The 62,094-nt window shown below is 36.1% G+C and overlaps 2 protein-coding genes and 2 pseudogenes across 2 annotated transcripts in view; 3 read left to right on the top strand and 1 right to left on the bottom strand.

Moving 5' to 3' along the window:
• Nucleotides 1–27,521: 27,521 nt before the first annotated feature.
• LOC116144832 lies at nt 27,522–28,135 on the top strand (annotated as a pseudogene).
• Nucleotides 28,136–38,710: 10,575 nt separating this feature from the next.
• On the top strand, nt 38,711–43,309 carry LOC116144849 (annotated as a pseudogene).
• A 7,355-nt stretch (nt 43,310–50,664) lies between these two features.
• Nucleotides 50,665–51,246, top strand: LOC116144835 (putative germin-like protein 9-2; the record flags this gene model as incomplete). The annotated part of the gene is made up of 1 exon (XM_031430260.1): nt 50,665–51,246. A coding segment is annotated over one exon (582 nt), but the record flags the coding sequence as incomplete, so codon positions are not given.
• Nucleotides 51,247–59,125: 7,879 nt separating this feature from the next.
• Nucleotides 59,126–62,094, bottom strand: part of LOC116144848 — a 7,886-nt gene continuing 4,917 nt past the window's right edge. The window contains exons 6-8 of the mRNA XM_031430274.1: nt 61,780–62,032; nt 60,279–60,372; nt 59,126–60,090 (exon numbers count right to left, since the gene is read on the bottom strand). Of these exons, the coding sequence (XP_031286134.1) occupies nt 59,318–60,090; nt 60,279–60,372; nt 61,780–62,032 (1,120 nt within the window). The 3' untranslated portion in view covers nt 59,126–59,317. The remainder of the gene's footprint in view (nt 60,091–60,278; nt 60,373–61,779; nt 62,033–62,094) is intronic.

The raw sequence follows: 62,094 nt of genomic DNA, 5'->3' as shown, positions 1-62,094 counted from the left end.
ATTCACTTGTCCTTATGGCACCTTTGCGTACAGAAGGATGCCTTTTGGGTTGTGCAATGCACCGGCCACATTCCAGCGATGCATGATGTCAATTTTTGGTGACATGGTGGAACGGTTCATAGAAGTCTTCATGGATGACTTTTCTGTTTTCGGTTCTTCTTTTAATAATTGCTTATCTAATCTCTCATTTGTTTTGCAGCGTTGTCAGGATACAAATTTGGTGCTCAACTGGGAGAAATGTCATTTCATGGTTCAGGAAGAAATTGTACTCAGTTACCGAATTTCAAAGGATGGCATCGAAGTGGATCGAGCCAAAACAGAAGTGATTGAGAAGCTGCCACCACCTGCAAATGTTAAGATAGTCCAAAGTTTCTTGGGGCATGCGAGGTTCTATAGACTGTTTATCAAGGATTTTTCTAAAATCTCTAAACCCCTTTGCAATTTACTGATTAAAGATGTCTCTTTTGATTTTGATGATGAATGCATGCATGCTTTTCAAACTCTTAAGAAATTATTAGTTTCTGCACCTATTATTGTAGTTCTTTATTGGGTACTATTTTTTGAATTGATGTGTTTTGCTAGTGATTTTGCATTAGGAGTAGTTTTAGGACAAAGGAAGAACAAAGTTTTGCATGTAATTCAGTATGCTAGCAAGACACTAACTGATGCATAGTTGAATTACACCACTACTGAAAAAGAGCTGGTGGCCGTTGTTTTTGCATTTGACAAATTTTGTTCTTATTTGCTAGGTGTTAAGGTACGTATCATTCAGCACTCAAGCATCTATTGACAAAGCAAGAAGCAGAACCACGGCTGATAAGATGAATCCTATTACTGCAAAGTTTGAATTGGAAATCCAAGACAAAAAGGGGTCAGAAAATGTAATGGCAGATCATCTATCAAGAATTGAATGACCAAACCCGGGAAGTGAAGAGGAAACTCAAATCAAGGAGACCTTCCCAGATGAGAAATTGATGAGAATTGAAGAAGCACCTTGGTATGTAGATATTGCAAATTATTTGTCATCGAGAGTGCTCCCAAATGGCATGACTTTCCAACAGAAGAGGAAGTTTTTCTCTGACTTGAAGTTTTATTTCTGGGAAGAACCATTTATGTATAAATACTATGCAGATCAGATGATACATAGGTGTGTCCCAGAAGAAGAGATAGAGAGTATTTTAAGGCATTGCCATGAGAAGGAAGTGGGTGGTCATTTTGGAGAAACTAGGACAGTGGCCAAGGTTCTTCAATCTAGATTTTATTGGCCAACCCTATTCAAGGATGCTTTCTGAGTGGTTCAGGAATGTGATCAATGTCAACGGAGTGGAAATATTTCGAGGAGAGATGAGATGCTGTTGAATAACATTCTGGTTGTTGAATTGTTTGATGTGTGGGGAATTGACTTCATGCGTCCTTTCCCAAATTCTTTTGGAAACATGTACATTTTGGTGGCTGTGGACTATGTGTCCAAATGGGTGAAAGCAGTTGCATTACCATCCAATGATGCTAGGGTGGTGGTTAACTTTGTGAGAAAGAACATTTTCTCAAGATTTGGAGTTCCACAGACAATTATCAGTGATGGGGGATCTCATTTTTGCAATAGGCAATTTGATGCTCTTTTGGGAAAATATGGAGTGAAACATAGAGTGGCCACACCATACCATCCTCAAACCAGCGGGCAAGTGGAATTCTCAAACAAAGAACTAAAAAGAATTTTAAAGAAGACAGTTAATGCGTCCAGGAAGGACTGGTCACAGAAGTTGGATGATGCATTATGGGCATACTACACTGCATTCCAGACTCCAATTGGTATGTCTCTGTTCCGGTTGGTATATGGGAAGGCATGTCACTTGCCGGTGGAACTAGAGCATAAGGCATATTGGGCAGTTAAGCAGCTAAACATGGATTTACAAGCTGCTGGGGAGGAAAAGATGCTGACATTGAATGAACTTGACGAGATTCGTCATGAAGCGTATGAGAATGCCCGGATTTACAAAGAAAAGACCAAGAGGTGGCATGATAAGCATATCACGAAGAAGAACTTTGAAGTGGGTCAGAAAGTTTTATTGTACAATTCTAGACTTAGGCTTTTTCCTGGAAAAATTAAGTCTAGATGGTCCAGACCCTTCATAGTTACCGAAGTCTACCCATACGGAGCTGTGGAGATTTCACATGAAGAAAAGGGGACATTGAAGGTCAATGGACAGCGGTTGAAGCCATACATTGATGAGGCGATGAGTGGCAAGTCACTACTCATCAAACTCGACATCCTGGAATGATGACTTGAGAAAGTCGAGCTTCCGACTATAAACAAGCGCTTCTTGGAAGGCAACCCAAGTGTTCTCAGTTGTTTGTTTTTGTTTTGAATTTGTTTAGTTGTTTTATGATTTTGAATAAATTTAATTTTGTCTGTTTTTGGTGTTTCAGGTGAATGATCGAATTATGGCGAAAAAGCGGAAATTTCCAGTTTTCGCCGCAGTGATGTATACTTTGCACAAAATTGGATTCGAAAAGTTCTAGACTTTGCCGTGGCAAAGCTTATTCTTCACCGAGGCGTTGTATTCCCTAGAATTTTTCGCCATGGCGAGAAATTTTTTTCGCCGCGGTTCTGTATACATTGGAATTTTTTGCCATGACGAGAAATTTTCTTCGCCACGGCATCGATTGGGTTTTGCAAATTGAACGAAGAACTTCACCACGGCGAAGTTTACTCGTCGCCGCGACAAAGTCTATTTTCTGTAAATACTCACAGTGACTTTTCATTTTCGCGAAAAGTTTCAAAACACACCCAAGAGCCAAACACTCTCCCCTTCAATCCAGAGATTCTCCAGTGAATTTCTGTCCTTATACTCCACTCCTTAACCATCACAAACACTAAATCAACTCACTTTGTCAAGGATTTTTGCAAAATTTTGAAGAAAATTTTGGAAACCCTACGTTTTCAAAAATTAAGGATCTTGTAATTTGGGCCAAAATTGGTGAGATTGGTGGTGCATTCATCATGGGATTGGTAAGATTTTGAGTTCTCCAGCCTTTAATTTGATCAATTTCGTTTGTTAGTGTTTTGAATTTGAGAAATTGATTGAATGTGTTGAGTTGTGAATTTTGGTGAAGTTTGTGGTTTGATTTGTAGTTAAGAAGTGTGGAGTTTGATTTGTGTTGTGTTGAGGAAGTTGGGTTTTCGATTTGGAAGTGTTTTGATTGAGTTTGGAAGGGTAGTGAATTTGGGCGTGTAGGTGCAAATTTTTGAAACTTTGGTGTGCATTTACGAGTGATTGTGGTTAGTAGCAAGAGTACTTTAGCGTTGAATTGTAGGATTGAAAATTTAGTTAGGGGGTAGATTTGAGTGTTCACTGTTGAAAACCAAAATGCCGCTCAAAATGCCGTTCAAAATGACTTCCAGGGGTAAAGGAAAACAAGTCGATAATAGGTTTATGAATGAGAAGGCTCGACAATGTTATGAAGGCGCAATCAAAAGAAAAGACAAAGGGTTTATTGCCGAGAGAGGATTGACCACAATCCATAGAGAAGATTGGAACTGAGGGAGAAATTAGGATATCTTCATGAGTGAACCTGAACATCTAGCCATAGAGCCAATAATGAGAGAATTCTATGCCAACTTCCCTCAGTGTGATCCCGAGCATGTTTATGTGAGAGGTGTTGATGTGCCAATAGATGCGAAGGTTATCAATGATTTCTACAAACTGACTCCAATTGATTGTGATGAATACCGAGAATTTAGAAAGAGGCAGTTTAAGGAGGAGGAGATTCTTAAGGTTGTAGCAAAGCCGGGTACCTCTTGGGAGATTTCAAAGAAAGGGAGAAAGAGCATTAAGGGAACGAATTTGATTCCTATGGCTAGATTGTGGCAGTATTTTGTGTGCGAGGATGGTTCCGGAGACACATTATAGTACAGTGGCTTTTGAGCAGGCAGTGTTGCTTTATTCCATTGCCACTGGAAAGAAAATGGATGTGGGAAATATTATCATGGCAAGTATACGGCATGCAGCCAAACCAGGGCGAGGGAACTTTGCCTTCCCATATCTCATCACTGAGCTATGCACTCGAGCAAGAGTCAAGAAGGCAGATGATGAACCACTTATTCATCTTGCCCCACCCCTCAACACCAATTACTATCACAAGCTACTTGAGCATCCTTCCAGAAAAGGACCCAACTCCGGAACGAAAAGATAAAGAACCACAGAAGCTGTTGCAACATCCAGTTCAACATCCACGACAAAGGAGTTGCTGCAACAAATTTTAGACAAGGTGAACCGGATGGAACGACACAAGATTGGATAGCAAAGCAAACCCGAATGTTGTATGATATGCAACATAACTGCTGCACCAATCTGGGCATTGATGTTTCGAACTCCTAATGGGAAGAGTAGCAAGAAGAGGAAGAAGATGACGACACCGAAGGCGAGGAGGAAGACGAAGAATGAAACCTGAGCACTTGTTTTTGTAGTTTCTGTTTTCATTTGTTATTGTTTTTCTTGTTTTGTACATTGGAACTTATTTTTTTTTTTTTATAGGATTGTTAATTGTTGTTAAATTTTCTAGTTAGTTGTAAGGGCAAGATTAGATTGTAAATTTTCATATTAGTTAGTGGAAACTTCTAACACAATGGACACCACAGAATTGCATTTGTTTTACAAATGATTATGATGAGGAAGCCAAGGAATGGGTGTGCATGCTGTTAAACGGAAATCAAGGAACTATCGCGTACCTTTTTCATTATGTTTTTCCATTCTTGGGATATGCATGATGTGACATTGGGGACAATTTCATTTTTAGTTTAGGGGTAGGAAAATTTAAAATTTTGTTTTTGTTTAGTTGTTTTTATGTTTTGGATTGTTGTGCCTAAGATGAATTGCATAAGTCTATGATGAGAATAGGATTGTTGGGATTTTATTTATGGAAAATGTTAAGCATTGCTTCAAGTTTAGGTTGGCTGATGAATTTTTCCTTTCTAGAGGTTTGTTGAGTGGTTCAACCACCATTTTCATTTTTCTGGCATGTTTAGAAACATTTTATGTGGTTAGGTGAAGTCTTGATAATATTGGTGGACTCTAGAACCTAGTTGAGAAGTGCTTGAGGCGAAATTCTAGGAATTGACATTACTGAGGAAGTGATTTAGGCAGTTTTTCAGAACGTTTGAGCCTTTCTAGCCAACCATGAAAAATTTTTCCTAGTCACCAAAGTAAGCCTTATGAAATCATCACTGTCCTATTCTTCTTGTGCAACCAAAAATTGCCCAAACACTTCACCCTAAACACGTATCACGACCTTTAAGAGAATTCTAAACCTAATGCAAACGTAAAAGAACTTGGAGAGTTGTGTGAGATGTTGATGAACCAAAATAATAAGTTTGGGGGCCGCAAAAAGGGCAAGAATAAGGGGTGACCTCAATATATTGTTGCTTTAAAAAAAAATAAAAAAAATAGAAATTTGAGAGTTTCATCTCAGAATCAAAAATAAGAATTGCACGTGTTGAGGTTTATAAAAGGGTTGACACCTCGAGCGGTGGTTGAGAAAGAAAGTGGAAATTGATGTTTTTCTTAGCGTTTGCTTAAAGGAAACCGAGTTCTCTTACTTTGTTATTCTTTTCCTTTTCTTTGGAGCCCACTAACCGAGCCTAACGTTACAAGCCTGTAAAGACCTTTTGATCCTTAGTGATGTCTAACCTCATTAGTGGAGAGTAGTTCGATACTTAGGTTATGGAGTCTACCACCATTTGATAAACTTTGCATTTCTGCATAAAATAATCTGGGAAGTCAGAAGGTGGACTGAAGTGGGGATTACCTACTCAGGAGGCCGATAGAGAAAATAGTCAATTCAATTTATAACTTCTTAGAGTGTTAAGCATTTTCCAATAATAATGTTTAACAATTTTTGAGACTTGTATAAATTCTAAGCAGTTCTTTGTGTTTGAGTTTGAGTCTAATTTTTCTCATTTCATTTTCAATTTTCAATTTTTTTTTTGTTTTGTGTTTTGTTTGCTAGTTGTTTTTCTATCGTATTTTGTACCTGATGCTCAGGGACGAGCATGTCTTAAGTTTGGGGGTATTTGATAATCCTAGGATTATACTGTTTTATCTAGGCTTTTTGGCCGGATTTTGGATAATTCTTATGTCATTTTTGCCTGCATTACAACTTAATTTCATATGTTTTATGTTTCAGGCCGAAACGTGCACTTTGAGCAAATAAAGAGAGGAATTGAGTTTCTGTACCCAGAAGCAAGCGAATCTCAGAATTCAGGGAACTTCTGAAGCGGATTTGAAGCACCATGAAGCTTGTTCCTATTGGAGAACACCAAAGATTGAAGATTCAAGCAAGGAAGCAAACGGAGGGTAATTTCGTAATTTTAGAATTGTTCAAAACAGTTCGCCGCGGCGAAAGCGCTCAGGAATTTGTTGCTGCGACGAACTCTGCAAATTCTAGTTTTTATTAAAATGCACTATTTTGTTTTAGGCGAGTTTTTAGGTTCTTGGACCGACTATATAAGAAAAACTTAGCTATTTTATTGGGGAGTTTGACATTTTGGGAAAGAGGAAGAGAAAATTTGATATTGAACCTTTTGGATTCATCAATTAGGGAAGATCTTTGTTCTCTTTTCTTTATTTCAATATGTTGGATACATTGTTTACTGTTTTTACTTCTATTTGTGTTAATTTCAGTATGAACTAACTCACCTTGGGTTAGGATTTTGATGTAATTGGGATTTCTATGTTTAATCAATGAATTAGTGTTATTTCTACATTTTATTGCATGGATTGTGTGATTACTATTGTTTATATTGAATTATCTGTTGAACATGATGAGATTGAGAAATGAATCATGTATGAGATTCTTAGGGTAATCACCATTGTTGTATTGAATGCTAGAGATAGGTTTGAGAATCAATGAAATCAATTTAGGAATCCATTAGCTTAATGAACTTGAATCTATTAATCTTTAAATTGTTGGGTGCGGAAGCTTAATAGGGAAAAGTAGGAAAACATAGCCTGAGAAGGTATGTTTTACACATTAGGGAGTTCGATTTATAATTTGTGCATGTGAGTATAGAGGTAGCATAATTCGTAGATTAATTCATAGAATCCTAGTGAAGTCAAAACCTTAACCATTTGTTTTAATTGATATTTTATCTCGAATTAGTTTTACTGTCATTAATTAGCCTTTTAAGTATGTAGTAAATTTTGTTTTCACTTTAGCTTAAATTGTCCAGCCAATCCAAACATTTTCGTTCTCTCCAACTTGTCAACAATTAGGAAAATCAGTGCTTAACAACAATCCTTGTGGGAACGATACTTTACTTATCACTTTATTACTTTTTGCGACTAGTGCACTTGCTATACATTGCATGTTAGTTACAATGCATCAGCAACGAGTCTTTATGTTGGCGATCACCGACTATTTTACTAAGTGGATAGAAGCTAAAACACTCGCCCAAGTCAAAGACCGAAAGGCAAAAGCCTTCATCTGGAAACATGTCATTTGCAGATTTAGAATACCGAAGGAAATAGTCACTGAGAATGGATCCCAATTCATCAGCTCAGGCTTCAGAGACTTCTGTGAAATGTGGGGGATCAAACTCAACTTCTCTACCCTTCGCAACCACCAATTGAACAGCCAGGTTGAATAATCAAATAAAATAATCACGCAGACTTTAAAGAAGCGCCTCCAAAAAGCTAAGGGTGTATGGGTAGACGAACTACCAGGGGTCTTTTAGTCCTAGCGAACAATAGCCCGTTCGTCCACTAGCGAAACTCTTCTCTCGTTCGTATATGGATCTGAGGCAATCATCCCAACCAAAGTATCGGTCCCCTCAGCCAGACTCCAATGGTCATATAAAGAAGCCAACAACCAAAACGTTTGTCACAACTTAGACACAATCGATGAACTACACGAGCGACAAACATCCGCAATGCCATCTACCAGTAGCAGGCTGCTCGACACTACAATTGTAATGTCAAAGTAAGAACTTTCAAAAAAGGCAATTGGGTCCTCCGCAAAGTCTTTTAAAACACTAAGGAGATCAACTCTGGCAAGCTCGACCCTACCTGGGAGGGATCCTATAAGATCACCAAGGAAGTAGGAAAGAGTGCCTATAGACTTCAAACCCCCAAGAGCAACGGCATCAACAATAGTTGGAATGCAATTCACCTCAAACACTACTATTTTTAGTCAGATTTGTCTCAAAGTCAATTCTTTATCCTTGTTTTTGTTTTAAAAAGGATGAACGGGCCTGTTTACCTCCTTCACCTTCAGTTGGCCTCGTGACTTGAATTTAATAAAAGAACTATTTAGCAATATACTGGCATTCACCTTCAGTTTACAATGACTCGGCCACATCATTGGCATCATCTGTAATTGAATGTCTCGGCTAACTAGTGAGGTCGAATACCTGATCATCGACATGTTCTTCTGTATAATCCACTCGACTAGCAGCTTCCTCCTCCTCCTCCATCTCTCGCAAGAGCTGGATGTCTTCATCTGGGTTCCAGTAGGCAGTGTTCTCAGTCTTATAATCCAGCATTAGCTCTCATTTAGCCCTGATGATGACATTGTCAGCAATGGTGAGGCATTACTCCTTTAGCGACTCAACTTCCGCGTTCTTGTCGGCCAGCTCCTTCTTTAATTGCTCCAATTCGGCCTCGACCTCGACCTCGACCTCTTTGACTTGCTGTTGGCTTTCCAGTTTGGCCTTCTGGGCCGCTGCCTTTTTATGCAGCAGATTGGCGTTGGACTTAGAGATTTCTGTATTTTCTTCTCCTGCTACATGATGGACTTCCAAAGGTGTAGGCTACTTGTGAAAGCCTACATAAAATTATTCGATTAACGTCAAATCACAACAAGTACCGTAAGATAAGAGCCCGATTCATACCTAGAAAGCACGAGAAACCCCAAAATCAATGGCTACGACAACACCCATCTGATTCAGTTGGCTCTCGTCCGTTGGAAATAGGAATGAATCAGCCAACTTGCTCATGGAAACAGCATCCAAATAAGTTGACACAAAGCCTGAGATGCTAAAAATAAGCATCTCATTCTCCTCGTCCAAGACCACCGTCTTGGATGACCCAGCCCCGGGTGCAGGCGGCTATCTGGGTGGAGTCGCAATCACATCCTCCACCCTTCTCTCCTTTCTAGTCAAAGAGTCATTCTTTCTCTTTTCGCGACATCTCGCGATGGACTCACTCGTGCTCGAAACTATTAACTTCTTCATAAGCCTATCTACAATCATAAATTCATTAACAGTTAGTGAGTTCAGCCTCGACTTACCAAATAAAATATGATTGCAGTAGCAAACGAGTAGCACACTCCAAGTCTGCGTCAATCAAGGGAAGGGGATACCTCGTTGAATCGCACCAACTCTAGCCCACAAGTGACTCATCCTCAAATTCTCCTCCTTTAACACTACTCGCCAATCCCTCTACGCTTTAGGAATGGCAAGAACCTTTCTAGTTTGCACGTCCAAGCCATCCCTCCTCTGTCGGCACGATTGAAATCAAGATCTACAAAAGAAAAACAAAATAAGACTTTAGTAATCAAAGTACGAATAAAGACTAAGTTCCTTACTAGTCGCTCGCCAGGTATACGGGATCTCACCCTGGTCTCTCTCTCCAAAGACTGCTTCACTCTTCATGAAGAAGAAGCGTTCCTTCCAGTTTTTATCACTCAACCGGAGGTCGATCACAAGATGAGCTCGATTGTGCCTAAGCGTGATTGTGTACCGGCCTTTGTCCTTGTCACTCTCTTTTAGGAAATATGAGTATAGCAACTAGTGCAACCCAAACATCACCTTATTTCGCACACAGAGGTCTTTTAAAGCCATCAACAATCTCCACCCATTCGACATAACTTGAATAGATGCAATTATAAAATGGTTCAGGACCTCCTAGACAAGACGGGGTATAGGAAGCCTTAGCCCATCATGGAACCACTTCTCGTAGGCACTCACCTAACCTTTTGTCTCCCAATCGACACTCTCGTGTGACTTGGGCACCCTAATCTCGATGGACTCCGAAATATGGTACATTGTCTTGATCCGCCACACATCACTCTCCTTTAGCAAGGGTGGATAGTCCTTATTCAATATCTCACTACCGGGTTGACTCGACTCGTCCTTAGAACCACTACTAGTGGAGGATAAACTTTTGAAACTGTCAGTTTTATAGGAGTCTTCCGTACTCGTCCTTTGCCTGTCTGAATCATCGTCGCTCAGAGTAGCACTGCTCGACCTAGGAGCAGCCACATTCACCCCCTTGGGTATGTCGACTAGAATATCTCCACCCTCTAGTATCACTACCATCATTGGGGCCTTCTCGTATTCATTCCCAACTTCCATCTCTGCCCCACTCGAGTCACCCAACTCTGACTACGATATTCAACTCCTTATCTATTCGACTCGGGGGATCGATTGGTTCTCCAATGCCAAATCTTATCTTTAGTTTCAAAAGCTCCACTTGCCCAGAGTGACCGACTGACAGGCTCTAAAACCAATTTGATTCTTTGCCTCTAAGAAGCTTTCGGCTCAGTCAGAATGATCAAGTACCTACTACCTCAATACCCCCCCCCCCTCCCCTCCCCCTCCGTTCAGATTCCTCTCCACTTGATTTGAGAGATCGGGTGCCCTACGTGATTTAGCGCTTACCAAAAAACCAACTTCTCCTCACTCGACCCTGTCAAGCAGACCGAGACGAGTCGAATGCGAATCTTACATAAACCAACTTCATCTTCTATCCTCCCTAAACCTAGAAAACCCAGAACCTTCAAACCCAAATAAAAAAAATTTCTTCGTTCACTCTAAATCTCAAATTAAACACCAAGCAAGCCATACCAAATGGACCTCAAATGTGCATAACCTCCCAAACGCCAACCCAAAGAACGAAGTCACCACCGAATCTACCCCACTCAAAACGAAGGAACACGACACCTTCTATTTTTCAAACCCTTCGAAAAGATAAAAGGATCGCTACCAAACTCCACTCAAATCTCTCAAAAAATGCCACAAAAACAAAGAAAAGAAGAAAGGAAATGGAAAGCTGTGCAAGAAACTAGTATTTACCGTGAAAATGGCTAGAATCCCTGAAAGTATGTCCACCGCCGCTGAAAAAAAGTTGAAAAGGAGGAGAAAATGCGAAGAAAGAGAATGCAAGATGAAATGAAGATGAACAGTCGCCTCATCGATTTTATGGACAAAAGCTGGCAAATGATACACGTGGCAGCCTTCGATTGGTTACAGGATAGAGCAAATTTTCGTTTTCCCGCCCAAACAGAGGAGCGATCTCTATCGCACACATGTTGCCAACCCACGCGCACTTAGAAGACATGACTGGATGTACACATCTAGCATAATCGTTCGACCAACTAGACCGAGTAGGCGTTTCTTACGTACAAATTATTCATCTCCTATGGACAAGCAAACACCTCTATAACACTTCACACCTACTCAGTTGGGCCTCCCGACCAAACAGAATGATCAGAAGTATTATTTAACCCTAGACCTTCGGCCCTATGACAAACTCCACTAAAAAGTGACAGAGCACCTGATCACTCGGTCGGCGTGACTGAATGAGTCAGCCACGTGCTAGGGAGTGCACATACACCTACTGATTCGGATTCAACCAACCAGCTGAAGGCACCACCACCAGAATGACCCTAACGTATTCCACTCGGTGCGATACATCGAGTACTGACACCTTCATGGGATGGTTTGTATATCCTCTCACTCGATTTGATACATCGAGTGCTGACACCTTCATGGATAGTTCGCACATTCTTTCACTCAGTTTGATACACCGAGTGAGGACACCTTAATGGGATGGTTCGCACATCCTCTCACTCGATTCGATACACCGAGTGAGGACACCTTCATGGGACGTTTTGCACATCCTCTCACACGGTTCGACATATCGAGTGAGGACACCTCTAACAGATTCTTTCATGCTTTCCTTCGATGTGATGCACTAGGCGAGTTCTTCAATTTCAACTCCACTTTCTCACTCGGTTAGATACGTCGAGTGAGGGCATGTTTGTGTTTTACCTCCACCCACCCACTTGGCCTGGTATACATAGTGCATCACCTACAGTAAAAGCTATACTATTCGATTCCCTAAACAGAAGCAACACATTCACATACTCAACCAGTTGGTCACGAAAGATGACCAAGCACACTTTCACACAACATCTACTCTCTAAGCTAAGCATTTCTTAACTTAAAGAGTTGGGGACAAACTGTGAGGGCCAAAAAATATCCTCGACCCAAATAGGCCCAAAGGCGAAGACACCTTCAACAAAGCTTGGAGCCATTGCCCAATTCCGATTGGGCTTGCAACAATGTTCGCACATTAGGCCCGCTTATTACACCTGCCATGTTGCTCACTGCTTGAGCCCAATCAATAAAAGGCCCCGATTCGTTTGGACCTCATCATCAACTTGCCTGGGTCCGGGCCTATTGATCCTAGACCATCTACTGGACTTAGGTTTACTTGGAGCCGAGGGTTGCCTACTTACTCCGGCACTATCTGAACTCTATCGAAGAGATCCATTATTATCCTAATTTGTCCAAGATCCGTATCTTAGACCCGCTAGGACTCTTTTTCCCACTAAGGTAAGGGAGTCAAAGGCTCTCCTTTTTAACTAAACCTCAACTCCCAAGGACTCACAATTCTACTAGGACTCGAAGATCCTACAATTGCTATTTAAACAAGAGGCCAACCTTCCCACTGGCATGGAACATTACGCCTTCTAACTCCGTACTTCGTACTCTCGAGAGCTTTACTTCACTGCCGTAGCCTTTGTCTCTGACTAACTTTTTGGTAACCTTCTCTTTCCCTAACCCTCTCTAAATTAGCCTCACCCAGCCTTGCTGACTTGAGCGTCGGAGTGCTTGCGGAAAATACCACCCCGGTGTTTTGCGTAAGCTTCACACTTGTTTTCTTGTGTGCGAGGGTGCAACGGATTGCTGGTGGCCTCAACCTTATGGGATCAGACCCTATTTCCATAATGGTAGATTTTTTGCATCTACATTGAGTTTACATTAAAATAATTACTTTTAACTTTTATTTTCCAGCTATTAAATTGTATTAGATGAAAAATTATAAAACAGTATTAAATTTTAAGCAAAACAAGAAGATGAAGTCATATGATCTCATTCATTAATTAATAGAACCTAGTCAATAAGCCACACATGATTCTCTTGAAAATAAATCTAAATGACAATTTAATAAATATTAAATAATTTTTAAGGGTCAATAACAATAATCTTTTATGTTTGATTAAATAACAAAATCAAAATCCCACAATTTGTGTTATCATAATCTAACCCTATATAAAACTTTTTTTTCTAGGCTTTTCATATGCGCAACAAGTTGCATTAGATATCTCTTCAATCTTTATATCAAAGGAAAAGCTATTTGACCTATTGATAATTTTCTTCTTTGATGATTAGAAGGTGAAAACTTAGAATCAGAATTTACCAAAATGCAAAAAACTTCATCTGCTTATTATAAATGCTTCCTACATTCAGCTGTACCACAGTAGCACGAAAACTTCTTAATTTTGCTATTGGGACCAACAACGCTATCTAGTGCATAACCACAATCATATGTAAGTTCTTGTTTGCAGCATTTAAAAACATTTTTTTCATTCTTTAAGGCTTTCAAATAGCATTAAGGTGGCATTTAAAAGACTGATAAAATATCACGAAGAAAAGACCTAAAAGGAGAATATAATATAAGAATAAAATGAATTAGAAGACGATAGAGGCAAACCTTCATAGAAGGTATGTCATCTGTAGCAAATAGTATGACATGGGCAAGTCGAATATCATGGTGACTGCTCAAAACACATTGCACAAAGAGGTTTGGCTCACAACTATGATTAATAAATCTCGCGACGTTGCCATATTGACCAGCGCCTATGCAAAACTTTGGTGCACTTTTGGCCACAAGACACTTTGTCATTTGTCTTCTTCACAAGATTACTTGCAGTTGCAGGTATTGACAAATTACACAACTGCCTCTGCAAAATAAGCATTTTGAAGGAATTAATTTAAGAGAGGCTATTAAATGATTGAATAAGGCTTACGTAAAATAATGCATAAGAATGTATTTAGGTTCACTTTTATTATTTCAAATTTTAGTTTGACATGACAAGTTGAAGGAAATTGGGTAAAGTGCATCTAGTATCCAAAACTTCACATATCAAATTTTAGCCTTCAAATCCTTGGAAATTGGAACAAAATCACTAAATTTTCACTAACTTTAATACAAGTATTTTTCAGTCGCTACTAGTATACATGCTTGCTCAATTATTTCCATCACAAATAACCTCTAATTCAAGATCATAAAAAGTAACATAATAGTCACATAATTTACAGACCATGGATACGTAAAACTTTAAAGTGACAGATAAAAAATTCTTGCCCATTTTTCCATTATTCTATTCTATAGGGCATGATACATCTTGTTAATTGAGTTGTGTCGCATATTAACATTTCAGTTGTACCACTTTTACGCCAGTAATGCATTTTTTTCTTTCACTTTAGCCTTTCAAAGTTAGTATTATGTGAAAGCTTTAAATCTTTACCAAGTTGTTAAAACTTAAGCGGAATGGGATAACTTGTTCATTTGTGCTTTTATGTGTTGGTTTAATCATCATCAACATAAACAAAACATCCATGGCAACAAATAAAGAACACAATAAATTTTTACATGGTTCGGCAACTTGCTTACATCCATGGGCTAAGTCCAGAAGAAGCTAATTCACTATGAAAAACTCTTGTGTTCAAATACAAAGCTAAAAATAAGCACAAGTTGCAAAACACTCCCTATTTATGACAACACTTCAATCTTCACTCTTTGGTTGAACATCTAGTCATCACAGCAAGCTTCACACCCTAGACCACCTAGTCGGCCTTGAGCTCCTCTTAAGGTTCATCATCGAGTCGCACTTCAGCTCCAACCGCTTGAACCACTCCAAGCAAGCAAACAATGGAACCACGCTCCACAACCAAACTCAAACAAGCAAGAGTTAAACAAGGTATTTCTAGCCTACCAAAGCAAAATGAAATCTGAATGAAAACAAATGAAACCTCAAGGAATATGTAGAGTAATATCAAAGGTATATTCAAGCTTAAGAGAAATGCATTGGAGAAGACAAATATATAGAAAACTTGTTCACCAATGCAAGGGGACAACCAACCAACAAGTTGCTTTTGTGTTTAGCTATTTTAGGAAAGTTTTCCCCAAACTTTCATATGACTACAAAAAACCAAAACGAATTTTTCTAGTACACATACGGGCTAATGAAAAGTGTACATGGACCAATTACACAAATCTCAGATGAGGATAATATCCTAGCAACTAATGGAGACACAACAAGTGTACATAAATATCTGGCTGGGCTCGTGTCATCACATTAACTCTGATGTGCCCACACAACATGCGTGAAAACAGACTTAATTGAGTGTGATCACATTGACAAAGAGTCATGATTTAGAATAAAAACATAAATGATTGTGAATGAAACAATATGAAGTCCCCACATCAAAACTAGTGTTACCACACTAAACTCACAAGTTGACAAAATTAATACTTACATTATGATTCTAATTGGATAGTACTATTATGATTTTACATGTTACTATATCATTTGAGAAGAAAATACGATCACTAAGAGAAGAGAGTAACAAAATAGGATGACTCCAAAAATTACCTCACTGTTTCTAACTTGTTCATTGTTTACCAACAATCAATTTCAAAGATAAAGTCATTCTTTGAAACATTGTCTAATTCATCACTCCTCCTAAGAACTCTAGTGTATTCACAAACTAGTGCCCCAAAAGGAATAAAGTCCCAAGACCTAACAACCCATCCTTTATCTTTTGTGCGATAAACCTATTCAAAGAGAGTAACAAACTTAATATACAACTTACCATTATATATACATGCAAATACAGTTCATTGTATATACCATATCTCAAGTCAATACTTCAATCCTAGCTGTGTGATACGGTTGACACAAGCAGGTCCACAACCACATCTTAGACCACACTAAAAAACAACATCCTTTGCTTCAATCAATTTGTAAAAGAAACGGTTAAGAAAACATTCAAGTAAATATGGAGTCACATATTAAGAAGCATTGAAAAGAAAACATGATTGGAATTATTGAGCAACAATTTGTGTTTTCAGTGAACATGCTAATTGCCAATATTTGCTTAAATAGCTTCAAAAGCAAGGAAAAGAACAAGTGAACCAAATTTATGTAATGAGAAATGAAGAAATTGTGAGAAAGAGAAAGAGAGAACGTTTGAAATGAATTTTGTCTTGTGCATTTCATGACTAATTATTCCATTATATATAGCCCCTATAAGAGATCAATTAAATCCCCATAGTCATGGGATTGGTTTCAATCAATCCGAAATCAATCTCTATAATCATGTGATTGATTTCAATCACTACTTAAAAAAAAATATTTCATTCAAATACAAAAAATATATTATATATTCCAACACCTCTCCTCAAGTTGGCACATGTATATCGTACAAGTAACGACCTTTGTAAGGATGTTCGCTGTCAGATCTAGAGAAGTAACAAATGGGCTACAAACTTGGCATGTGTATATCGTACATGCCCAACTTGAATTGGAGATGGTCAAACACTTGACGAATAACTACCTTTGTAAGGATGTTCGCTATCTACTCTAGAGAAGTAACAAATGGGGTACAAACAAGACCACTTTCTGTCTCCTCTTTGATGAAGTGACATTCTATCTCCATGTGTTTAGTATGATCATGCTGGACTAAATTGTGAGCTATATTAATTGCTAACTTACTATCTGAACAAAGCTTCACTGGCTTTTGGATAGGAAAGCCAAGATCACTAAGAAGACTATGAAGCCACAAAAGTTCACACATCCCTTGAGCCATCGCCCTAAACTATACTTTTGTACTCGATCGAGCAACTACATCCTATTTCTTGCTCCTCCAAGTGACGAGATTGCTGCTAACAAATGAGTCATATCCAAAAGTAGACCATCTATCATAATACTTCCAGCCCAATTAGCATCACTGTATGCCTCTACCTTCAAGTGATCATGCTTATTGAATAAAATCCCTTTACCTAGTGCCTTTTTCAAATAGTGAAGAATTCTAGTCACAATGTCAAAGTGAGTTGTATATGGATTGTGCATGTATTGACTTACAAGGCTCACAGCGTAAGCAATGTCAAGACAAGTATGAGAAAGATATACGAGTTTCCTAACTAATATATGATATTGCATCTAAAGGAGTGTCAATAGGTTTACACCCAAGCATACATGTTTCGGACAATAGATAGAACAAACACTTCCGCTAGGATAAAAAAACACCTTTAGATGAATGAGCTACCTCTATGCCCAAAAAATATCTTAACTGTCCAAGATCTTTAATTTTGAACTCCTTGGCAAGGGCCCTCTTAAACAGAGTTATCATTTCCTGTTAGCATGATGTCATCCACATATATAATGAGAAAAATGGAAAATTTACCATTCTGCTTGATGAATATAGTGTGATTAGCATTGCTCTACTTGTACCCTTGAATTCTCATAGCCTTAGATAATCTTCCAAACCAAGCCCTAGGAGACTGTTTCAAACCATATAAAAAGCGATGAAGTTGACACACTTTGCTTGTTGTGGAACTATCAATATATCCAAGAGGTATATCCATATACACTTCTTCTTCCAAATCTTCGTGGAGAAATGCATTATTTACATCTAACTGTTGAAGCACCCACCCATGGTTTACAACACAGGAAATAAAGACTCTGGCAATATTCATCTTCACAAGAATGTCTCTTAGTAATCAATGCCATAAGTCTAAGTGAAGCCCATGGTGACAAGTTTGGCTTTTTACCCGTCCATGGTCCCATGTGCATTTTGTTTTATTATATAAACTCATCTACACCCAACTGGGCGTTTTCCCAAAGGGAGTGACACTAGTTCCCATCTGGTTCTTTTTTAAAGCTTTCATCTGTTAGTCGCTGATGGGGTTTACATAGCGGAAAACAAAAATAAAATCCCCAACAACATTGAACCCAAGAACCTTATACCCAATTTACGTTATTTACATATGAAATGATATTGAATATAAAATTTCCAGATTTCATACCAACGTTTGGAGGCTCCCTCAATCGATACGAATCGCTCCCATTCTAAGATAAGAGTGAACTCTCGATATCCACACAAAGACAGGATGACGATCGACTTGCGGTCTCAAGTGCTAGCAAGACGCACAAGCAAAAAGGATGCATAATTTTTCTGCAAGAAAAATTCTCTTCTCCACCAAGTGAAAAACGTTAGAGAGAGTGAGGTGAGTGGCTTGGATTTAATTAATGTTTTCTCTCATTTTATTTTAATTTTAAGTTGCCTTTTATATGCAACAAAAATTAAAACCCTAATCTAGTTAGGAATAAATTTATTCCATAACTAGAATAATAAATCCTCATTACCAAGCAAGGTAATAATCCACAGGGCAACTTATTCAAATTCAAATATGATTTTCATATTCATATATTATCTTTATTAATATCATCAAATATTAATATTAAATAATATATATAATATTTAAATATATGAATATATTTAAATACATAATCTCACTAATTTTAATTTCAATATGAAATTAAATATAGGCAACGACCTCAGTAAATTTAATTGCACCGTGAGATTACCAAAATGCCCTTTCATCTCAAAAGATGAAAATATCTTTTCCATCATAAATGATGAAAATACCCTTTCATCACAAATGAAAAAAATACCCTTTCTCACCAATTCATCCTTAATCTGTCTTCTATGTGTATGACTCGAAGGCTCCTCATCATATCGGCAGTGAATAGTCTCGCAATTGACACCAATCAATCGTCTCACTAAACACAAACTAATATTGGCCTCTAGTAAGGCATCATGGCCACCCGATAGATTCGGATTTAGCGAAACAGCTTGCCTATCAACGATATGGTTACTGTGCAAACGAATCTTTTTATCATCTGTTATCTCATCGAGGCTGAGGTACATAAATAGAGTCAACCTCAATTATCTTCGATATCTTTGTATTCAGTTCCTGGACCAATGACAGGAATAATAAATTGGATTGAGTAACAACTCAATCTTACTGTAGCTACAACTTTAGTGTCATTATCATTCACTGAATTGCGCCCTGAGATAACTTCTCCCATACCCGGGAGTGATGAATCCTTTGTTGATTCACCATAGTCTTGATACACTTCTCAATGTAGGCAATCACTACTGTATTGATAACTCTGAATAGAATTACGTTAGGCTGGTGTCAAACTACACCAATTGGTGTACAAGGCGCTTCGGTGATCTCAAGTCTAAGAATCACATGCACCACCATTCGTTAGAGGATTTATTCCATAGACACTAGGGTTACCATCTATATGGAATCCTCTGGTGGGTCTGTCCAGTGAACTTGCCTATAGCAAGCACCCATGTGTTACACTAGGTTGTCAGCAAACAATCTTAATAAGTGAGATCAGTCACTGTTTTTCGATAAGGTCATTCAACACTATGATAGTCTTACCGTATTATCTGTGTCCTTGGTCAGAATAATACTGGGGCTACGGACATTTATAGAATGACCACCATATGTGATCATAGGGTTCTCACTATCAAGATTTGAAACACTTGATACCCTTGTCACGATTCTACCATCCTAAGGACATATATCAATACACGCAATTATGATTTACATGATATAGAAGAAAATTACCTTTTATTAATTAATAAACATTATTACAAAGAGTCAATTTTACAATAACTGATTGGCTCTAGGGCACCAACTCTAACATCATCTCCTCGACATGGCCTCATACCAACGCTTATGTTTAAAGGCGGCTTGCCAAGAATTAGGTATAGACGCAGAATCCAACAAAGATACGAAAATAAGAAACAACATGAGACAAAGGATGTTGAGTGGATGATCTAGTACCTTTTTGGATTGCAATGGGAAGATTTAAAGAGGGATCAGTAACAGGATCTTCCTTAGGACTTGGCTCCAGAGAATTTGAGTAGGCATCTGTAGCCTTGTGAGGGTCTTCACTGTTAGAATCATCAAGCACAACCTTTTTTCTATGGGAGTAAACATGTAGGGAAGGGAGGTTTTCTTTGAGTAACTCTTTTGGTTTCCTCCCTTATAGGATCATCTTGGGATGGCATTAAGATTTGGGGAAAAGTTTCAAAAAACAAAGTTCGCTTATCACTAGTGTCATTATAGTAAGCCTCAAACTCATTGAAAATCACATGTTTTAGGAGAAGTAAAAAGTTTTCTTGAAGGAGGATGATAACATCGATAACCTTTTTGGGTAGCTGAATATCCCAAGAAAATACATTTTAAACTTTTTGGCTCAAGGTTGGCTATGAACTTGATGATTCCTAGCTAACAAAACATGCACACCCAGAAAATTTTGATGGTTGATGAAAAAATTGATGTCTTATCAACATTTCAATAGGACTTTTATTGTATAGAACCCTTGAAGGCATAGGATTAATAAGGTAAGCAGAAGTGAGGATAACTTCGCTTCAGTGAAATTGGGGAACGTTCATTTGAAATAGAAGAGCTCAAGCCATTTCAAGAAGGTGTCTGTTTCTTCTTTTTGCCACCCCATTTGGAGCAGGAGTATCCACAAAACTGGTTTGGTAGAGAATGCCTTGTTCCTCTAAAAATGTCTAAAATTTATGAGCAAGATATTCTTGACCATTATTAGATCTGAGTACCTTAATCACAGCATGAAATTGGGTTAGAACCAAATTTAAAAACTTTTAAAAACAATAAAAAAAACGTCACTTTTTTTTGTTTTAGCAAATAACTCCATGTAACTCTACTATAATTATCAATAAAAGTAACAAATCATCTGAATCCAAAAATAGAAACAATTGGGGAAGGACACCATATATCTAAATGTATCAAATCAAAAGGTTTCATACTGATAGAATTGGAAGCTGGATAAAAAGTTCTAGGTTGTTTAGAAACCACACGTGTCACAGAAAAAATTCTCTAATTGACACTTCTTAGCTAAATCAGGAAAACATAAAGTTTTAAAAGGTGGATGTCCTAAAGGTTGATGCCATCTCAAGAGTTCAAACCTAGGAGAATCTTTTCTTTGAATGTTATTTGCCCAAAGAGGTGTGATTGGTGTGAGTCTATTCAAGTTGCGAAAAATGTGATTGTCCCCTCGACTGCAATTGCAAAGGAAGCTGCACTAATCCGAGATCTTGTTCCTGTGCTCAACTTAATGGCTTTGACTTTTTATACGTGCGTAGTCAAGATGGCGGCAGGTGAGATTGCAAATCTGAGTTTAATGTTAATGATATAAATGGTCAAACAAGTTATGTTACAAAAAGTATAATGGAAAGAATATATAGAAGTTAAGTAATGCTACGCATCTCAAGTGATACTCCAAATTTCTCATTACAAATGATCTATTCTTGTATTTAACATTATTATATCATTTACCACATCACCAAAGTATTTAAAATGTCAACACCACATAGATATATCATACATCACTTGTAACACAAAATTTGGAATGAGTAGCATTGTTCATAGAATTTATTACCCTTGATAGAAAATAATAAAATGAATTTTCAGCATTATGCATTTAGTTGTGAATTATACATTTTTGAGTGATTTAGGTAAAGTGTGGTTAATAAATGTATGAGATTTGGTGGATTTGTTCCTATCATACTGCTTAACAGAATTATGCATTTCAAGTCAAAGTAAGAAGACCTTTGTTTCATGTACTCAATATTTGCTAAATGCTTTCTTTTTTCTTTCTTTCCTTTATTTTCCTCCCATTTTGCCCTGTTAAGGTATATACTGTCTGTAAAACCATTCATGAAATGGATAAAATGTAATTTTTCTCTACCATGGAGTTTCTGTTGGTAAATATAACCAAACATATTTTTCTTGTTGGAATATATGATATATTTTTTTGTATTTGACTGAAATTTTTTATTTTTAATAGTGATTGAAATCATCACATGATTTTGGGGATTGATTAAAATCAATCACATGATTATGGCGATTGATTGAAATCAATCCCATGATTATGGGGATCTCTTGATTCCCTGCAGTTTTTGGGGATTTAATTGATCTCTTATAGGCTATATATAATGGAATAATCAGTCATGAAATACACAAGACACAATTCATTTCAAACTTTCTCTTTTTCTCTTTCTCACAATTTCTTCATGGTATCAGAGTTGTAAAACCAGATCCGCACCACCTCTAATTATTTATTCGCCTCCACCATCATCAATACCTGTCACCCACACCGATTCATGACTATAAACAACAGCCACTGGTTTGAGTGTGTTAAACCATGTCTTCTTTTATTTTATTTTATTTTATTTTTTCTTACCAGCAGAATGTCGCTTGATGCAAGCTCTAGTGTTATTGGGCATAAGGACACTGTCCAATTTCCTGAGAGCCCAGTAAAATTAGATGGAACCAACTACTTGCTCTGTTCTCAGTCGATGCTTCTAAATATCACCTCGGGAGGATGTTCGAGTTACCTCGCGGGGTAAAAAAAAAGGCCTATAGCTGCTGGTTCTACTACCGAGCTTTGGGAGATGCAAGATTCCCGTGTTAAAGCATATACCTTATCAAGAATATGGAGGAAGGTATTACTAAGGGGTATATGTTTATGAAAATAACAATTGATATCTGGGATGCTGTAAAAGACATGTACTCTGAGATAGGGAATAAGGCTCAAATATACGAAATTAAAAGACGAATTCAAGAGTTGAAGCATGGAAACTTATCTGTGAAACAGTATTATGCTGAATTGTTGTGTCTCTGGCAGGAATTAGACGTGTACGATGGCATGTATACGGATCTTGAAGCTGATGTGATTGTCAAAATTCAAAAAAGAGAAGACAAGAACCGGGTATATCAGTTCTTAACAAACCTCAACCTGGAGTTCAATAATGTTAGGCAAAATATTCTACAGCTTGACCCATTTCCCACTTTTCACCAGGCTTATAAGAGTGTGCATAAGGAAGATACCAGGCGGATAATTCTTACTCCTAGTGTGACGACTGAAAGTTCTGCTATGATTTCCACCCAACAACGTCAATATCGCAGCAACTTCCTCAGAAACAAATTGTGAAGTGTGATTATTGCAACAAGCCGTATCATACTAGAGACAGTTGTTGGAAGCTTCACCCACATCTTAGGCCTCCAAAACTAATCCTACGGCATACAACAAAGGAAGAAAAGGGAAGGGTCTATTTCAGGCACATGAAGCAGAAATGGTTAGTCCATCTTCATCCACCTCTGTTCCAGTGAACACATTGAGCTCAAGTCGTGCGGTTTCTAGGGAGGAGATGCAACAGATCTTCAAAGAAATGCTTCAAATGAGTTCTTCACCCTCTCACGACGCATCCAATGCGAGAACCACCATGTCATCCTCTCGTTCCTTTTCAAGATTCATGTCCCACTCAGCCTCTTGGATCATTGATTCAGGGGCCTCTGATCATATAACTGGACATTCAGGATAGGTTTTTAATTATATACCTTGTTTAGGTAAGGATAAAGTTAGAGTGGCGGATGGATCCTTCTCTTCTATTTCAGGGAAATTCCATCCGACATTCCAAGTCCCTATCTCTCTCGTCTGTTTTACATGTTCCAGGCTTTCCTAATAGTCTTCTTTCAATCAGTAGTCTCACTCAAGATCTAAATTGTAAAGTTACGTTTTTTCCATCTCATTGTATTTTTCAAGACGTAGCGACAGGGGCGGTGATTGGCAATGGTAGTTGTATCCACAAGATATGTACTTCAAAAAGGCAACAAACATAAGCTGATAAAAGAGGGTTGAAAGCAAAAGAGAAGGCAAAAGCATTTTGGAAGGATAAGAAGAGCAATTTGTAAGATTTAATATTAAGTAGAAATAATATATTTTAAAACTTCAAAAATCTAAAGAAGAGAATGAGTTAAAGAACACATGTAGATGCAATTTGCCACAATAGTTAGGGAAACAGGGTAGTGTTTTGGCCTAACAAGAGAACAAATAGTTGATGGAAAGTTTGCCTATTCCTCCTTAAGACTTTAGATTACTTATTGCTACCAATTCAATTGGCAAGGACAAAGCGAGATCCATATAATGAGTAAATCAATAGCTAAAAATGAACTCATGTCCAATATAATAAATGGATAGTGATGTTGCAAGAGAAAAAGTGAGCACACCATTGATGCAGCATGAATGTGCTCTAACCAAATTAATTGATTGGTCCTTAGCGTTCATTAAATGACTGGTAATGACAATTGACAAGACCCAGGTATAGACAACAAAATTCACCATTTGATTGTACAAAACCATTACATCAGTAGGATTTTTTTATTTTTTTATTTTTTTCAAAATTACATGTATAAAATTTAACAAACATTTATAATAAGTAAACGAAAAGGCTGGTAAAGATGTCACCAAATTAAAGCACGCCAAATTTGTCTAAAGATAATTCTTGTACTTTTCTCAACATTCTAAGAAGTTCTACTCACAAGGAAAACATTCTATAAATTCACAAGTTACCTTTTAAGTACATTATACCGTGTATGCCTCATAGCTTATGTGGATAATTATTATTGATTTTCCCTAAAAGAATTTCTCAAAAGAATGCATCCACCTAGTGGGTGCCACTTGTCTACTTACCGAGAAAAAAATTTATACTTTATGATGAATATAAAAAAAGCCTATGTTCAATAAAGCTACTAGAAGGATGCAAGACGTACTAAAACGTAGATAATATTGCATAATATTTACTCCAATAATGTCATGCAAAAGTTTGCTCCTAGATAATATTTATCTAGATGAACTTGCCTGAAGGTGCAACAGGTGGATTATCAATAACAGTGGTTGCAGGAATACAAATATCTTCTTGACCACAAGAGATGTCCATGCACACCAACCTTAGAAAATCAAACACCTATTTAAGTTCAAATTATCTTCCAGATGCATACGAAAAAATAAATTATTGTTCATTATATGGCAGATTACAGATTTCATACCCAGGCTATCCATTAGGAACTTCAGAGACTTATTGAACGAAATAGAGATGTGATGAGAAACCAAAACAACAACCACACAAACCACAAACAGTAAGAGAAAGAAAAAATACACGCGATTTACCTTGGTTCACCTAATTAATAGGTTACGTCCAGCAGAGTTAATATTATTTCAATACTGTCCTACCTCTCTTGTTTACAATGAAGTAATTTGCTCTATGATTGCTATCACTTATTGCAAGAGAAAATTGTGTTTATATACTAGGTTTAAAAGACTAAAACCTAATATTATAAGGATTTTTATTCCTAAGCCCAAATCCAATAAGGAATTAATAAATTAAAGAAATCCTTCAGCAGTTATACATGTAAAAAGCCCACTAATAAGCAACAACAAATTCACGACATTAATTTTAAATGCCAAAAATACTCAATGAGAACTAGAAGATGGCATAAATGCAACCAAGATATCTGCCTTAAGGACGACATATATTCAATCCTCAATTGTCATGGGAATCATCATATTCCTTGGTCCATTCTTAACTTATCCTCTCAACCATAGCTAAGGGGCTATTACTTTTTGTGCACAAGTAATAAGAAATCTTTTGTAAATGGTTCAGATGTCCATTTTGTTTGAATAGAAAAGTCAATCTTCTTTCTACCCCCAACACCCATCCCTAACCTAATCTTTCTGCACTCTCCTCCTTAATTCCCCTTCCCCAGAAGTTAAGAAGTTTTCAAATCACAAGCAAATTCATATCTATTTAGATTTAAAAAAAAAAAAAAAAGACAAACACAATCTGAGTTTCCCTCATAACCTTTTGACAGACACCAAATGCAAAGAAAAACATGGGAGGAAAATTGAAAATAGAGCAGATAGCAATAGGGCATTAACACATTTGAAATATGTAAGGCATTTGCACATGGAGCCAATTACAAGTCCCCTTTCACCCACTCATGTCTTTGGTTAAACCTCTGAAAAGATTTGAAATTGTAGTTTGATAAGATAAGAGATTTAGTTCCTTATCCTTTATATAATGTTTACCCGTCATCAACCACATAAATTGATAGGTTTTAAGCTAATGCATTGAAATTCTACGCAATGATTGGATGATTATATAAGAAATAAAGGTTCAGAATACTATAGACTTCATGGAACTTGGTCATTCCATTTGAAGGAAAAAACTAATAGTTTTGATTTTGAACATACACATTACTGCGTGAACTTCTAAGGAATAAATATATTTAGATATGTTGAAAATTTATAAATCATAACCCATTATTTTGTTAATGGGAAGCTATCAAAATGTACAAGATTTTCCCTCATGAATATGATTCGTCAGTATAACGTCTTGTGTATAAATCAATTAATAAAGATTGATATCACAAAAATTTATAGAATAGTAAGTGAAATCAATGGTAACTAAATAGCTTTTTTCATATAATAAAAATATTTTCAAGAGAATCGAGAAATTCACTGAAAAGAGAAATCTAGGAGTGATATTGGCATTACTAGTAAGTGAAACAATATGTCTTAAATTATTGTAACGGAATTCATACTTCAACCACCCTATATCTTACAGAAATATATCCTTAATTGTTGATCCACCAAAAACTTGCCTAAAGGAATATTTGACCTTTAATCATAGAATTCTTATATAAAGTCTTCACCCTATATAAGCTACAATGATTTCCATTTTTTTTTTTTTTTTTTTTTTTTTTTTTTTTGCCTTTCTGAGTATCTTAGTCGGTAGAACCAGGACGCTTTTTTAATTTTTTATTTTTGGTTGGTAGTTATAACGACTCAATTTGACGTTATTGCAATATAACTGTCCAAAAAACGCAATTTCTCTAAACTGCTCACTATTGTAGAGACTCAGAATTTACACATTGTTCGAAAATACTTGGCGCTATAAAATTTGAGTCCACAATTATTTTGTCTTGCTTATAATTGGAGTATTTTTCTATCTTATATCAATGATATTCATAAATATTGACGAGGCTTTGAATTTGCGTTGCAACGACCCAAAAGAAATAAAGGCAGGTGTTGCATTGCATGGGCAAATTAAAATATTCAATTAGAATCTCTTCCGTTCTTTTCTTGTGATCATATGTTTATTTAAGTGTTAATTTATGTTTAGTTATTCTTTGCGATATATTTGGGCTCTACAACTTTACACCACTGGTAATACAAGAGCTTGTTGTTATAGCACATTAATAATTCCTGAAATAGTATCTTTTCACAGCCTGTTAGTAACTTCCCTATCCTTTATTGTCGGGTGATGTACCATAGTCGCCCAACAGTGCAATTAGCAACGTTGGTGAAAATCTACAACAAACTTCACAATGACACTAACTCCTCCACTATAAATTTTATGTTTTAGCATGCAATACTATCACAAAAACAATAAAAAAACACACCTCTTACATTCATCTCTCACTCAACATGTCGACATGGCCTCAAATTTTCTCAACTCAACTCCATTTTTTCTCTTATTTGCAATTGTCATGGCAAGTGATCCAGATATCACCATAGTCCATAGACATCATAGTTCCAACGAACTATAGCAGTAACAGCGTCGTTGATGGAAATTTCTTTACTTTCACTGGCATGCGCAACGTAGTTAACTCTGACTACACACAAACCTTCACAGCGACTAAAGCTAGCCTGACAAACTTTCCAGCTTTGGATGGTCAGAGCGTGTCATGCGCTTTCTTACAATTTCCAGCGGGAGCTATTAACCCACCGCACACACACCTGCGTTCAGCTGAGCTACTCTTGGCTTAATGTTGGATTTGTTGACACCAATAACAAACTTTATAAACAAACTCTGAGAGCTGGAGACATGTTTGTGTTTCCAAAGGGATTGGTTCACTATCAGTCTAATGATGATCCAAAACAACCTTGTGCCACTCTTTCTGCCTTTGGAAGTGCTAATGCAGGCACGGTTTCAGTTCCCCTCAATGTCTTTACTAGTGGCATTGATGATAACATTCTTGCTAGGGCATTTAAAACTGATGTTGTAACTGTCTAGAAGCTCAGGGCAAGCCTTACACCCAACTCTTAAATTAAATCTCATTTTTTCTATTTTTCTATCTTGATGTTTTATTATTTTTATTGTCATTATTTTGTTTATTTTGTCTTCTAATAGTCCACATTGAGTAACATCTCAAATGTTTGTAAAAAGCTGGAACCTACTCTAATAATATACGAGTAATCATCAGGATGGAAAATTGATTTGGATGTCCTTTTACATATATGAATTCCATTGACACATATTAATTTCATCTGACACAGATTTTCATCATACAAAGTTCTGTCAAATTATTTATAAGATTTTTTACCCTAACTTTTCAAAATTTTAAACTTCAAGTAGGACCATATTTTTTTTGTGTCGCGTAGTTATAATGACTCAATTTAACATTATTGCAACGCAACTGTCTTAAATATGCGATTTCTCTAAACTGCTCACATATTCGTAGAGAGCTCAGAAATTTACAAGTTGTACGATAATAATCGGTGCTATCAAATTTGAGTCACAAATTATTTTGTTTTGCTTATAATTGGAGGTGTTTTTCTGTCTTATATCAATGACATGTCATAGTTGATGCGGCTTTGAAATTTGATGTTGCAACGACCCAAAAGAAATCAAGGCAGGTGTTGCATTACATGGGCTAATTAAAGTATTCAATTTGAATCTCATCCATTCTTTTCTTGTGATCATATGTTTATTTAAGTGATTAATTCATTTTTAATTATTCATTGCGAAATATTTGGGCTCTACAACTTTACGCCACTGGTAATAGAAGAGCTTGCTGTTATAACACATTAATAATACCTGAAGTAGTATCTTTTCACAGCCTGTTAGTAACTTCCCTATCCTTTATTGTCGAGTGATGTACCATAGCCATCCATCAGTGCAATTAGCAACTTTGGTGAAAATTTACAAAAAACCTCGGAAGGACACAACTCCTCCACTATAAATTTTATGTTTTAGCATGCAATACTATCACAAAAACTATAAACAAACACACCTCTTCCATTCTCTCACTCAATATGTCGACATGGCCTCAAATTTGTTAGAGTAGGTCCCTTAGAGCCAATCCATTATTGTAATATTGACTTTTTGTAAGAATGTTTATAATCAATAAATGGATTTTTCTACATCGTGCAATTCGTATTCATTGTATGTTGTGATGTATGTCCTTAGGATGATGAACTACGATGAAGGTATCGAGTGTTTTAAATCTCGATAATGAGGACCTTATGATCATGATCAAATATGGTGATTATTCTAGAAATGTTCGTAGCCCCAATATTATTCTGACTAAGGATACAGATAATACAGTAAGGCTATCATAGTATTGAATGACCATGTCGAAAGGCAGTGACTGATCTCACTTGTCAAGGTTGTTTGCTAACAACTTGGTAGAACACATGTGTGCTTGCTATAGGCAAGTTCACCGGACAGACCCACTAGAGGATTCCACATAGATGGTAACCCCAGTGTCTATGGAATAAATTCTCCAACGGATGGTGGTGCATGTGATCCTTAGACTTGACATCATAGAGCGCCTTGTGCACCAATTAGTGTAGTTTGACACTAACCCAACGTAGTTCTATTCATTCTAGATCATAGAGCCCAACGTAGTTTTAAATCTCGATAGTGAGGACCTTATGATCACATATAGTGGTCATTCTAGAAATGTCCATAGCCTCAATATTATTCTGACTAAGGACATAGATAATACAGTAAGGCTATCATAGTGTTGAACGACTGATCTCACTTGTCAAGGTTGTTTGCTAGCAACTTGGTGGAACACATGGGTGCTTGCTATAGGCAAGTTCACCAGACAGACTCACTAGAGGATTCCATATAGATGGTAACCCCAGTGTCTGTGGAATAAATTCTCCAACGGATGGTGGTGCATGTGATCCTTAGACTTGAGATCATGGAGCGCCTTGTGCACCAATTAGTATAGTTTGGCACTAGCCCAACATAGTTCTATTCAAGACTATAAGAACGGTAGTGGTTGGCTACATCAAGAAGTGTATCAAGACTATGGTTGATCAATTGAGGATTTATCACTCTTGGGTACAGGAAAAATTATCTCATTTAGCAATTCGGTAAATGGCAACGACACTAAATCGTGGTTACAATGGGATTGAGTTATAGCTCAATCCAATCTATTATGGTCTTTGGTCCTATAACCGGATACAAAAAGATCAAGGATATCTGAGGTAGACACTAATTTTGTACCTTAGACTTGATGAGATAATGAATGATGAAGGGATTTGATTACATGATAACCATATCGTTCATAGGTAGTTGTTTCGTTGAATCCGAATCTATCGGGTGGTCATTATGAGTCAAAAATACTTAAATTCTATAGCCAAAAATGCACCATTTTAGTTAACACTATTCAGTCTTCTTCAACATAAAAAGGTCACTTTACTTTTTCACTACAACAAAAATGGCCTACGGTAACACTGGACAGTAGCACTTTTTCTTAAAGTGTTACCGTAGACTATCTGTAGTAACACTTGATGTTAAAATGTTACGATAACAATTTTTATATGTAACACTTTAACTTTTTGTAACACATTTTATATCAATGGTAACTTTTCTTCGTAAATGTTATGGAAAATATATCTATAGTAGCATTTTTAAAGTGTTACAATAAACCTAATAATATAGTAACTTTTTTATAATGTCACCATATAATCAAAATACAGTAACATTTTATAAGTGTTACCGTATAATCAAAATACAGTAACATTTTATAAGTGTTACCATAAACCTAATTATTTACCGGAAAACAAAATATTATTCCCGCTAATATGAAATAAGGTTGATTTTGTCTTATTTTTATTGTTTAGGGGTCAAATTTACTATTTGGGCTTTACTTTATTAGATCTCATTCATGTAGGGACCAAACAAATGTTTTTACAAATAATATAAAAGGAAGATGGAAGGTTAAATGCAAAGCCAAAAAACATCCACCCATCTTCATCCATTTTTTAGAGACCGTCCAACTTCCACCTTTGACTAGCATTTTCCTTCTCCAATGGCTGGCCATTATCACGTAAGACCTTCTTGAATTCCAACGACCATTAAGCTTCCTCCATTTGTGACCATTCATCTTCTCGATGACTTTAATTTCTTAGTTTTTTGGCAACTTCTAGACATCCTAGGGGCTGGTCCATACTCCCGAAAGTCAGATCCACCTTCCGTAAGCTTGGTTGACTTGAAATCTCACTTGAAAAAGTCATTTCACTGTCTTGACTCTTCACCTTAATTCTTGGTGTGATTTCGTCACTTTTTGGTGTCGTTTCGTCTCCCAAGTGTTGGAGTTGTCCATCACTTCAACAATAAGGGGTCACACATACACATTCGAGTGTCTTGTTGCCTGGTCAATGGGTAAAGGTGCAGGGGGCAGCGTGTCCCGGCCCGTAGGCAATTTGCGTGTATTGAAATAATATTGATTTCATTAAATTAAAATATTGTAACACTTAAAAGTGTTACTAAATCAAAATATAATAACAAATTTTATTTTCCTAAACTTTAACCGGGAAAAAATTTGTCTACCCGCCAAACAAAATTCCCCGCCCCCCTACCTTATTCACTCATCTTCTCCAATTGACGCCACCACTTCACTCATCTTCTCCAATTCACGCCACTTTTTCAATTTTGCTTCTTGACTAAAATTTCAGCTCCAAGCTTCTTTCTAACGCAATTTTCGTTATGTCAATGAAGCCACCCTACACCTAAAGCATTTTCAACTCATCCAACCTACTCATTCAAACAAAATACCCTACTCTTAGTCATCTTCATTTAGAAAAATCTTGTGAAAATCATTGGTTTTATCAAATTTTTAGCTTAAAATCTCCAATACCCAAAACCTATTGAACCCTAAATGGAAGCCCACATCCTTTAAGAAGCNCTTATCTTCTCCAATTCACGCCACTTTCAATTTTGCTTCTTTTCTAAAATTTCAGCTCCAACCTTCTTTTTAACACAATTTTCGTTATGTCAATGAAGCCACCCTACACTTAAAACATTTTCAACTCATCCAACCTACTCATTCAAACAAAATACCCTACACTTAATCATCTTCATTCAGTAAAAATCTAGTGAAAATCATTGGTTTCATCAAAATTTTAGCTTAAAATCTCCAATACCCATAACCTATTGAACCCTAAATGGAAGCCCTCATCCTTTAAGAGGCAAATCAGTGAAGTTACGGTTCAGGTGAATCATTTTCTTACATTTTTTCTCTGCATTTTTTGCTCTGCATTTTTGCTAAGTTACGGTCCAGCCAAATCAATGATTTGATTTCTATAATGATTGAACTGTTTGAATGAATGATTGTGGTGCTTAATAAGATTGATTTATTCTTTTTGGGTGCTGAAAGTTGTTTTACTTAACATTAAACTAAACTTAGTGCTATGAATTATTGTGGTGCTCTTTTCTACTTTCTATTTTGGAAAGTTAAGTGCTTTTGGGAAAGCAAGCTTTTTGCTCTGTGCTTTTGGGAAATCCTACATGTTTAACACAAAATCTTAGATTTCTAAGCTTGCAAAACTGCAGACTCATTTGCAGGTTTATAATTGTCAATCTAACAGCCTTCCTTGCTAGAAAAGATCAGCAACATCATACAAATACTATCGCCATAGGAATTTAGTTCATTGAGCCGGTGAATAAATTGTAAAAAGCCCAAGTCGCTTGAAATCTAATAATATACTAACACTATACAATATTAGTTATATGTTCTTTCTCTTTTTCCACATTAATTTGAGGTATAGGCATAAAGCACAAGGTTAAGGAATTATCCAGATTTTAAGAGGCGCTCCATGTCCTTTGGGAAGTTGATCTAAGTATCCTTATAAATGTAACACGTACCATCAAAAGAAAAGAAAGTGAGCAGTTACAGCATATGAAACAACAATAACAAAGATAAATTGACCAGATTACATTAAAAGTAATTTGAAAAGTGATGAATGACCCATCAGGATATAATCATTAACATGAGTTTTGAATCTGGCACAAGACAATAAGCAGATCACAAAGTTCAGGCATATTTTGTGACATGTGTGAAAGAAGTATCTATTCAGATTTTGCTATAGATGGCATGAGATCAGTTGATGTCTAACATAACCATCCACCACACTACCAGACCACACATTTGTTGATTGAGCAGCAGCAACTAGCACACTGGCAATCAAAACAGGATCTGCCTTCTTGCCTTCAATATGCATTTTCCTGAAATAGTACAATGCCTTTTCATAATCTCCATATTGAGAATAACCTGTAATCAAAGCAAACCATATTTGCAAACTGCAGACTGCAGTTTGCAAATGCAGTTTGCAAGCTACAGTTTGTAAACTGCAGTCTGCATTTTTGCAAGCTACAGTTTGCAAATTGTAGTCTGCAGTTTTGCATACTGCAGTCTGCAAGTGCAGTTACCAATTGGCTTTGAAGCAGTTCTTTTCACTTCAGGGAGGGGGTGGGGGTCGAGGTGGTATGCATTATTGACGTAATATGGAATTGCCTTCTTGAGTTCTTTCTAATTAGCTCTGAAAGGCTTGTGTAGCTGTGTATTTTGGTTACAAGATTTATCTTCCACATCTATAGGAGACTATTCCTTTCAATTATAACACTATTATTCATACTCAAATTTCTTGCTCATCTGGGTTTACTCTCTTTGAAATATATTTGGCAATTGATCATGCCTGCAGCAGTCTTGCTAACTTGAGCAGAGAGGGTTAAGCCGCTTTACTACTGATAACTCTGTATTTCTTTTTTTTTTTATTGTTTGGTAGTACCCTTATCCAGCACCTGTAATCCTTAAATTGCTAGAGAAAAGCTACTCCTTAATTAATTAACCATGTCCATTTGGTGCATCATTTAGGCTATTCTTAGGTATCCCACATTCACTTTATCATGGATTTGATAAAATTTCATAATGTATTTGGAGCTTCCATCTAACAACTTTGGATTTTGGGTTGGTTCCCTGTATTGGTATCAAAACCTGTCTCCATGGTTTTTTCCTTGTCTTGTTTTCTATACTCTCTATATATGAAGGGAATGTTAGCGAGTCCCAGATTAACTAAACCTTGCTTTTAACATTTCATATGCTTTATTGAGCTCTTCCATTTAATACCTTTAGTTTTTAGGTCGGTGTCTAGCTATTGATACAAGAATAATTTTTTTTTTTCGTGTTCTGTTCTAAAGTATCTTTGATTTCTTATTTAGACCTTTGCTTATTGTTGCATAAAAATATCATCACATTATTTTTAAGTGATCACATCCATTCCATATATGAACTGCCTTTGAGTCTTAATTAGCATTTAGCACCTTTGTATATCTTTGTTGCCTTTCTAAATCATATGCTCAAGTTATTTGATCTCTTCTAATGCAGGAGGATAGCACAAAAACTGGGAAGGTGACAGTTGTTGGCATGTATTTTCTTGGTTTCCCAGTTTACCGGTTAGATCAAACAGCCAACTCGGTGAGTCAAGGATTTGTAATATATCTTGGCAACTCATCATGTTTGAGTTTGAGTTTGCAAACTGTAGCTTGCAAAAATGCAAACTGCAATATGCAAAATTGCATACTACAGTCTGTAATTTTGCATACTGCAGCCTGCAATTCTCTTGCCATAATAATCCTTATGTTTCCTTGTGTGGTTCTAACTTTGGTCATCTTGCAGTATGTAGTGAAGTAACCACAGTTTCCAAAGATGGAAAAGTTTTTGCTTTATACTCTTTTATTGGCTAGGAATGATTTTGTGATAACTTATTCTTTAGAACTAAAATTTGATGAGCCTCTGAACCTGGGGTTTGATAAATGAGACTTTGCTGGTGGAGAAACGTGATTAACTCTGTAATTTGTACCATTGTTTGTGCCAATGATGACAGTATATCATTAATGAGGCTTTAGGTTTGTTTCTTGTTTAATACAATAAAATATGTATTTCTCATGACCATTTTTTGTGCCTATGTTGACAATAATTCATTAACAAGGCTTTAGGTTTTTCTGCTGGAACTGTTATCATAGTATGTTTTGTTATCATAGTATGCTTGTGAAGTTGGAGATTTAAGCATGTTCTTTTCCTCTTTGTTTTGCATTAAATATCTAGGGTGTTTTTGTCTTGATCTTTTCTTGAATTTACAATATATATGTGTTGTTATCTTTGAGAATATACATGGGATTTGAAGATTTTTTTGTATTAATGGTTTTGTAGGTTGTGAAAATGTAAGAGTACTTTTTTGGTAAAGCAAAATTTGGAATGGAAGATGGTTTGCATGATGGTTTTTGTTGTTAGAATTTTTTGAATGATTGGAAGGTATTAACTATTGCTCATAGTTAATTTTCCAATCATCTAGGTATTATAATGTAAAAATGATAGGTGCACATTTGTTAGGCATATATAAAACTTTTTGTATATGAAGGTTTATATGTTACAAAATTTGATATGGTATATGAAGCATATTAGATTTTATGGATGTAAAGGATGTTGGGTGCCTATTGATTAGGCATATATGCAAACTTTTTGTATATGAAGGTTTACCATCAATGAAATGTTCTTTGGAAAATTAGTGTATCATTGTTTATAATTTGTATTATTTAAATTAAAACGATAACAATTTTATATATGTTATAACAGACACATTGATAACACTTTCAAAATATTATGGCAAATAATTTTGTAACATTTACTAAATGCAATGAATGATACTTTGGTAGCACTTTTAACATATTATTAAAAACTCTTCTGTAGCATTTTAATAATGTTACATAAAACTAAACTGTAACTGGTTAAGAATGTTACAAAAAACTTATTTATAGCAATTTGAGATGTTAAAGAAAACTAAACTGTAACATGTTAAGAAAGTTACAGAAAACTTATTTATAGCATTTTGAGAATGTTACTGAAAACTAAACTGTAACATGTTAAGAAAGTTACAGAAAACTTATTTATAGCATTTTGAAAATGTTACAGAAAACTAAACTGTAACAGGTTAAGAATGTTACAGAAAACTTATTTATAACTTTTTGAGAATGTTACAGAAAACTAAGCTGTAACACGTTAAGAATGTTACAGACAACTTATGTTACAGACAACTTATTTATAGCATTTATGTAGTGTTACCAAAAATCATTCGTAACTACGAATAAGTGCTTCAATATACTTAACAACAACATTTTATGACAGCTACTGAAATGATTAGTAACATGCAAAAAGTGTTACCAATGTCTGGTTTTTAGTAACATGGGTTGTCATAGCATCTTTATAAATGCTACGAATTACCTACGGTAACACTTTTTGCATGTTATCGTAGGCCATTTTTGTTGTAGTGTTTGTATCAGTTAGTCAGTTAATAAACAAGGCTCTTTGATTTTCTTTCTTCGACTATCTTCCATTTTGTTTCTTGTAAATTCACATGGTATTAGAGCATTTACTAGCATCAATGGCGAATGATTCTGGTGAACATTCCCATGCTTCTTCGTTGCTTAACAGCTTTGAAAAAATGTTGAGAGATTCTGTCAATCGCTCCACTTCACAAATCCTCAATGGATCAGTAAATCATTCCACCTCAACTCAAGCATCAAGCTTGCAAGTCATTAATCTGAAGCTCACATGCAGCAACTATTAATTCTAGAGTTCACAGGTTTTATCTACTATTGGTTTGCATGAGCTTGAGGATCACTTACTCAGTAAAGTTCCGTGTCCTCCTCCTCTCTTGGTGTCTAATTCTGAAATTGATAAAGATTTAGGTCAGATTAGAGGAGATCCTAAGTCTAGCACTAATTCTATGAAAGATAGGTTGAATTCTGCTTTTATGTGATGTGGAAGCATACTGACAAATTTCTTGTCAACTGGTTATTAGCGTCTATATCTAAAAGCATGTTTGGAGTTGTATCAAAGTGCTTTTATTCTAAAGATATTTGGTTTGCTATTGCACGTGAATTTGCAAGTGATTCAAAAGCAAGAGAATTACACCTTAAGAAATTGTTATAGTGATGCAAATCATAGCACAACTTCAAGGGATCTAGTTCACGTTCCAATTGGGCCGGTTATGAGAGCACGAGCAAGGAAGTTTAAAGATGTACTCAACAGACTGATTCAAAAGTCATGGACTCAACCAAATTCGTGAAGGCCTATTGAGCATGATCCACGTGAGCAACAAAGATTCATCAACATGATTCAAGTTTTAGAAGAATCTAGCCAAGGCTAAGCTTAAATTGGGATTTTTAAGAATACTCCTTTTTTTTTGGGGGTCTGGTTGTAAGGCTTGAATGCCATTTACTTTCCTTTTATTTGTTTTTGGCTTTTATGGGCGTGTATGGCTGATAACACAGCCATTTAAAGCTCCCCACTTTCCTTTTCTATTTTAGGCATGTGATCAGCCAATTAAATGGCTGATTGTCTTTTTTTCTTTTAGGCAAGTAAGAGTTATTTGTTTACCAGATTTTAGCCTTAATTATGATAACTATTTTAGGAAATTTCCTTGTAATGGCCAGCCTTTTAAATAGGCTTCTAATCAATGAAAAGAGCAAATCATTATTCAGAAATTCGTGAGAGCATTTTCTCTACAGTTCTTTGAAGGTCTATTCGAACTTATCGGGAATTTCCCATGGCGTTCACCAACGACTTATCAAACGGATTTCCACCACCGTTTGTGGCGTCTTCCTCATACCGAGGTTCTTGTTTTACAATAAACAACGGGTTGAGGTCATATATACCAAGGTTCTTGTTTGTCGTAAACAACGGCTCGAGGTCTGTCATCCAATTCTGATCATAGAATGATCTTGGGTTCCCTTTTTTGTTGCCAGATCTCGTTATTATTGGCAGGATCCACATCATTTGGTATCAAAGCCAGGTTCTAGTTCAGGTTTGCCTAACTCTTAAAACCTTTCTTTTTTTTTTCTTTATTCTGTGTTCTTTTAGTTTCCAAATTCGGTTCACATACCCTAGTTTCACTGAATTTCCTTTACCCTATTCTGCTTGCATTTTGTTTGTTCTAGTTTATTTTGAAATCTTATTCTGTTATTATCAAAAGATGGTTGCTGATCATAAAAAAAAATAAAAAAAAAATTGTTTGTTTTCATCCATTTTGGTTCCAATAAGCCCGAAAATGACCTCACCCCAAAATCAAAAATTTTTTTTTTTTTCTCGTGGAAATTTTGCTATTTTGTGCTTTCAAAAATCTAATAAGTCATGTTCCTTGTATTCTTGCTTTTAAAACCTGAAATTCCTTGATGAGTTGTTGGTGAATTGTTGCTAGAAATTTTGAATATTGTTTGTTTAGTTTCAAAAGAACTTAAAGAGAATTATCAAGTGGAAAAAGGCAAGAGTGGTGAGAACATTAGAGGGTTAAAAGCCACATATTTTTTAGTGAAACACGAGTGTAGAGTGATTCATATTCTTGAGTGTAAACACATAAGGGAGAGAATTGTGAAGTCCTTTCTTTCTAACTTTGCTTTGCAGCAATCATGTCTCACAACAGTGCTAAGAGCATTGCCGAAGATGCTACAAAATTGGCTGATCTGAAAGTGTTTATGGAGGTCATGATGAGTGAGATAAGGCTTGTGATGAAGTAGGAACTTGAGCAGGTTCACGAACGGATAGACCAAATGGAGAGTACACGTGAGGAGCAACCACAAAACACCCCTAATGTGCGTAAAAGGGAAAGAGTTCAACCGAGGGAAGTGAGGGTTGAAGATGAAGAGCCTTATGAGGCTGGTTTTGATGAAAAAGATGATCGGGATTATGTTGTTAGTAATATGAGACATGGAGGGTGGTTTAAAGAAGCTAGGAATTGACAAGATAACATCTTGGGTGGTATTAAGATGAAGATTCCATCATTTCAAGGTAGATCTTATCCTTAAGCATACCTTGAGTAGGAGAAGAAGATGGAGTTCGTATTTGACTGTCACAACTACTCTAAAGCAAAGAAGGTAAAATTAGCTGTGATTGAATTTTCTGACTATGCTATTACTTGGTGGGATCAACTTGTTATAAACAGGAGGCGAAATAGAGAACGACCAATAGAGACATGGGAGGAGATGAGAACGGTGATGAGAAAGCGGTTCGTTCCAAGTTACTACTATTGAGAGTTGTACAAAAAGCTACAAGGTCTTAGATAGGGAAGCCAGAGTGTAGAGGATTACTACAAGGAGATGGAGATTGCTATGATCTGAGCTAATGTAGAGGAAGATCGAGAGGCTACAATGGCTAGGTTTGTACTTGGATTAAACTAGGAAATCCAAGATAAGGTAGAGATGCAACATTATGTGGAGTTGGAAGATATGATGCACATGGCCATCAAAGTGGAGCAACAACTCAAGAGGCTCACGTGTAGCCCATAACTCCAGTTCTACCTCTTGGAAACCGAGTTATACCAAGTAGATGGATAAGTCATAAACATCCAAATCTAAGCCCAAGTCCACGAACATCAGCCACGTTCCTCAAGGTAAAACCGACACTTCTATCTCTAGGAATCGTGACATTAAATGTTTTAAATGTTAGGGCAGGGGACATAGCAAGTCAATGTCCAAACAAACAGGTCATGGTGTTGCAAGACAATGGTGAAATTGTGACCAACAACGAAGATTTCGACACCGATGACATGCCACCATTGGAGGACGTTTCCGAGGAGGAATATTTAGCCCTTGATGCATTGACATTGGTGGCGAAGAGAGCATTAAGCTTGCAAGCAAAAGGAGTTGATGAAGTGCAACGAGAGAACATCTTTCACACTAGGTGCTACGTGAAAGACAAGGTATATAGTGTAATTATTGATGGTGGTAGTTGTACTAATGTTGCAAGCACAATTATGGTGGAAAAATTGGGACTACCCATATTGAAGCACCCTAGACCGTACAAGTTGCAATGGTTAAATGATAGTGGTGAGATAAGGGTGAACAAGCAGGTGTTAGTTGCATTTCGAATCGGTAAATACGAAGATGAAGTGTTGTGTGATAAAGTACCGATGCAAGTGAGACACTTATTGCTAGGGCGTCCACGGCAATTTTATAGGCATGTGAAGCATGATGGCTTTACGAACAAATACTCCTTTGTACTTAATCAACGATCAATCACTCTTGTACCATTGACACTGCAGCAAGTATATGAGGATCAAGTGAGATTGCAAAAAGAGAGTGATCAAAAGAAAAAGAGTGAAAATCAGAGAGAGGCCGAGAAAAATGAGAGAGAAAAAGAAAATCAAAATTCGGCCATTGAGAGAAAATCAGAGAGCAAACAAAAGAATTTCTATGCAAAAGCGAGTGAAATTAAGCAAGCAATGTTTTCAAATCAGCTAATGATTGTACTTTTGTACAAAGAGGCATTTCTAAACACTAACGAACTTGACCTTGCTTTGCCTAGTTCTATTGTTTCTCTTTTGTAGGAGTATAAGGATGTCTTTCCCGAGGAAACACCACATGGGTTACCTCCAATCCGAGAGATTGAACATCAAATTGATTTTGTTCCCGATGCAACAATTTCAAACCGACTATCTTATAAGAGCAATCCCGAGGAGACAAAGGAGCTTCAACAGCAGGTAAGTGGGTTGTTGGAGAAAGGGAACGTGAGGGGGAGCATGAACCTATGCACCATTTTGGTTTTACTTGTACCTAAGAAGGATGGGACGTGGAGAATGTGCGTTGATTGTCAGACCATCAACAACATAACGGTAAAGTATCGTCATCTTATTCCTCACTTAGATGATATGTTAGATGAGTTGTATGGTTCTTGTGTATTTTCTAAGATTGATTTAAAGAGTGGTTATCATCAAATTATAATAAATGAAGGAGATGAATGGAAAACTGCTTTTAAAACAAAATATGGTTTGTATGAATTGTTAGTTATGCCTTTTGGATTGATTAATGCTCTGAGCACCTTTATGAGACTTATAAATCATGTTTTGCGTGCATTTATAGGCAGATTTGTTGTTGTCTACTTTGATGATATACTCATTTATAGCAAAAACGTGGATGATCATGTAATACATTTGAAATCTATTTTAGATGTGCTTAGGAAAGAAAAGTTGTTTGCTAATCTAAATAAGTGTACTTTTTACGCCGATAAGCTTGTACTTTTAGGATTTTTCATTAGTGCACAAGGTATATAGGTTGATGAAGAGAAGGTACGTGTAATCAAGAATGGATGGGTCCTACAAGTGTAAGTAATGTTCGTAGTTTTCATGGACTTGCTAGTTTTTACCGGCGGTTCATGAAGGACTTTAGTAGCATAGTAGTACCACTTACCGAAGTGATCAAGAAGAACGTTGGATTTAGATGGGGAGAAGAACAAAAGAAGGCGTTTCAATTCATCAAAGAGAAGCTGACCAACGCCCCCTTATTTTCTTTACCTAACTTTTCGAAAACGTTTGAGATTGAATGTGATGCTTCAGGTATTGGCATAGGCGTAGTGTTTATGCAGGAAGGACGACCAATTGCTTACTTCAGCGAGAAATTAAGCAAGGCAGCCTTAAACTACCTAACTTATGATAATGAGTTGTATGCATTGGTTCGAGCTTTAGAGATGTGGCAACACTACCTATGGCCTAAGGAATTTGTGATTCACACTAATCATGAGTCCTTGAAACACTTGAAAGGCCAACACAAACTAAACAAAAGGCATGCCCGTTGGGTGGAGTTCATTGAGACGTTTCCATATGTCATCCGGTATAAGCAAGGTAAGGAGAATGTGGTCGCTGATGCACTTTCTTGTAGGTATGCATTACTCTCCACACTTGATGCAAAATTGATTGGTTTTGAGCACATTAAAAATTTATACGCTGATGACCACGAATTTTGAAAGGAATACCAGGCTTGTGAGAAAACCGCTTGTGGTAAGTTTTTTAGGCTTGATGGATTCCTGTTTCGAGAGAATAATTTATGCGTGCCTAATTGTTCCTTGAGGGAGTTGTTAGTGCAAGAATCTCATGGTAGGGGATTAATGGGACATTTTAGAGTTGCAAAGACTTTAGTTGTTTTGCAAGAACACTTCTATTGGCCTCACATGAAAAGAGATGTTGAGAGAATTTGTGGTAGATGTGTCACATGTAGGCAAGCTAAATCCAGAATGCGGTCCAACGGTTTGTATACTCCTTTACCAATTCCTAGTGAGCCTTGGATTGGTATTTCAATGGACTTTGTGTTAGAATTTCCTAGGACTAAACATGGGAGAGGTTCAATTTTTGTGGTTATGGATAGATTTTCTAAGATGACACATTTTATTCCATGTCACAAAACGGATGATGCCTCGCATGTTGTTGATTTTTTCTTTAAAGAGATTGTGAGATTACATGGCATGCCTAGAACAATTGTTTCGGATAGAAATGCTAAGTTCTTGAGCTATTTTTGGAAGACTTTGTGGTGTAAGCTAGGTACTAAGCTATTGTTTTCTACTACTTGTCATCCACAAACTGATGATCAAACTGAAGTAGTAAATTGGACTTTATCTATTTTATTTAGGGCAATCATTAAAAAGAACATCAAAACATGGGAAGAATGTTTACCACATGTTGAGTTTGCTTATAACAGATCTATTCATTCTGCTACTAAATTTTCACCATTTGAAATTGTGTATGGATTTAATCCTTTAACTCCATTGGATTTATCTCCTTTACCTCTGACTGGGCATGTTAATTTAGATGGCAAAAAGAAAGCTAACTTTGTCAAGCAAATTCATGAGAAAGCAAGACTCAACATTGAGCGAAGAACAGAGCAGTATGCAAAACAAGCCAACAAGGAGTGTCACAAGCTGCTTTTTGAACCCGTAGATTGGGTTTGGCTACAGATGAGAAAAGAGAGATTTCTGCGCAAAGATGTTCCAAATTGCTTCCAAGAGGAGATGGTCATTTCCAAGTCTTAGAGCGCATCAATGACAATGCTTACAAGCTAGATTCACCTGGTGAGTAAAATGTAAGTGCTACTTTTAATGTTACTGATTTGAGTCATTTTGATGTAGGTGATGATTTGAGGGCAAATCTTTTTCAAAAGGAGGGGAATGATGCAAATCATAGCACAACTTCAAGGGATCTAGTTCACGTCCCAATTGGGCCGGTTACGAGAGCACGAGCAAGGAAGTTTAAAGATGTACTCAACGGATTGATTCAAGAGGCATGGACTCAAGCAAATTCGTGGAGGCCTATTGAGCATGATCCACATGAGCAACAAAGATTCATCAACATGATTCAAGTTCTAGAAGAATCTGGCCAATGCTAAGCTTAAATTGACATGTTTAAGAATACTTCTTTTTTTTGGGTCTGATTGTAAGGCTTACATGCCATTTACTTTCCTTTTATTTGTTTTTGACTTTTATGGGCGTGTATGGTTGATAACACAGCCATTTAAAGCTCCCCACTTTCCTTTTCTATTTTAGGCATGTGATCAGCCAATTAAAGGGCTGACTGTCTTTTTTTCTTTTAGGCAAGTAAGAGTTATTTCTTTACTAGATTTTAGCCTTAATTAGGATAATTATTTTAGGAAATTTCCTTGTAATGGCCAGCCTTTTAAATAGGCGTCTAATCAATGAAAAGAGCATATCATTATTCAGAAATTCGTGAGAGCATTTTCTCTACAATTCTTTGAAAGACTATTCGAACTTATCGGGAATATCCCATGGCGTTCACCAACGACTTATCAAACAGATTTCCACCACCGTTTGTGGCATCTTCCTCATACCAAGGTTCTTGTTTCACAATAAACAACGGGTTGAGGTCATATATATCGAGGTTTTTGTTTGTCGTAAACAACAGGTCGAGGTCTGTCATCCAATTTTGATCGTAGAATGATCTTGGGTTCCCTTTTTTGTTGCCGGATCTCGTTATTCTTGGCAGGATCCACATCATATAGACTAATCATAAATGCAATTTTAGTATTGGAGATTATATAAAGAAGATGAAAGAAATAGCTGAGAGTTTATCAGCTATTGGACTGGTTATCTCTGATGAGGATTTGTTACAACATGTCTTAAAAGGTCTAAGGCTTGGATATGATGTTGTAGTGGTGAATATGACTTCTAGGCTTGAATCAAAGGTTGACATGGTCACACTGCAAGAAGCTCGGTTTTTATTGCAGAAGTATGAAATTCGATTAGAGAAGTTTAACTCCACTGATCTATACAGCAGCTCTGCCAACATTGCCTTTGTCAATAATCCTGGAGTGTTGAGTGATATTACAAATGGAATTCCTTTGGCCAATTCTTCCCCTACTATTAAAACTTCCCCTGTTTCTACCACGGTTATTCTTCCTTCACAAAATTCAATAGGTAATCCTCACTATCAGCAACAGTATGTGGTTCCAGTTCCTAAAAATTATAATACAGGTCTACCGTAGTAGTCATTTGCTCTAAATAATCCCAGGCCTTCTGGCTATCAACAGTATGGAAGAGGTAGAGGAAGAAGCTTTGGTAAAAACATATTAATTTGCCAAGTTTGTAACAAGGTTGGGCATTCTACGGTTTAGTGTTACCATCTGTTTAACTCAACCTATAATGGTGCTTACAATGGTGGTTTTCATGGTTCACAAATGTAGCAATCTTATAACCAGCAATAGCATATGAATGTTTATGGTACACATACACAAATACCCACTGCTCAGCACCCTCAATTCCCTATTGCTTCGCACTCACATATTGCTCAAAACCTTCTCATTGCTTATACCACTACCACATATGACTTTCATTTACAAATGCCTTCTTCTCAATAGTCTTTGTCTAATACTCATACCATTGCTAATCAGAATTTCACCATTTTTAGACCACAACAACAGCAACTTACCTCATACCATTATCCTCACAACTTCATCAACAGTTCACAAAATACAGCTTTTTCATAGCCTTCACCTAAGAGTTTCCCACTAGCTTCAACTACTCATGGTGTTTCTAGTACACAACTGTCAGGAACCAATTAAGCCTTTATTACTACTACTGGTGCAAGAGCTCCCCATCAAACCAACAGTGGAGATACTACTCCCTACTTATAACCCTAGTTACCACCAGTTCACTCTGCACTTGCTACCTTCTTTACACCTTCATATCATGTGTGGTACATGGATTCAGGTGCCATAGATCATGTCACAGCAGACCTAAATCACATGAGTATTAGTAAGAAGTATGATGGTGCAAGTCAGCTTCAAGTAGGTAATGGGGCATCCCTTCCCATTTCACACACTGGCCATAATTCTCTACCTAGTCTTTTTCAATACAAGAGTCTTTACCTTAAAAATATCTTATGTGTGCCTTTGATTACCAAAAACCTTTTGAGCATTTCTAAATTTACTGCCAATAATGAAGTTATTGTAAAATTCAATGCTGATTGTTGTCTTGTTAAGGACAGGTTGACTAGAGCAACATTATTGCAAGGGGAACTCAGAGGAGGCCTTTATTAGTTGAATGTTCCATCCTCAAACTCTACTCATTCATCGTCATCTTCTTCCAGTTCTTCTAGTGTGTTTAAACTCTGTCCACCTATGTTTTGCACTTGTAATAATGAGTCTAGTTCTTGTGGAATCATGTTTAGTCTCTATCATAATGTGTCAACTGCTAGTATTCAGAATAATACAAGTTTGAGTTGTAATTTTGCACAGTCTATTCTTAATGATACTACAAAGTGTAAGGATCTTTTTATCAATAATAAAACTTGTTCCTCTGAACAGTTTCTGCCTAATATAAGTTCTAATGTTCTTTGTTTTCATGCTAATAAACTTGATATTGATTACATGACATGGCACAAACGCTTAAGACACCCCTATTCTCTTATTTTACAAAAAAATTGTTGTTGGTTTGCCTAGCTAAGAACATTATCTCTAAGACCAAGCCATCATCTAATACTTCACTCTCATTCTGTGATACATGCCAACTTGGCAAATTACATCTTACTAGTTTTCCCTCATCCACATCTCAAGCCGCTGCGCCTATAAAGCTTATACATAAGGATGTCTGGGGTTCTACCCCTTTACCTTCATCAAAAGGTTTTAGATATTATGTGCAATTTTTGGATGACTATAGTCGATATACTTGGCTTTTTCCTCTTAGGACTAAAGCTGAAGTTAAATCTATTTTATTAAATTTCATAACCTTGCTGAAAGGCAATTCGGTTACAAAATCAAGTGTCTTCAGTCAGATCAGGGTGGAGAATACATTGCACTATATTCTTATCTCACTGATTTAGGGATTATGTTTAGAGATTCTTACTCACATATACATCAACAAAATGGTAGATGTGAGTGCAAGCACAGACATATAGTTGAGGCTGGCCTAGCCCTTCTTGCTCATGCATCCATGCCTTTATAGTTTTAGTGGCTAGCATTTGAAACTGGAGTCTTTCTCATTAATAGGATGCCCACGGCTACTTTAGCTTACTTGTCTCCTTTCCAAAAATTATTTCAAACTCCACCTGTTTATGAGTCATTGAAAGTATTTGGCTATTCTTGCTTTCCATTCCTTCGACCCATTAATAAGCACAAGTTTGACTTTCACTCTACCAAGTGTGTATTTGTTAGCTATAGTCTAGTTCATAAGGGGTATAAATGTTTGAAACCAGATGGAAATTTTTTTGTCACTCCATGTGTTAAGTTTAATGAATTAGAATTTCCTTTTTCCTATGGTCACATTGCTTATTCTTTCTCCCCTGAGCTATTTTTTGAACCTAATAACTCTTCTAGTCATAGTCAATTTCTTACCTTTCCTTTTACGGCTACACATAGTCCTCTTTCTTCAATAGATCAGACTCATTTTCCCTTTGCAATGACAAGCTCATCACACCAGTCTAACACTAGCACTTCAACACTAGGTAACTCTTTTTCTTTTAATTCAAATTCTCAGATGCATATTTCTCTTTTAGCACTTGTTGCACCTCATGCTTCCACTAGTTCTCTATCAAATAATGCTTATTCTCCATCAAATAATAACATTACCCGATCTAGTCCTTCTCCACAATACTCTCTTGATCAACATTCAGCCAAGATATCCTCTCTTCCTACTATACCATTTGATACTATCCTGCCATCATGTCCATTTAAGGTTGATCTTTCACTATCACGGTTCACTAACACTCTTCAACTCATACTCTACATAGCCAGCTTCCACACATCCTACACAACCAGCTTCCACACATCCTACACAATCAAGTTCTTTTAATACTCACCCTATGTTAACCCAATCAAAAGCAGCAGCCATGTCTTCCTTTTCTAGTCCTATAGCAAATCACTCTACTATTTTTCTGTTAGAACATAATATTGTTGAACTAGAACCCAGTTCTATCGTTGAAGCTTTGGCTAATCCTAAGTAGGAAGAGGCAATGCAATTTAAGTTTAATGCTCTGTTGAAAATTCAGACCTGGACACTGGTTCCTCTTTCCTCCGATGTGAATGTAGTAGGGAACAAGTGGGTATTTAGAACCAAGTATAATGCAGATGGATCTTTGCAAAAATATAAGGCTAGGTTGGTTGCAAAGGTTTCCAACAAACCCTTAGACTTGACTACTTTGAAACATTTAGTCCAGTGATCAAACCATCCACCATTAGAATCATTCTCACCTTAGTTGTCATGCATGGTTGGGATGCCTAGCAAATTGATGTCAACAATGCCTTTTTAAATGGTACTTTGAATGAAGAGGTACACATGAAGCAACCTCCTAGTTTTGAGGATCCTAACAAACCTTCCTATGTGTACAAGTTGAATAAAGCTCTATATGGACTTAAACAAGCTCCAAGGGCTTGGTTTGATCAGTTAAAGGTTGCCCTCCTCAGTAAGGGTTTTATTAATTCTGTCTCAGACTTAAGTTTGTTCATTTTTAAGCAAGATTTTACTAATCTATGTGTTAGTCTATGTAGACGACATTCTTTTGATAGGATCCAGTTCAGCTTACATTACTCAGCTTATGCGGAATCTAAATGACCAATTCTCACTCAAAACTCTTGGTTCATAGCATTATTTTCTTAGCCTGGAGGCTACAAGAACCTGTAGTGGTATCCACTTGAAACAAACCAAGTATGCAACTGATCTATTAATCAAAACCTGCATGAATGAGGCTCATCCTTGCTCCACTCCCATGGCAGTAGGTACACGGTTATTTTCAGGTGATAGTGACTTATTTGAGTAGCCTAGTTTGTACCGAAGCACTATAAGGGCACTTCAGTATCTCACACCTACAAGACCTGATCTTAGCTTTCCCTTTAACAAGTTTAGTTAGTTCTTTTTAGCTCTTACCAACCTTCAATGGCAAGCATCCAAGAGAATTCTTTGGTATGTCAAAGGGACACTTGATTATGGTTAACATTTTCAATCTACTCGCTCTCTCAATGTGGAATGTTATGTCAATGTTGATTGGGGAAGCAATTTAGAGGATCGAAGCTCTCCTAGTGGCTACTATGTGTACATGGGGCCTAATTTAGTTCAGTGGAGTTCAAGAAAGTAGCGAGTTGTAGCTCTTTCTTCCACTGAAGTTGAGCATAGAGTGTTGGCCCAAATAGCCATAATGGTAGCATGGTTGCAAAGCTTATTTGTTGAACTGGGAATTTCTATAAGTCTCAAACCTGTAATATGGTGCGATAATATTAGTGTAATAGCCTTGGCTTCTAATCCCGTCTTTTATGTACGCACCAAACACATCGAGATAGATACACATTATATCAAAGAGTATGTATTGGCTAATAAAGTGGCAATTCAGTATGTGCCTTTCAAGCTTCAAACAGTTGATGTCCTTACAAAAGTCTTGTCTGCCTCTCAATTTGTTGAATTACGATAGAAGTTAACAGTGGTGAGTGCTATTGAAATTTCCACTTAACATTGTGACAGCAATTAAGTGGAGATCATTGATTACAAACCATGTTAGTCGCTTACTTCCCTATGACAATAACTTAGAGTTGTTTGCTCCACTTTAGCTCAATTATTCATCTAATGCTGCAGTTGTTTGATATGCTTCAGTCTCGATTATTTGATTGTTTGAGGATTCCAGAACCCAGAATGGGACTTACTGATGTTTACTTAGCCTCCATTTTACTTCTTATGCATCTAACTTACTGATGTTTACTCAGCCTCCATTTTACTTCTTATGCATCTAATGCTTCAAGTTCCAATGGTTTCATGCTGTAGCTTGTTTGCTATGTTTCAACTTTACCTATTTGCTTATCTGATGCTTCAATAGTTCAACTTCAATTCTTATGCATCCACTGCTTCAAGTTCCAATGGTTTCATGTTATAGCTTGTTTGCTATGTTTTAGCTTTACCTATTTGCGTATCTGATGCTTCAGCAGTTCAAAATGGGACTTGCAGTTGTTTACTTAGCTTTAATTTTTACTTCTTTTGGATCCAGTTCTTCAGGCTCAATTGTTTTGCTCAAGATCATCTCTGAAGCTTAGTTTGGTGGGGACTATCATTCAATAAGCATGGTTCCTCATGGAAAATTCATATTGTTCAAAATCTCTTCCTCAAACCTTATGGAGCTTGGTTTGAGGGGAAATGTGAGTCAAAAAGGCTAAAATTGTAAATTGAACTGTAGTCAATTCTATAGCCAAAACTGCATTGTTTCAGTTAACACTATTCAGTATTCTTCAACATAAAAAGCTCACTTTACTCTTTGTATCAGTTAGTTAGTTAATGAACAAGGTTCTCTGATTTTCTTTCTTCAACTGTTTTCCACTTTGTTTCTTGTAAATTCACAGCCATAATACCTTGTTAGAGGTCAATCTTGGCCTGTGTTTAGTGAGACGATTGATTGAGTATCAATCACGATATATTACTTACTACCGATATGATGAGGAGTCTTCAGGTCACACACATAGAAGACAGATAAAGGATAAGTAAGTGAGAAGGGTATTTTCGTCTTTTAAGATGAAAGGATATTTTTGTAATCTCATAGTGCAATTAGATTTGCTAAGGTCGTCACCATATTTAATTTTATATGGAAATTAAAATAAGTGAGATTATGTGTGTGTGTGTGTGTGTGTGTGTGTGTTATTAGTTAATATTAATATCTAAAATAATATTAATGTTAATGAATATAATATGAATTCAAATTCAAATTCAAAATTAAAATACCAATATTAGAATCACCTTGTTTTGGTAATGGAATAATGCCAATCTACATATGGAATTAGTAGATGGCTATTCCATATTAATTAGGGTTTTATTTAGTGCACTATTTAAGTGCAACAAAAAATTAAAACATAGATTATTCATTGGATCAAATAAACCCTAGCTGGCCTCTCTCTACGTCTCCAAATTGTGAACCCTCATTGTTGGAGAAAAGAATTTTTTAAGAGAAAAATTCTGCATTCTTGTTCTTGAACCGATTGGTTTAGCTAGCACATGATCGTCGTCTTATCTTCGTGTGAATACCACTCATGCATTTCTTCCTTGGAGTGAAAGCGAACGCATTCGAAATCATTTGAACGAGCCTCCAAACACTGGTATGAAATTATATTTGTATTTAATATAATAATATGTAAGAATGATATAAATCGGTATAAGGATCGTTGGGTTCAAAGGTTTATGGATCAAATAATTTTTATATTCCACTGTGTAAATCTGATCCGTAAATCTATAAAATTTTCTCAAATCAACTCCATTTTTTCTCTTACTTGCAATTGTCATGGCAGGTGATCAAGATATCACCACAGACATCGTAGTTCCAACGAACTATAGCGGTAACAGCGTCGTTGATAGAAATTTCTTTACTTTCACCGGCATGCACAGCGTAGTTAACTGTGACTACACACAAGCCTTCACGGCAACTAAAGCTAGCCTGACAAACTTTCTAGCTTTGGATGGTCAGAGCGTGTCTTGCACTTTCTTACAATTTCCAGTGGGAGCTATTAACCCACTGCACACACACTCGCGTTCAGCTGAGCTACTCTTGCTATTGAGGGGGTGGCTGAATGTTGGATTTATTGACACCAATAACAAACTTTATAAACAAACTCTGAGAGCTGGAGACATTTTTGTGTTTCCAAAGGGATTGGTGCACCATCAGCCAAATGATGATGCAAAACACCCTTGTGCCACTCTTTCTGCCTTTGGAAGTGCTAATGCAGCCACGGTTTCAGTTCCTCTCAATGTCTTAACTAGTGGCATTGATGATAATATTATTGATAGGGCATTTATAACCGATGTTGTAACTGTCCAGAAGCTCAGGGCAAGCCGTACACCCAAGTCTTAAATTAAATCACATTTTTTTCTATTTTTCTATCTTGATGTTTTATTATTTTTATTATCATTGTTTTGTTTATTTTGTCTTCTAATAGTCCACATTGAGTAACATCTCAAATGTTTGTAAAAAGCTGGAACCTGCTCTAATAATATACGAGTAATCATCAGGATGGAAAATTGATTTTGATGTCCTATTACATATATGAATTCCATTGACGCATATTAATTCCATCTGACACAGATTTTCATTGTACGAAGTTCTATCAAATTATTTATAAGATTTTTTATTCTAACTTTTCAGCATTTTCCATATTAAAAGTACAGAAATTAAGTGTTTACATATCCTTCCAAAAAGTTTAACAAATTAAGGAAACTAAACTTCAAGTGATATCAATTTTTTTGTCTTATGGTTTTCATTAGATTTGATGAGATGTGTTATTATTTTAGTAAAAAGGACTCGCATTTGTAATTTAATTTTAGATAGCTAAAAGAATCACAATACAAACTATGAAGGTATAAGGAAGTATCATCTAAAAATTCACCAAGATAATAAGAATTTGAAAGAGTTACGGGAAGCATAAGTAGACAATCAGGTAAACGAAATCTTGATAATGAAAAATTGGAAATTTTGACAAACATTTTCAACTTCGTTTTTATCGTTTCATCATGTAGTGATAAGAAGATTTTTCCTTACCTGTATATATTTGTCCACAATCTCACTTCGATTATTCCAATAATCCGAAGTATTCAAAGTTGAAATTCCAACTTTATGTCTTAAGTGATGTGGTTGGCAATGTATCAATATCACAGTAATTATAGGTCGATAAGATAAGAGATTTAGTTCCTCATCATTTATATAATGTTTATCCGTCATCAACCTCATAAATTGATAGGTTTTAAGCTAATGCATTGAAATTTTACGCAATGATTGGATGATTATATAAGAAAGTAAAGGTTGAGAATACTGTCAACTTCATGGAACTTAGCCATTCCATTTGAAGGAAAAAACTAATAGTTTGTGATTTGTGAACATATACATTACTGCGTGAACTTCTAAGGAATAAATTATAATCAGATATGTTGAAAAGTTTATAAATCATAACTCAATTATTTTGTTAATGGGAAGCTATCAAAATGTACAAGATTTTCCCTCATGGATAATGATTCGGTCAGTATAACGTCTTGTGTATAAATCAATTAATAAAGATTGATTATCACAAAAATTTATAGAATAGTAAATGAAATCGATGGGAATTAAATAGCTTTTTTCAAGTATATAAAATATATTTTCAAGAGAATCGAGAAATTCACTGAAAAGAGAAATCTAGGAGTGATATTGGCATTACTAGTAAGTGAAACAATACGTCTCAAATTATTGTAACGAGATTCACACTTCTATCACCCTATATCTTACGGAAATCCTTAATTGTTGAGCCACCAAAAACATGCCTAAAGGAAATTATTTTGACCTGTAATCATAGAATTCTTATATAAATGTCATTCACCCGATTAAAGCTACAATGACTTCCTTTTTCTTTTCTTTTTTTTTTTTTTTTCCTCTTTTTGAGTAATCTTTAATCGGCAGAACTGGGACTCTTTTTTTTTTTTTCGTTGTGTGTTGCATGGTTATAACGATTGCGCACTACACCATAGTGCACAACTCCTCCGCACACGATTGCATTGGTGTGAGCCCACTACGCGTCCACCAGCTGGGATTGCCTGATTGATTGGAGGTTGAATTTAATTGTTGGAGTTTTGGATTGATTGTTGTTTTGAAATTTTGTTACGGCATGCTGTCGTCATCCAGACGTCACCTATTGAACCGATCGATCCGGGAACCAACCCCTTCACCATTTTTCTTTTATTTTACGGTTAGAATCCTTAACATAAGCTTTTCGTTTCTTCCCTAAGAAGCTCGATACTATCTAGCTGAAGCAAAACATCCCGTAAAAAACATATATTCTTGTTTTAATGGAATTAGATGGGTCTCCTGGGCAACTTTTTGTATGATGTCAATATGCTATGATGGTTGAGGTTGGTCACGGTCTGGAAATAGATAAGAGTTTTATTTCGGTTAATGTTATCGACAAGAAAATACTAAATGAGAGAATGAATGTTTCCTTATAATCACCTGTGGTTGTACAAAGGACAAAGAAAGCTTCTCTCGTTGGATTTTTTTTTTTTTTTTTTTTTCTATTTATTGTTTGGAAGAATAATTGTTGACAAAATGCTGCAGTTATGTAGCTTTGTACACTTGCACCTGAGTTGATATTATATGGTGACCTTTTTCTTTATTAAATTTCTATATACAATACATTTCATGATTAGGGATGTAAAAACACCAGGCCCAAGTCGACCTCACCCGGGCTTAGCCCAAGTTTTTTAAAAAAATCCAAGTTCGGTCTTGGGAAAAAGCCGAGTTTTATAAACCCGGGTCGGGCTTACCCAGGCTTTAGTTTGTCAACATCAACAACAAGGGAATTTTTGTAATTTTACTTTATAAGTGGGTCCTAGAGTGATTTAATAGGGTGTTATTAAAACTTTTACATTGAAGAAGGTAACTAAAGGACACTTGGCAAAACGGGTATGTACTCGCGGTTGGACTCATACCCCTAAAAAAATATAAGATACGGTCCATAAAATTGGGTCTCTATTTTTTATTTGTACCTGGCCCGACCCTTTTCTGGTTGGGTGGACCAGGTACACATACGGGTACCCTTATTAAAAAAAAAAACTAATTTTTATCTGTACTTGGTGTGATAGGGCACAAATTTTTACAGGCCTTGGCACGGCACAGCTCATAGCACGATAAGCTTTGAATTTTTAGGCACGACACGGCCCACCAGCACCTTTACCGCTACTGCACACAAGAGCACTCCTTCTCTCTCTACTCTCGTATTAAGACTAAAAAAATGAGCTTTTATGAGTCATTTTATGGGATATGTTGGAGTTTGTATAACCTTAGAGATTTTACTATGTTTATATATGTTGATTATGTTTCTTTCTCTTGTTTGTTCAAGAAAATTGACGAAAGTTGTATTCTTTGTTCTGGGTGTCTTGAAAGTTTAAGGCTTTCGTAACTTTGCTTTGAGTTTTTTGGTAAATATTGTGATGATTTTGGAGGGTTTGCTCTATTTACTTATAACTGGATGTGATTTTGTTCCTATCCATGCTTGATTTTGGATTTACATGTTAATTGATGCTTATCTCGGACTGGGTTGGTTGAAATTTTCTAGTTTTTGAAGAAGTTGAATAGGATTGTCTAGAGATTAGAGGGGTCTTGGTTGAACTTAAATCCTTATCTTTAATTCACGGTTGCGTTTAAGTGTAGTTTTTGTTTCCAATGGTTTATTTTGGTTTTAGTGGTATAAAGGGAGTGGTATTGGAGATTGATTGAATTGGTTGTGGAGCTTGTATAGGTCAATGCTTAAATGTTAAACGAAATTTCGATTTTGTATTCGATGACTATGTTTATGATCTTATGCCTAGGTGTGCTACTTTTTAGTGGTTTTGTGGGTTTTAAAATTCTTAACATGAATAAGGTTCATTGTCATCGAAAATGGTACCTATTAGTGAGTTGAAAGATGTTGATGTTAATGTATGGGCACTGAATGACTCCTATTATAAGGATGGTAGGTGTACCATACGATAAGAATTCATTCACATCCAGTAAGTTAACTTTGAGTGTACCATGTTACCTGCATTTTGTTATAAACTGCCTTGGACGGAGATTGGGCTTGAGGTTTTCTTTAAATTTACATATGTAATTTCGTATGTTTGTACTTGTGTTTTACTGTTTATGTATTTGTTTTGTATAAACTATATGCTTGCTGGTCTTAAATTGATGAGAAAGTGAGTTGGTTGTGAACTTATTTGGTAAATTGAATTGAATTTGGAGTAGTTAATTATGGAGGCTTTCTCAAACTTGTTAGGGAGTTTAGTAATTGTACGTAAGGGGTTATATATAATTTTACAAATCTTATATAATCTATTCGGGCTAGGCCCAACTCCTAAGTGTACCTTGGGCCTGATTTTCTAGGCTTAGGGTTTATATATACCCAGGCCGAGCTACCTTGGGCTTGGGTCGGGTTTTTTTACATCCTTATTCATGATCTAGATTTATCAAAAAGAAAAATAAAAATCATGAAGAACAAGAACTTGTACAACATAGCAATGCAATCAGCTTCAAAATCCTTATTTCAAGGCATCAAATGATCCCTTTTTTTTTCGATTTTAATCCTAACCTTGCCTTTCAAGCCTCATGAGTATGTAAATTTAGATAAGTAAAAATCATGGGTTTTTTTTAGATCCCTATTCATGATCTAGATTTATCAAAAAGAAAAATAAAAATTACGTTGAACAAGAACTTGTACAACATATCAATGTAACTCAGCTTCAAAATCCTTATTTCCAGGCATCAAATGATCCCATTCTTTTTTTTTTTTTTTTCGATTTTAAATCTAACCTTGCCTTTCAAACCTCACTGAGTATGTAAATTTAGATAAGTAAGTCACAAGCCAACACATTTTTTTTGTGGTGTAAAGAAATATAGTCCTCAAACCAAAAGTTTAAAGCCAGTTTTCTTAACTAATGGAAAGTTCAAAGAAATATAATCTGAAAGTAAAAATGATGGAGAGAATGAATCGGTGAAGAGATAGAAATAATATAAAAGTGCATTTTAAATTTTTTTTTAAAAAAGAGTAACCGACATGTTCCCACTCGAGGTTAAACAAAATCTCAAGTTGATACCCTTCATTGCATTTATTTCAAATTCCCACCTTTAAATTAACATTGTTAGGTTCTGACACAAATACAGTGGCTATAATTACCAAAATGCCCTTGAACCACCCACATAGGTTGGTTGGCAGACGACGATCGATGAGTAACCACCGTCCAATGAGATGGGGTTTTTATTAAGCAGATGTTGGTGGTGTTGATGGTGGGGGAAGGTGGAGTTTTTGGCGTTAGGAACACCCAGGATCCGGCCAAGAAGCAAGAGGTCGCGGGGTGGGTGACAGACAGCAATCAGTGAGCAACCATCATCCAATGAGATGGGGGATTTTGTTAAGGTGATGTCGGTGGTGCTGATGGTATGGGTAAGTGGAGTTTTTGGCGTCGGGAACGGCTAGTTGACCTAAAAGTGGCAATCGTGCAGGTGGGAGGGTGTTTGTTGTAGGGGGGACGCTGGCAGGCAAAGCACACAAGGGCAACTCACACGTGCGTTGTCTAGGTTTTTTCCTCGAGCACATGGTAAGCGCTCGAGAAGAGGAGAGCTAAGAATGGTTGGGGATGGTAGAAACCCAGAAAACACCTACAATCAATCCAACAAACTCAAAACAACACTCTAATAGCAACAACCAACACAAAACTACAAAAAATAAACCTCCAAAAAGCTCCAAAACGAGCAAATCGCAAATCGCAAAAACCCAACGACTAGAGGACAATGTTTCACGATCAACGATCAAAGGGAAACCAAGTAAAGGGTTTGAGGGGTTTTGTAGTGGAGGCCGACCATTAAGAGAGTGGTGGAAGATTTGATTTTGGCTGTCGAAATGTGACTTAGAAAAACAGGAGGTGGCTACTGAAAAAATGGTTGGCGACAGCGAAAACAGTGGAATCCGGGCTAATTCGAGGTGGGAAAGGGTTGCATTTGTGAAAAGGAGTTGCTTTTGTTTGATTTCAATGAGAAAACCGATCGGAATCTACCCAAACCAACCGCTGGCAGTGATGTCAGCACTTACGGCCAAAAATGAGCAATTAGGCTAGGAACCAAGGATATTTTGACTCTTTTACCGTTCAACTATTAAAATAAATGAACATATGTTAGTTTAAGGGTAGGAATATGGAATAAATACAACAAAATGTATCAACTTTAAATTTTGCTAAACCTAAGGTGGGAAGATGTCGTTTGCTTAAAAAAAAAAAAAAAATGGTTTTATCCCGCTACATAAGGCATGAAAAGCCGTAATGTGACATTTTCATTTATTATAATTGTTTTTCATTTTCTTCTTACAGGATATTTATTCTCTACCCTTGGATGAATCCAAGGGCTAAAAACAAATGGAGCGAACTTTATCAAAATCTAAGTAACCACAATTGAGCCTCGTTGTGTGTGTATATGTATGTTAGGATGGCAAAAATGCGGGCACAACCCAACCCAACCCTCCTTAATCTTCAAGATGTTAAGAATGAGTTAGGTTGGGCTGGGTTTTGCAGGTTGTGGGTTACAGAACCCATAATTTTTAATACGTATTTGTAACCTAATTTTTGTACTTTAAATCCAATTTTTATATTTTTTGTTTACTTTTTGTATTTTAAGTTTTAACTACATGCTTATATTTTGATTTCCTAATTTATTACGAATAATTAAAATATGAAATTTAAATATCTTTTTTCACTTTTAATCTTTTATCAACCACTTATTAAATACAATTACAAATTATTATTGTATTTCACTACAATATAAATTTTGTACTAATTAGTTGGACTTCTATGTGTAGCAGGTCACCAAACCCAAAAATCTTAATGTGTAAGTTCAAGTTTTGTAATTTTGATTCTTTTTTTTTTTTTTTTTTTTTTTTTTAAATTTTTGCCCAACTTACTATATATCTCTAATTTATATTTGAAACATTAATTGATTTTCCAATTAATTGAATTTAATATAAATAAGAAGAGAGAAAATATGGAAAATTAATTATAAACAAGCAGATATTATTTTGAGGTGAAAATATTTGTCTAATCATTCATACTTCTATTAATATTGCTTTAATAACGAAATACATAAACAAGCTATCAATTTGGCGAGATTTAATTTATTTTCTGAGTACAAGATTCGAATTTTATCACATTCGTTGATCAATTTGTTATATAATTAAATTCAATTAGTCGGTACCCTTACATAATAATAATAATAACAAAGTTAACAAACTGACATGGAGTAAACCCAAGTTGGCCCCTAAGGTATTGGAAATTACCATTCTGATCCAAGGCTTTGGCTAATTACCCAAAACATTATTTGTTTTATTATTTTGAATAGTATTTTTGAAAAAGATGAGTTAGATTATTATTACAAAGATAATATTTGAATTTGAAAATGTATTTGATAAGATTATTTTTTAATCCCCTAAATTTTTTAATTTAGTTAAACGTGCCCTACAATAAAAATTTTAAAATTAACAAAAACATTATCACCCACCCATGAAGTGCCGACAACCGACTTCCAAGAATATATGGGTTAGTAGAGATGTTTTTGTCAATTTATAAACTTTTATTTTTTGGGGTGTATAGTAAAATTAACAAACTTATGGATTAAAATAATCTAAATATTTTAAGTTGAATAAATTATGATTGGATTTTGAAAATAGTGAAACAAACATATATTTTGAATAGAATAAGATAAAAATAATAAAACAATCACACCCGATCACAATGCCATGAGACAAACATCTAGGAAATAACAAAACTCTAGGACTTACATACACTTTTGATCAACTATTCATTACACTAAACTTTCAAAATTAATAGTGTTAATCAACTTTCCCCAACTTTTTATTTGCATTAAACTCTTAAAGTAATAAAATTCATCAAGTAAAAGCTTACATTTTTTAAAATATACATATTATTGCAATTAAATTATATGTATATCTCAAAAATAAATGATAAATTTAATTTCTCTTTTTTTGAGGTGAAATCACCGCTTAGGTCGTCAAAATATATCAATATACAGTATTGTTATATATAAATTATTGATACAAACTATCTCTACAAATACACCTCCATGTTTGACATAATTTTTCTTTAACTTGTTTAATTTAAAAACATAAAATCATCTTAAAACACTTCACTGTGTACAAATGCATAAGCTTGAGCATGAAGTACTCTCTATCAACAGATCATCACTAGATGATCAAATTCTGAATCCTCGCCCCCTAAAAACAAAACAAAGATGGCAAAGAAACAGCTCACTGTGCCTTCTCAAGTTCAATATAATTCCTTTATGAAATGTTCGGTAATTCATCCTCTATGGAACCAATATTTGACTTGGATATAATTTATACAAATGGGATATGAGATACTCATTTTCAGCTAAAGAGAGGCTTCTCAAAGTCCTTAACAAATAAAAACTCAACCGGCAGTGGGATATTTAGCTCTGAACAAACTAAGTCAATGATTTTTGCAGTTGTAGCACCATATGACATTTTGTTCAAGGACACCGAGATAGCAAACCTGTTTTTTATGTCACAGAAACCTGTTGATCCACCGATGCCTGAGTGCCCATAACCAATAATTGATCCATCTGCAGCTTTATACCTCTTAAATCCCAGTCCAAATGGCCCATTCGGAAAGGTCAAATTCTCATAATCACCCACACCCAAGAATGCATCATGGATTTTAGGGTTACTAAAAATCTTGCTACCATGATTTCTGAGTCGAGTGTAATCATCAACACTAGCATCTTTACCTTGGTTGTTTGTGTTTTCCTTTGAAGCAGCAGGTACCTCCTTGCTTTTCTTACCTTTTGGCTTTTGTGACTTCTGTGAAGGAAATTTGGGGATGTGGGTGTGACTGCCAAGCGTTGGCTTGGACAGAGAGGAATGTGGGGGTGGGATTACTCCCCCATCAGCTAGGGCTGCATAGTAGCGTGCAACCGCACGGGCTGAGCAATGTCCATTAGTAGCAGGTAAGATGGCACGACGAATTTTCAGCATGTTAAAGAAAACTGGCAAGGTGGTGATGAGCTCTGCAACTTTGTCGAGCTGGAACTCAGGGGGTAGGTCAGAATGATAAGATTTGTCTGCGTACTTTTTGAGATCATATTCATCTATTGTAAGAGTTGCAAGTCGAGATTCCACACCTGGAGGGTAGCCATTTGAAAGGCATGATAATGCCATTGATGACAGCTACTTCAGTTTCATAGTTACAGTAGACTACATAATTTCTGTTCTTTTTAATAGAACATTATTGTGTGTACATATTCATGCAGACCTATATTTGCTGTACTAAGTGACATGAGAAGATTAAAAAGTGAAGTTTGACAAGTACCTGGTGGAATTCCAACATATAGCTCGCCTTCAATATTTAGCGGTCGAATGAATGCTTCTTCAAGTATCTCCTGAAATTTCTTCCCAGATGCATGCTGTTTCATCCAAACATATTATTAGAATAGGGAAGTACATAGAGAAGATGAGAATATGGTCAAATCTTTGATCAGTCTGAAGGCCAGCAAAAAAATCAAACTCACAATCAATCAACCTGGCATACCTAGACACAGCACCATATAAATATAGGCAAAATATTTGTCATCTACAGATTTCAGGGTTCATAAAGCTTCATACTTTAATCATAGTCGACAACATATAGTCTTATACTCAATTGAAAGCAACATTAGCTTATGCTATATGTTGGGATCCCACATTGAAAGGGAAAAGGGTGGGCATGTGGGTTATAAAGGCTTGGGCACCCTCCCTTGGCAAGCCGGTTTTCCAAGGAGAGTTCTACCCAAGCCCATGAAAGACCCATGGCCCAGCCCANTAGAAGATTCGAATTTTATGACATTCGTTGATCAATTTGTTATATAATTAAATTCAAAAAAATATATAATAATAAAGTTAACAAATTGACATGGAGTAAACCTTTTTGACCCCTAAGGTATTGGAAATTGACATTCTGATCCAAGGCTTTGGCTTATTACTCAAAACATTATCACTGCCATCAATTTTTCTCTTTTAAAATATCATATATATATATATATATATATATAGGTGGCAACAATATGAGACGAATATCATAACAAGTTCTTTATGGATAACAGAGTATTGTAGTTTAAACATCTAGGAAATAACAAAAATCAGGACTTACATACATTACTGATCAACTATTTATTACACTCAACTTTCAAAATTAATTTTTTTAATCAACTTTCCCCAACTTTTTTTTTTATTAAACTCTTGAAGTAATAAAATTCATTAAGTAAAAGTTTACATTTTTTAAAACATACTTATTATTGCAATTAAATTATATGTGTATCTCAAAAACAAGTGATAAATATAATTTCTCTTTTTTTGGGGTGAAATCACCACTTAGGTCGTCCCAATATACGGTATTGATATATACAAATTATTGATACACACTATCTCTACAAATTGATGTGTCAAGCCTCAATGTTTGACATAATCTTTCTTCAACTTGTTTAATTTATCTTTAATTTAAAAACATAAAATCATCTTAAAACACTTTACTTTGTACAAATGTATTAGCTTGAGCATAAAGTACTATCTATCAACTAGATGATCAAATTCTGAATCGCCGCCCCCTAAAAACAAAACAAAGATGGCAAAGAAACAGCTCACTGTTCCTTCTCATGTTCAATATAATTCCTTCATGAAATGTTTGATAATTCATCCTCTATGGAGGCAATATTTGATTTGGATATAGTTTATACAAAGGGGCTATGAGATACTCATTTTCAGCGAATGAGAGGCTTCTCAAAGTCCTTAACAAATGAAAACTCAACCGGCAGTGGGATATTTAGCTCTGAACAAACAAAGTCAACGATTTTTGCAGTTGTAGCACCATATGACATTTTGTTCAAGGACACCGAGATAGCAAACCTGTTTTTTATGTCACAGAAACCTGTTGATCCACCGATGCCCGAGTGCCCATAACCAATAATCGATCCATCTGCAGCTTTATTCCTCTTAAACCCCAGTCCAAATGGCCCATTCGGAAAGGTCAAATTCTCATAATCACCCACACCCAAGAATGCATCATGGATTTTAGGGTTACTAAAAATCTTGCTACCATTATTTGTGAGTCGAGTGTAACCATCAACACCAGCATCTTTACCTTTGTTGTTTGT

The sequence above is a fragment of the Pistacia vera genome, unplaced genomic scaffold (genome assembly GCF_008641045.1).
Source record: "Pistacia vera cultivar Batoury unplaced genomic scaffold, PisVer_v2 Contig459, whole genome shotgun sequence".
NCBI lineage: Eukaryota > Viridiplantae > Streptophyta > Magnoliopsida > Sapindales > Anacardiaceae > Pistacia > Pistacia vera.
Note: the sequence above shows the minus strand (reverse complement) of the source record. Positions and strands in the feature narration are given on the sequence as shown.